This window comes from Mercenaria mercenaria, chromosome 11 (genome assembly GCF_021730395.1).
Source record: "Mercenaria mercenaria strain notata chromosome 11, MADL_Memer_1, whole genome shotgun sequence".
Taxonomy (NCBI): domain Eukaryota; kingdom Metazoa; phylum Mollusca; class Bivalvia; order Venerida; family Veneridae; genus Mercenaria; species Mercenaria mercenaria.
Genome location: NC_069371.1, coordinates 1641835 through 1713923, shown reverse-complemented (window position 1 = coordinate 1713923; position 72089 = coordinate 1641835). Strand labels below are relative to the sequence as shown.

The following is a 72089-nucleotide window of genomic DNA, read 5'->3' as shown; positions in this document are numbered from 1 at the left end:
TGTCATATCTTTGTTACTATTGCTTTTATCTTACTGTAGGTTCACACAAACATTGTCCAGCATACAAATAAAGTATGTGCAGGGACTGGGCCCATTATACCCAAGGTCAAGGTCACAAAGTTGTTATAATTTTCATGTTACATTTTTTCGAAAGCTTCATTTATAGACATAATATTTTTGACAGAATTATGCCCCCTTCCTTTTAAAGTTGAGGTCTCTTATTGAGACATGTATTCATTTTACTGTCAAATCGCCGAATAGTGGAGTGCACTGTCTTACGGACAGCTCTTGTTTCATGACTGATTAAGACAGAGACACTAATTGCTTATTCTGATTAAGACAAAGAGATGTAGGAATATTACCAATTAAAGGGAATTCCTATAGTTTTTTATGCGCATCTTTCTGCGCAGCCGACACTTTCTATGGAAAACTGAATTTAAGTCAACATTTGTTAAAACATGTTACAGACAATCTTAAATATGAGGTTTCTTGAATGAAATAACATTTTTGATAAATTTTATCAGTAATCAAATGTTGATACTGGTTTATGTTGTATTGACAAGTATCATGCCTGACAGATATCTTGCTATTTTTGTGGTTGTGTTTTCACATCGCACTTTAGTACAAAGACAGTGTTGTTCATATAATGTAAGATAATTGACTTAGTACTGATAAGACAATATCACCTTTCAGATTATTTAGTATTAAATTATAGAAAGAATTAAGAATTTTTAAGACTTTTTTTAACTTCTAGCACACATACATGTAATCAATTTGGCTAGGTTCGCGCCACTTTCCGTCCTAACAGGTGTTGTATTCTAACGGTCTTAACATAAAATTTAGCCTGGTGACCCATACATTTTTAGCGATTTTTATGTTCACAATACAATTATCTATACACAAGAAAAACAGGAAAAAATTCTATGAAAGAGTTTTTTCAAAATTCAAAAAAATATTCTTCACTATGGGTATTTTTCATTGAAAAAAGTTCACAAATGTAAATATGAAACAATATTTTTTTTCATCTGTACCCATTATTGTAAGGATAGAGTATTACAAATATGACTATAATATTAAATAAGTATATAATAAAATTTGTAAAAGAAAAAAACCTTATTGTGTTGTCTTGATGTATATTTTGGTTGGTATTTATAAAAAAGCAGAAAATTATGAAAATGTTGAAAAATCGCTGGCAGTTTCAGCAACAGTGGGTGTGTTCAAAACAATTTTTCACAAAAACGAGCCTGGTGACCTATTGTTTTTATTTGTTCATTGTTTTCAGCACAAAATTTCATATCATATATGTGAATTTAAAAAAATTCTATGAAAGGAAAAAAACTATAGGAATTCTCTTTAAGACACAAAGATAATGGTCACCCTTCATTGTAATGAACTTATCATTAGATACTGGCATATAGATTTGCTCTTGTCCGTCCGTCCGTGCGTCCATCCGAGGTTCGTGACGCGCCTAGCTCAAAAAATATTTGATATAAATTGATGAAACCTTGCATGAGTCTTTATCATGATATGAACTTGCGCACCTTCTATTTTTCGTCTGACTCCGCCCCTAATTTTAGAGTTATGGCCCCTGAAATAGTCAAAAATGCACATTTTCACCTTGTGACACGCCTAGCTCAAAAAGTATTTGATATAAATTGATGAAACCTTGCATGAGTCTTTATCATGATATGAACTTGTGCAGTTTCTATTTTTCGTCTGGCTCCGCCCCCTATTTTTAGCTCACCTGTCACATAGTGACAAGGTGAGCTTTTGTGATCACCCTTCGTCCGTCGTCCGTCGTCAGTCCGTCCGTCCGTGCGTCCGTGCGTGCGTGCGTCAACAATTTCTTGTCTGCACGATAGTGGTTTCATTATTGATTTTATTTTAACCAAACTTGCACACAACTTGTATCACCATAAGATCTCGGTTCCTTTCTTGAACTGGCCAGATCCCATTATGGGTTCCAGAGTTATGGCCCCTGAAAGGGCCAAAAATAGCTATTTTGACCTTGTCTGCACAATAGCAGCTTCATTTATGATTTGATTTTAACCAAACTTGCACAAAACTTGTGTCACCATAAGATCTTGATTCCTTTCTTGAACTAGCCAGATCCCATTATGGGTTTCAGAGTTATGGCCCCTGAAAGGGCCAGAATTAGCTATTTTGACCTTGTCTGCACAATAGCAGCTTCATTTATGATTTGAATTTAATCAAACTTGCACAAAACTTGTGTCACCATAAGATCTTGGTTCCTTTCTTGAACCGGCCAGATCCCATAATGGGGTCCAGAGTTATGGCCCCTGAAAGGGCCAAAATTAGCTATTTTGACCTTGTCTGTACAATAGCAGCTTCATTTATGATTTGATTTTAACCAAACTTGCACACAACTTGTATCACCACAAGATCTTGCTTCCTTTCTTGAACTGGCCAGATTCCATCTTGGGTTCAAGAGTTATGGCCCCTTAAAGGTCCAAAATCGGCTATTTTGGCTTTTGCAGCCATATAGAGACTTCATTTATGGTTTTATTTGATACAAACTTTCAAAATATCTTCTACAACAATAAATCTTGGATTCCATGACAAATCAGATCCAGTTGTAGGTTCCAGAGTTATTTTATTATCTGATTACCTCCCCTGATTGTAATCAAAATGGATTTATATCAGTAAGTACTTACAGGAATTATTTGAAATTTCATTATTGTTATTAGTTGGACTGAGACAATCAGGGTAGGTAACTATGGACTGATTTTATGTCAAATTACCTCCCTTTATTTCAAATTAAAATGGGTATATCTCCATAACTAATGAAGATACTGATCTGAAATTTCATTTATGCCAACATATTTATTTTGCAGATCCTTCTTTTGTTCACTTACAATATATTTTTTTTTAATTACTTCCCTTTTACCTTACTATAAATAGCTTATTTTTAGTAACTTCTTTATTATTGGCCATAGGGAAAAACCGAGACCACTTTTCTGTGGTACAACATGGATGGTACCTCCAATTTTTAGGTGTTTTTTGACATATCTATACCTTGTAAGAATTTTTTTCTTCTTTTTGGTTAAATTTCTACCCTTTGTTGTTCCTGTCCTTTGGATTTAGATATTTTTTTTGAGGACCTTCTTGTCTCAAGTGCAGTGATAACAGGTGAGCGATATAGGGCCATCATGGCCCTCTTGTTAGAGTTATGGCCCCTGAAATAGTCAAAAATGCACATTTTCACCTTGTGACACGCCTAGGTCATGAAGTATTTGGTATAGATTCATGAAACCTTGCACGAGTCTTTATCATGATATGAACTTACGTACCTCCTATTTTTCATTTGGCTCCGCCCCCTATTTTTAGAGTTATGGCCCCTGAAATAGTAAAAAATGCACATTTTCACCTTGTGACATGCCTAGCTCAAAAAGTATTTGATATAAATTGATGAAACCTTGCATGAGTCTTTATCTCCTATTTTTAATATGGGTCCACCCCCTATTTCTAAAGTTATGGCCCCTGAAATAGTCAAAAATACACATTTTCACCTTATGACACCCCTAGCTAAGAAAGTATTTGATCTAAATTGATGAAACCTTGCATGAGTCTTTATCATGATATGAACTTGCGCACCTACTATTTTTCATCTGAGTCCGCCCCCTATTTTTAGAGTTACGGCCCCTGATATAGTAAAAAAATGCACATTTTCACGTAATTATGTGCCTCACTCAGAAAATATTTAATGTAAATTTATGAAACCTTGCTTGAGTCTTTGACCTTGCACACTTGGCATTCTTCTTGAGAATTTTAGCATTTATTACAGAGTTATGGCCCATGAAATAGCCAAAATAGTGGTTTTTTGGTTTCTGATGCTGATAGCTCAAAAAGTATATGGTATTGAATAATGAATCATTCTCATATTTTTTTTGAGGCTATACCCCATTAATACTGCAGACATTTGAATTTTTTCACCTTATTTGTGACAAATGTACCAGTGGGGGGCACACCCTGTGTCCTACAGACAATTTGTAGTTAAGTATTATCTTAACTACCTTTTGCTACTGAACTACCGTTATGGTATTATATAGGATGAGTTTCATGGTAATAAACAGCCACTGGGTTCTATACTGAATGTTGTTACACAAGTCATAGCCTGGGAAGTCGTTGATAATATTTGTGCTTTGTCAGAAGAAATCATACCTAATACCTATGCATTATAGATCACTAGGTCTGCATTAATATAACTTCTTGATAGCTATGACGCAAATTTAAGTTCATACTGATATATTTAAAAGTTGTTACAACTTGCTGGAAAAGCTATTGGAGGTACAAACTGGTATTTGTCTATGGCCCGGAAATGTTCGGAAACCTTCGGAAGTACACGATTCCGATCTGTCTTTTCCGTGAGAATTCCGTTTCTATTTTTAGCCATGGTATATTGCTTTCAGAAGTTACCATTCTGTATCAAACACCTGCATATTTCGGGTGTAATATAGGTGGTGCTGCGGTCGGAAAACAGGTTTCCCCAGGCTGTCAATTTGCAGGTATTATAAAAGTTAGAAATTGTCAGACTGGATTCCCAGGCTACACAAGTCGTAACATTGGTTCTTCATAAACTACATTAAAGAAAAAACATTTCAAGACAGTATTCAGCTACTCTTATGTTTTTAGCAACTTAAACCACAGCCACTGCTTTATGAAAATGTATTAGTCACTGTAACAGTGTCAACTTTAGTCATTAGATCATTTCTCCTAACAATTAAGAGCTAAAGCATAATTATAGTGTTAATTAGATGCAGACATTGATTCTGTTTTAAGTTTAATGCAATAATCATAGTAGTATTTTAGGAAAGGTGTCTGCCAATATGCTTTATGCCCCAAAATTGAATTGCAGTTAAGGATACTACCTTATCATTTACTTTGTCAACTCTTACAGATAGCCAGGCCGGTTTAAACAAAATCAAGCGGAGGCCAGGTATTATAACAGACCATAGTTAAGATGGAAAAGCTATATCTTACTTCATTTAGAAATGATTTGTTAGGGATATGGTAGGATAAGACAGAGGCATACTGGCTACACATTTCAAGAAACTACCATATCACTCCATCTTAAGGGTTGTATTTTTGGACTATATTTCAGCAGATAGGGATGATAAGGTAGAATAAGGTGTTTTTCTGCCACTGCTAGTGTAAAAGAGTGCTGTACGATAGTGTTTAAGTCAGCCTTCAAAATAACAAGGTAATAGGTACTACCATATCATACAATGTGTGCATCAGTTGTAGCCAGGTCATTTACTTGTCTAGTGAAAATCCATACATCAAAATCTGAGGGTTGCTGGTCATAATGTTTTGTTGTTGTTGTTGTTTTTTTTGCATTTGTAGGACATTGATTTTTTTTCTATCAATTTTTTATTTCTATATGATTTCAGTGTTCTGCCTGAACATTCTGTTAAGTCATAGCACACTGAACACAGAGTGTTTTTTTTTGGCTGTTCACTGTAACTTGTTGTTCAAAATTAAGATGATTTTTTTATTCATTGGTCAAAGAATCTCAGGGAGAACACTGAATTTCATTGCTAGAACTGTGGTACTGGTGATAAAAGCCAAATACAAAATGGCTACTGGTTGAAATTTAAGCTAAACAACTTCTGTTTCATATTATTAATGCTTAATAATGATTAAAGCCTGTAGCTGTTAGGGATATGATAGGACAAGGCAAAAGTTCTATTCTGGCTACTGGGTTTTTATGAAAACTACCATATCAACACATTTTAAGGGCAATATTTGGCCATCATCATAATATTTTTGGACTAAATTTCAGTGACAGGGATGATAATGGTAGAATATAGGAAGATCATCAGCCATTCACTTCTTTTTGAAGTTGTATAATATTAATATCAACATTGCAAGATAAAGAACACAGCGTGTTTTTTTTTAGTAACATTATACCCATACTCAAATGGCTTTACCTGTAAATTTTAATAAAAGACAGGGGACTTGCTCTTGAATTTGATGAAAGGAACTTGGCCGCAAAACTCCTATCAGTATTGCAACAGCATTTACTTGTAAAGAAGTTAGGCATTGGGTTGCAGGCTAGATTTACTTCCGAAATACTATTACATTAATTATTTAAAAAGTTCAACAATGTCTACGATTGTTAAGTTGATTAATTTTTGAGAAGAATTCCACTGTCGTGGTAATCAGAACATTCTCTTTTGAATTTGGCATTACTAACTGACTCATTGATTTATATTCTTGAAAGAACCAAGGGATGGAACCCGGTCAGTTTTTCAAAGAACAAAATTTAATGTTGAAGTCTCTATTCTACTCACTTGTTTATCTGTCTTTACTGCCAGCTGTCCAGTTCTGCTGTGGAGGTGGACATTCAACCAAGCCAGCAGCTGTCCCATACTTCTCCTAGAAATAGCTGTTTGTTCTTCTTTGAGTGGAATCTCAACCCAATTAACTGTCAACTGCTGCCATGTGTAATTCTCCCAAGCCAGCTCTCTCTCAGCTGCTGAGGAGGATATTCCACAAGCCAGCAAACCTCCATACACCTGTCCTATACTGACCTATAATTCTGTCCAAAGTAGCTGTTAAAACGGCTTGAAAAGGAGATTCTACCAAGCTAGCTGTCCCAGACAGCTATTGAGGAGGAATTCTACCAAGCCAGCTCTCTCTCAGCGGCCGAGGATGTTCCACAAGTCAGCAAACTTCCATACACCTGTCCTATAATGTCCTATAATTCTGTTCAAATTACCTGTTAAAAGTGCTTCTACCAAGCCAGCTTGTCCCCAAAATGTTGGTTAGAAATTCTGCCAAGATGGCTGTTCTTTACAGCTATATGGGGAGGAATTCCACCAAGCCAGCTGTCTCTTACAGCTATAGTGGAGGAATTCTACCAAGCCAGCTGTCTCTTACAGCTATAGGGGAGGAATTCCACCAAGCCAGCTGTCTCTTACAGCTATATGGGGAGGAATTCCACCAAGCCAGCTGTTCTTTACAGCTATAGGGGAGGAATTCCACCAAGCCAGCTGTCTCTTACAGCTATAGGGGAGGAATTCCACCAAGCCAGCTGTCTCTTACAGCTATAGGGGAGGAATTCCACCAAGCCAGCTGTCTCTTACAGCTATAGGGGAGGAATCTACCAAGCAACTGTCCTTTACAGCTGTTGGGGAGGAATTCCACCGAGCCACCTGTCTTGCACAGTTATTTGAGAAGAGTTCCACCAAGACACCTGTCCCATTCAGCTATTGAAGATGAAATCTTCTAAGCGACGTGTCCTATACAACTGTTGGGAAGGAATTCCACCTACTGTTGCTGTGAGGATAGATAAACAGTGATAAAATGGAAGAAGAATATTTTGCTTGACTACTATCAGACAGTTCTTCATTTGACTGCATACTAAATTGATATCAAAGAAGTTTATTTTATGTTTTCTAAGCTTGAACATTAATAGTATCTCATTATATGTAACAGTAACAAGTTACCAAAAAAGTATTTTTTCCAGATTTTGAGTCAGTTAGTTGATATGCTGAATTATTATCTTTTTGGATAAGCACAAAAATAGAAAATTATATAAATAGCATTTTCACAAGCAAGTCATTTATAGTACATATTTAGATCTGTATAGTGATTGACATAATTACTTTATTTAATAATTGGAAAAATAATCTAATAAGTGATAATTTCACTCTAACAGATTGCAGTGTTTCTGTAGTATAAGCTAGTGCAGCAACCTGTAGTCTAAAGGCAGAACCTACTTAAAAAATGTCCAAAACATTTGGTCTGGAATCATTTTCACAACTTTTTAGGTGTATTGTTTAAAAACTTCAAAATGGGTTTAACTGTATCTTAAAACAAAATGTAAACAATATAATGCACTTAAGTTTTTCTACAGTTAAAATTTTTGAAGAGGCACCATTTCCCCAGACACTGCTCCAATGATTTTTCCTCCATGCTATTTACTAGAGCATTTAGACAGCTAAGTTTTTATTAAGTTTCTTTTTCAAAGACCCACTCTTGATATACAGCAGCAATGAAAGGTTGAATATTAAGTACATACATGTTTGGTTGTGGTCTTCCTACAGATTTTTGTAATAGTGTAACTGTAGCCAGTAAGAGAAAATCTCAGCTGACAAGTTTAATTGAATGCTTATTACTTCTGGTTATGAAATCTGGGTTTAAGCTTTTGAATGTTTTAAAAACTATAATGCTTTTTAAAAATCTACAGAAATTATCATGAGGTGAACGTTAAATAAAAATAGTTGCTAAAATAATGTTGTAATATTTACTGCACTGGATGTATGTTAAATGAACCACCCTGTATAATGCAAGGAATGAAACAGTGAATGAATGGTGAATGATTTATTTTGTAAAATTGTGTGAGTGAATATTGAATTCAAAAGGTTTAAGCAAACTTTAGTTTGAAACAATATGACTGGACTGTAAAACTCAAGATTTTGTAAAGCAGTGGCAGGGTTAGGGGGTGGGGGCGGGGTTTGTGTTAAAGACAGTGGCATGGTACATTAGTGATATTTTGTTTTACAAAGTGGCAAGAATTTTAGTGTATTTAATTTGTAAATTACAATGGCAAGGTTAAAGTTAATTTTTGTATCTCACAGTGGCAACCAACGGTCTTTTTTAAGTGGATTTAATTTGTAAAAGATAGTTTGCAAAATACAGTGGAACTGCACAAAAAATGAGTAATTCATCAAGTTTTTTTTATTAAGTAGAAAGCCACACAAAGTAAAATAGGATTAAGTAAAATTATTCAAGTAAACCAGTGGCGCAAAAACCAGATATTTCATATAGTGTAGAATGGTTGTGCAGTAGCTTATTGTTTCTGTATTTGAACTACATTTAAAAAAAGTTTTTCACTGTAAAATCTAGAATATATTTTGATAACCAGTAAGTTTTGAACTGTGTCTAAATAAATAAACCTTGAACATTCTGATAGTGTCTCTTATGTAGGTAATTTTAGTAAGAATTTAAGAAACTTTTACTTCACTGTTTTTTGTAAAGAGAACACATTTTGTAAAAATACCTTTCATATTTTATAAGATAGTCTCATTTTGATAATTGTGGATTATTTCCCTTATATCATGATGGGTCTTTATTGAAACAATTTTTCTGCTTGATGAATACATAATATTTAGAAAACTTAATTTACATGCAATATTAAATTTAAGCCATGTTGCTTTTTCTTTTCTTTTTATTAATATTTTCAGGATGAGAGTGCCTCTGTTCCAATTGCTGTGAGCTTGAAATCACCTGCACTAAAGTCTTGTGCTAAACACACCTTCTATGAGTCAATTAACTGCATGTATACCTCCAGCTAAAGTAAGTATTGTGTAACAGTTACTTAAACAGGGTTTGCTTATAGGCATGTGGCTTTCACCATATTAGTAGGTGAAAGTTCTTCACAGAATGGCTCACACACCAAGCTTAATTGTTTGTATGGAAATAAATTGAATTTGTATACTTGTATTTCCCATCTTCAGTGTAGCAGATTCACTGTTGTATTACCCTTTTGCCAGACTTTTGATATGATATAGGTGGGAATATTATATTTTGTATTGAGTCATCCAAACATTCAGCATATTTCCCCCTACACTGTTGTAAGCATCAGTTATAAAATTTAGTAGTTTTAATCAGTTTCTGGATTCTGGAGAAAAAAACTATCCATTGTTCTTTGATTTAAACATGTATTTTACCTGTTCCTGCATGTAACTGTTAATTTCCAAATATTGTTTCATATTAGAGGTAGATAATGACTGATATTTGGCCTTTAATAGGAAGATCTACAGTTTTTCCTGGCTTGTCGTTGAATTTCTAAGTTAAACACAAAATCAAAAAGTAACAGTAGGGTATTACACATTTCATGGCCTCTCATAAACATACTCAATCAAACCGAGTCTTCTTGGTTGTATTCTTTGCTTTCAAAGGGTCTTTTTACAGATTTTATTAACAGACTAAAAGTAGCTGAAATATTTAAATTAAATACATTTTTCACAACTGTTGCTTCTAAGCTTGTTGAGAAACTTCCACAGTGCTATAATAAGTATGGAAAGAAATTTATTTCAAGTTTCTAAAGAAATAAAGGTATTAAAAATAATGGTTATACCTTTTCAGTTGTTCCGCAAACAATGTTTTAAAATATTTAAATAAGCTAAGTGCCTATAAAGCTACTGCTTAGACCAAAAACCAGATCGGTTTGTTCGACACAGTGCCTCTATTATAGCAAGTCCTCTTACTCATGTTATTTATCTGTCAATTATTCAAGGTGTAGTGCCAGACGATCTGACGTCTGCCAAGGTGGAATCATTATTTAAGAAAAATGACAAAACAGATAGGCAATTATCGCCCAGTGTCAATTTTAAGTATCATTTCAAACTTTTTGAAGAAGAAATACATGACCAACTTGAAGGTCATCTTAATGATAAAAATCGCTTTATTGTTTTCAGTTTAGCTTTAGGCAAGATTTTCCGACTGATACATGTCTCATACATCCAACCGTCTTTATACGTTTCCAGATGGATAAGGTTCATATGATAGGAATGGTAATTTTTTATCTGCCAAAAGCTTTTAACACTGTTGACCATGTTATTCTTTTAATGAAATTAGAATCCCTTGGTTTAAGTGATGATGCCATTAGATGACTTAGATCCTATCTGTGTGACGGACATCAGTTGGTTGATGTATCAGGTATTTTAACTTCTTTTTTTCTAGTATCACATGTGGTGTTCTGCAAGGATCTCTAATTTCGTCTTTTTTAATCTTTTGTAAATGAAATGCCGGCAGTGGTAAAACATAAACTGCTATTTTATGCTGATGACTCTGGAATATTGGTGACAGGTAAAAGCAAAGGTCAAATTGAGTCTGCACTTACCCGAAAACTGGAAACAGCCAGTGAGTGGCTTATATCTACTCCGTGAACAGGCTCAATCAAACCGAGCCTGCAACATTCTCGTTTATGTCGTGTTGGGCGACCTGTGGTTTTACACGTTTTTTATTTCATAGGTAACAAGTTTTTCATTTAGGCTAAACATTTTCTGGATCTAAACCCAAACTAAGGACTCAACCCAATATGAATAGAACTTACTGTGGTAAGGCTATAGCTGCAGTTACGTCAGTCAAATATCTTGGTTCCACTTTGGACTGGTGAGTCTATGGCTAGGTCAGTAATTAGTAAAGCCAATGCTAGGTTAAAGTTTTTAAATAGAAAATGTGATTTTTAACAGCATACCAGAAAGTTATTGGTTATTTCTCTTATTCAGTACAAAATGACTACGCCTGTTCCTTCTCGAATTAGGGTCTGACACAATATCTAACCAATCAACTCCATACAACCAAAAAGTAGCTGATAAGATTTGTTTTGAAAATAAGTACAATGGCTCACCTAGGTCCAGACCAGTTCAAATCCAGGTATTTAAATAGGTTGCCAGTTGAAAAAAGGGTTGACCAAATTATATTGGGAATATTTGGGAAAACATTTTAACCCTGTCTACTCCATGCATAGCCATAACACACGTTTTAGAGTAACTGCCTGACCCTAGTCTGATTCATCTAAGTTAAATTTTAGTGACAGTGGCTGTTTCTGTATTCCTAAAGTTAAATGGTTTGGTGAGAAGTCGTTTGCATATCAGGGCTGTGCCTTATGGAATAAGTTGCCCTCCAAATACGCAGCATTACAGCTTTTAAAAAAATCAATAAAGCTGTCAAAATCACTTGTTGGCTCAAATTGTCTAAATGCTCAGATAGATTAAGTCAGTATATTACTTTTATTTTCTAGTCTATTTTATGAGATGTTTACCATGCTGCTCATTATTTTTATGATTTTATTGTTGTAAGCTAGGTATGTGATACTATGTAAGTGCGATACCATTGAGTCTTTCCATATTTAAATAATCATGCCTTTTTATGTTGTGCCATAAATGACAAGGAACACTATAGAAATAAGGGAGAATCACTTTTCCCTATCTTGTGTTATCCTTGGTATTGATGTGCATAACATGGTTCAAAACTTTTTTATGCATCTAACAATCTGTATGTATGTATGCTTCTTTTTAACCATGTATGTATGTCTGTGATATACAGAAATAAATCTATCTATAATTGCCTCGAATTATCTTATTGTTTTTATTATATTGCGAGCACGATTATCAAGGTAACCGTTTTTTTGTTGTTGTTTTTTCTTCTTTTTTTCTTTTTTTTTAAATATCTCTTATTTGAGTCTCTTTCTCTTAATTACATTTACAGAATACCTTAATACCTTGATCACATGCATTAATTCAACCATTAAATGCCTCCCATTATTTATCTGTCTCAATTAACTAATTATATAGTATGGCATCAATACCTCGAACAAGTTCATTAAACTAACCATTCTTATGAAATATATCTCATTATTTTATGTGTTTGTCTTTATTATATTTATATTATACCTACAATAACTCGAGCACGTGCATAAAGGTACTCAAAATGCCTATTATCAATTTATCTGCTTGTTTTACTCACATAAAAAGTAAAAATGCAATATCTCGAGCACATGCATTAAAGAAACCATTCTTGGAACACCTCACAATATTTTCCGCTTGTCTTGCTGACGTATGTAGCATGCCTTCAATACCTCGACCGCTAGCATAAAAAGGACCATTCTTTTAATATATCTCTCATTATCCTATTTGCTTGTCTTAATAAATATATATTATACCACCAGTACCATACATTATTTTAAACCATTTTTTTAAAACCCATTCATTATTTTCACTTTTTTATACATGTAATATACATTTATTACCTCGAGCACGCACATTAAAGTACCTGTTGTTTTTTAAAAAAAAGACTCACTATTTTTATCTTTTTGTCTTTATTATATATACAGTAAACCTTCGAAAAACACGTGAATTATTGGATTTATTCGAACCATTTTTCAAAAATACCACTATTTATATAATCTGTGTCTAATTACATTTATAGCGTACCTTCAATACCTGGAGGACATGAATTAGGATGACTGTTCTTTTAAAATATCTCTTATTACTTCATCAGCTATAGACAGTATTACCCCAATACCTCGAGCACATGCATTAAAGTTACCATTCCATTAAAATACTACTCATAATATTATATGTTTTTCTTAATTACATGTATAGCATATATCTCTCATTATCTTTTCTATTACTCTACGCGCATTAATGTAACAATCCGTCTAAAATGTATCCCATTACTTTATGTTTTTCTTTTGGCTATAAATATTATCACATCAATGCATTAAGCACGTGCATAAAAGTAACATTCTATTAATATAACTCGAATTATTTCATCTGTTTGTCTTTATTACACATAATATTCCTCACGTTATTTAGATGTTTCTCATAATTATATATGCTATATATCTTCAATACCTCGTAACCATTATTTCATCTGTATATCTTTATTTAACATAAAGTATAACTTTAATTGCTCAAGCAAGTGCGAAATATGAACTATTCCTTTAAAACGCAACACATTATTATTTAGATTTATGAAATACCTTCAATACCTCGAGCACGAATACATTAAAAAAGAATTCCTTTCAAATACCTCTGATTTTTTATGTGATTTTTACAATTGCTCAAGCAAGTGCAAAATATGAACATCCCTTTAAAATGCAACATATTATTTAATCTCATTATTTAAATTAGATCTATAGAATGCCTTCAATATGTCAAGCACGTACATTAAAAAGAATTCCTTCAAATACCGCTGATTATTTTAAGTGTTTGTCTTAATGATATATGTATCTGTGCCTATAATACACCGAGCACGTGCATTGATGTAGCAATTCTTTTTAAATGCCTCCAATATCTTTATATGTTTTTCTTTTGTCTCATAAATATTTTAACAAAAGTACATCAAGAATGTGCGAAAGTCACAATTTAAATAACTCGCATTAGTTCGAATTCATTTCCTCGTGCACGTGCATTAAAGTAGCCATTCGTTTAAAATATCTTTAATTATTTTATCCGTTTGTCTTAATCACATATATAGTTTACCTTCAATACCTCGAGCACGTGCATTAAAGTAACTATTCTATAAAAATGTTTCTCATTATTTTTATATGATTTATCTTACTTAAATGAAAAGTATACCTTCAATTGTCGAGGACGTGCATTAAAATTATTATTCTTTTAAGATACAGCTTATTTTATCTGTTGGCCTTAATTTCAAATATACTATACCTTCAATGCCTCGAGCACGTGTATTAAAGAAGCCATTCTTTAAAAATTCCACTCATTAATTTCTCTGCTTGTCTTAATTAGATAAATAATACACTTTTTATACATCGAGCATGCGCACTTAAATAGCTTTATATCTTTTGTGCTTCTTTAATCCTTCGTAGATCTATATAATTATAGTAATAATGCAAGGTTATCATTTTAAGCTAAATATCTATATTTCTATTTCTGACAACCTCGAATATCACGTGAATCAAAGTCAATATTTTTTTTAAATGCCTAACATTTATATATCAGTTTGTTCTTATGATATATATTGTACATCTCCACTACTTTGTGAAGCTCGTGTATAAAAGTAAAAGAAGTCCCTCTTATTCACATTGTGCATCTTTGATACCTCGAATAACATGTGCATAAAGTAACTGAACTTCCATGATAAATTAGTAAATATAAAAGCATTTCCTTTTTTTATTATTTTTTTTTTCTTGAGGAAAATTATAAATTTTTGCCTTAGAACTACCCTAAAACTAACATTTTTAATAATTGAAAATTCAAAACGATCCTAATACCATCTTCTGTGACCTTCAAAACTATATCTGGTTCATATCTTGACATTTCAAAGTAACGCAGCAACTAACGAAAGATAATAGGTAAGTGTTGATTTCTCAGAAGCACAGAGCAATTAAACGCAGCTTTAGATCTACGCATTTGCAAAGTAGGCCCACAACAAAAAGAATAGAATACAATATATAGATAGAGGGGAGGAAGGGATAACGGTAAAAAGGGGTTGGGTGGATGAGGAGGTTGAATTGGAAGGTAGAAGAAGGATAAATATACAAAGGGAATACTACGTTCCTTGAACACAGTTACACTACAACGTAAACCATATTAGCACAGAAATATATCAAAGATAAACACACATAGCCACAGACAAATAAGATAGAACAACACTGTAGGACACCACCCAAGACAAACAAGCACACACACGCACACATATAAGCAAGAAAAACAATCGTTTACCATCTGAGGATTCAGGCAGCAAAGATAAAGGGGGTACGGAAACTTACTCATAGTAAAGTTGGAGGGGATGCCTAAACAAGTTAGCGCAATTGCAAGGGGAAAGGTTGTGGGTAATAGCTGGAGTGAGGAGAAGGTGAAGAAAAACGCTAACAACAAACAAAACAACATAAGCAACACAAAATACAAGACAGAAAGAAAAGCAATTGAAAATAGGCGCACCGCCTTGGAACAGTCAGTAACCTATATATAAAAATTGGGACTTTAAACGCGTTTAAGGCATGCAAAACTCGCACTTACCCTTTTTCAACAAGTAAGACAATATCATGTAAATAAAATCCCGCTACTGAGAAAGGCTCTAACACTAGCGAAAAATACCAGATCATATTTTATTTTAAAACATAATATTAAGGTAAATCTAAAGTATAATTACACCACTGTACTCAACCACTTGTCTAAAGACAGAGCACCAAGAGCCTAACTTTTAAGGGCACGACTTTAAAAGCTACAAGACAAAATCCCACTCAGTCCGTTCGTTTTATGTAAGATTTATGAGATTTATCATAATAAAGTCTAACAATTCATTTGTCATCGCACCATCAAATAGGAAAGCGTAGCGATTAACTGTAGAGGGGTCAATCAATAACGTGCACTGTGCTCCGCTTCTCGAATTGTATCCTCTTTTGATGAACTTTTTAACACATTTGACAAATATCGGAATAAAATAAGGACTATGATTAGTTTCCCGAATTTTATACCCTACATCACCATAGTATTCCGAGTGTGTAAGTCTAAGTTTGAAAGGTGTTTTTAGGTTAATAGCATATTTTTCTCTGACGATTAGTAGTAAACTTTACTGAAAGCTTTCCATAGCTTATGATAACGTTATACCTGTTGTAATAATTTTTTGGTGATACGAAAATTTTATCATTAAAATCCTCTGTCGTTGAGCAAGCTTTTGAAAAGCGAATAAGTTGTGAAATATAGACACCGCATGATGTTGCCCGAGAGACATCTCCATCAAGGTGGGGGAAGTTGACAATGTCAAAATTAAAATCGTCTCTTTTATCATATTTTCGTTTCTAAATCATTATTCACAATTGTTAAATTTAAACAAGTGAATGAAGTATTGCCATGCAATACAAAGTCCCCTACTGGAAGGCACCTAATTTTCTCTACTGCAGTAAAGCATAATGAACTGATATATGTCAATGATGTATAAACAATTTTGTAATATATTTACAGTATGTTATAAACAAAAGACTTGGATTAAATTTGTTTATATAAAACCCTATAGTTGCTTCATATAGCATTTTTGGCCGATTATCAAAAAGGTAATGTTATTTATAGTAAAAAAAAACATCCATATAAGTCCACACAAAACTCTTTACCAGGTAGAGATAGGTCAAAATACACCTAAAAATTGGATGTAACATGCATGTTGTACCACAGAAAACTGGTCTCGATTTTTCCCTACGGCCTGTAATAAGTAAGTTACAGTATAAGCTATTTATAGTAAAACAAAGGGACATAATTCTAAAAAACAAGAGTGCCTCATGGTGGTTACATCAAGATCCCTCCATGCATAAAGAAGAAATGCTCCGAAAGTCTTTAATTTGGCATTTGACCTCAAAGCATGACCTTGACCTTAGACCTAGGGACCTGGTTCTTGCGCAAAACAATCCGTCTCATGATAGTGAATAGTTATGCCAAGTTACATCAAAATCCCTCCATGCATGAAGAAGAAGTGTTCCAGACAAAGTCATTCTTGTATCTGACCATTAGCATCTGTGTGTGACCTTGACCTTCGACCTAGGGACCAGGTTCTTGTGCATGACACTCCCTCTCATAGTGGTGAACATTTGTGCCAAGTAATATTCAAATTCTGTTTTGCATGACAAAGTTATACACCGGACAGGAAAAATGTCCCATTAACCTTTTATCTCCAAGTGTGACCTTGACCTTTAAGCTAGGGTTCTGGGTGTTGCGTATGACACGTCGTTTCATCATGGGGAACATTTATGCCAAGGAATATTAAAATCCCTTGATGGATGTCAGAGTTCTGGACCGGACAGGAAAAAAAACCTTATTGGCCTTTGACCTCCAATTGTGACCTTGACCTTTGACCTAGGGACCTGGTTCTTGCGCACAACAATCCGACTCATGATAGTGAATATTTATGCCAAGTTACATCAAAATCCCTCCATGCATGAAGAAGTGTTCCAGACAAAGTCATTCTTGTATCTGACATTTGGCATCTGTGTGTGACCTTGACCTTCGACCTGGGGACCAGGTTCTTGTGCATGACACTCCCTCTCATAGTGGTGAACATTTGTGCCAAGTAATATTCAAATCCTGTTTTGCATGACAAAGTTATACACCGGACAGGAAAAATGTCCCATTAACCTTTGATCTCCAAGAGTGACCTTGACCTTTAAGCTAGGGGTCGGGGTTTTGCGCATGACAAATCATCTCATCATGGGGAACATTTGTGCCAAGTAATATTAAAATACCTTCATGGATGGCAGAGTTATGGATCGGACACGAAACAGATCCTGTTCATTCCATGTTAACATTTGACTGCCATGTGTGACCTTGACCTTTGAGGTAGGGGTCTGAAAGTTGTGCATGACACATCGCCTTATTATGAGGTATATTTGTGCCAAGTAATATTAAAATCCCTTCATGGATGACAGAGTAATGGACCGGACAGGAAAAAAGCTATGTTGACCTTTGACCTCAAACTGTGACCTTGACCTTTCAGCTAGGGGTCCGGGTTTCACAAACGACACGTCGTCTCATCATGGGGAACATTTGTGCCGAGTAATATTAAAATCCCTTCATGGATGACAGAGTTATGGACCGGACACCAAACAGACGCTGTTCATGCATTGTTAACAATTGACTGCCAAGTGTGACCTTGACCTTTGAGATATAGCTCTGAAAATTGTGCATGACACATCGCCTTATTATGAGATATATTTGTGCCAAGTAATATTTAAATCCCTTCATGGATGACAGAGTAATGGACCGGACAGGAAACAAGCTATGTTGACCTTTGACCTCAAACTGTGACCTTGACCTTTCAGTTAGGGGTCCGGGTTTCACACACGACACGTCGTCTCATCATGGGGAACATTTGTGCCGAGTAATATTAAAATCCCTTCATGGATGACAGAGTTATGGACCGGACACGAAACAGACCCTGTTCATGCATTGTTAACATTTGACTGCCAAGTGTGACCTTGACCTTTCAGGTAGGGGTCTGAAAGTTGTGCATGACACATCGTCTTATTATGAGGTACATTTGTGCCAAGTAATATTAAAATCCCTTCATGGATGGCAGAGTTATGGACCGGACAGGAAAAAGGCCCTGTTGACCTTTGACCTCAAATTGTGACCTTGACCTTGAAGCTAGGGGTCCGGGTTCTGCGCATGACACGTCGTCTCATCATGGGGAACATTTGTGCCAAGTAATATTAAAATCCCTTCATGGATGACAGAGTTATGGACCGGACACGAAATTGCGGATGGACGGACGGACGGACGGAAGGAATGACGGACGGACGGAAAAGCGCATTCCTATAGTCCCCGAAACTGGTTTTCAACCAGTAGGGGACTAATAAAACAATGAGGCTTCTTAATCTGACGTACAATGCCTTGATAAGCTGTAACTCTTATGGGTAAAGGTGTTTCACAGTTTCTGAAAAATATAGGTTGTCTATATTACATATCATCAAGATACCTTGAGGTTCCATTAAAAGCTTCATCAATTCAAACTGTGTCTCAGCGGATGAACTAAACTTAAAATCTCGTTCATAACAGCATACAATAAATCAGCAATGAGTGGGGCGCAGTTGCTTCCTATCGGAATACCAATTATTTGTCTGTAAGTTCAAATGCCAGACTTGATAAATATTGTTTCTAAAAGAAACTTTAGAGCTTCACAAACCTGATCTCAACTCCATTTGTTGTATCTCTTTAATTCACTGTTAGATATTAAAGCTCTAGTTTCATTACATGCAAGCTATTTAAAGTTTTTTCTTGAAACCTACCAGTTTTCTTTAAAAAAAAATATGTGGTATATCAGTAAGAAGAGTGAAAAAGTCATAAGTACTTATACTCGAACATTTGAAGTGTTTGTTTATTAGCTTTTTGTTAACATCTCCAGAGTTCTTGATGGACCAAAACATCCGAGTTATCATATACCTCGGAGTAATAGACATTTGCGAATTAAGTCTACGTGGACTGTGAACACCTAAGACGATCGATTTTTCAAGGGGAACGTCTCAACATGATTATTTTCATTTATTTGTGGTAGGAAAACATTCCTGTAATGATGGTAAGGTCTGGCTTATTATGAAAATCGATCGTCTAAGGTGTTCACAGTCCACGTAGACTTCATTCGCAAATGTCTAGTACTCTGTACATGGTATTTCATTGCAAAATGTGTTAAGTAAAATATACTGTGGAATACTTGTTTCAAGATTAAATTTTTTCGCCCAAATGTATCACAAAATTTCCGAAAATCAATCAGGCTTTAAGGCCGGGTATTCAACTGTTGATAATGCATTTATTTTAAAAACAGTTATTGATAGAACTTTAAGAAATAAACGACGTAAACTTTATGTTGCATTCATAGATTTTGAGAAATGTTTTGACACTGTTAACAGAGATCTATTATGGACTTTACTGAAAGAGAATGGTGTTAAGGGTAATCTGTTTAGAGCACTGAAAAGTATGTATAACACTGTGAAGTCCTGTGTTAGGTGTAATAATACTAGAAGTGAATTTATATCCAGTTCTGTAGGCTTAAAACAAGGTTGTTTAGCCAATCCTATACTATTTTCTTTCTTTATAGATGAACTAGAACGTACTTTGACTGACAATAATGTTAATGGTATTCAGTTACATCCAGAAACCATTCAACTTTTCTTATTAATGACTGCTGATGACATTGCATTACTGTCTGATACTATATTTGGTCTACAAAGACAATTAGATATATTGCGTGATTTTTGTGACACTTACAAAAATTGTAGTTTTTAAAAACGGAGGTGTATTAGCAAGAAATGAAAGGTGGACGTACAATATTACAACTATTGAAGTTGTGAATAAATTTTGTTATGTCGGTTTAACTTTTACAAGGCAATTCTCTATGAACGCAATGGTTCATGAACTATGTATCAAGGGCAAACGAGTTTTTATATCTCTTTTGAAATCACTATATGAGTTTTGTCAGGTATCTAAAACTGTATTTTTTAAACTTTTTGATAGTAAAATTTGTCCACAACTATTATATGGTTCAGAGATTTGGGGAATATGTAGGTTCGATGAACTTGAACGGGCACGGTATAATGCTTGTAAACGTTTCATGTGTGCTAAACAAAGTGCCTCAAATTTTGCTACGCTGGGTGACTGTGCAAGATACCCTATGTTAATAACCACGTATAAAAGATGTATAAAATATTGGCTGAAGATTATAAAAATGCCGAATAGCAGATTGGTAAAAAAATGTTATAACATGATGCTAAATGATGACATAAATGGTCATAATAATTGGGTATCTTCCATTAGGCATTGTTTACAAAGTCATGGTTTTGTGTATGTATGGACTGATCAATTTGTTCAGTCTGAATTCTCATTTTTAAAAATGTTTGAAAATAGATTGAAAGACATATTTTTACAGGAATGGAACGTAGCAATACATTCAAATGTTAAACTTTCAAACTATGTGTTATTTAAGAACGAATTTAACTATGAAATGTATCTGGATGTACTAGATGTTAAAAAATTTAGATATACCTTCGTTAATTTTAGAGTAAGTTCGCATGACTTAGAAATTGAAAGAGGTCGATATATTAATGTAACAAGACAAAACAGAATATGTAAAATGTGCAATTCCAACTCGGTAGAAGATGAGTATCATTTTCTGTTAAAATGTGAATTTTATTCCGAACTACGTAAGCTACATATACCAAAAAAATATATATCACCGCCAACTATAAATAAATTTAACGTTCTAATGTCTGTCAAAAATGGAGAAACAATTAAGTCAGTAGCAGTATATTTGTTCTACGCTTTTAAGAAAAGAAAAAATGGATTACAAGAGTTGCAAAGAATTACATAAGTAGGAAGAAGCCATTTATTATCATTATATTAAATTGACATAATATTGTAGCTGAATATTATATATTATATGTTTGTCAGCATGATCTACAATGCACATGCTATGCAATTTGAAAATATTTGTTGTATATGTTTTGCATGGGCCGGTGGCCTTACAGCAAATAAAATTTGTCATTGTCATTGTCATTACATGGCCTTTTATTGCAGTAAGACAAGAAGTCAAAAGTAGAGAAATGATTTTATGTAGAGCGTAAGGTTGGATTTGCAACAAATCAAGATTTATATGGAGTTTTGTGAAGTTTAAGGATCCAATAAAGAGTATGGAGCTTCAGCTGCTTGTCGTCAAGTGCGACATTAAAATTAATACATTGATTTGCATAATCAAATTATTCAGTTTCAGAATTTCTTATAATGTCTCTCAAAGAAGAACGATGAAATGATATATATAGTCCAACTTAAAGAATAATTTAATTATCATTACTCACCTAAAACTCTATATATCAGCATTTGTTTCCACATAATATATATTTGTTTATTAGAGCTGATATATCCAAATACTTCTTAAACGATTTCAAATGATATATTTATCCAATTTTTAAACACGTTAACAAATGCAATGAAAAATATATTCCAACACATTAGAATTCACAGAAATATTTGGTATAACACAATATTCCATCCATTTCTAAACACGTAAACAAAAACAATAAGAAATATATTCCAACACATTAGTATTAACAGAAATATTGGGTGTAACACAATATTCCATCCATTTCTAAAGACGTAAACAAATGCAATGAAAAATATATTCCAACACATTAGAATTCACAGGAATATTGGGTGTAACACAATATTCCATCCATTTCTAAACACGTAAACAAAAGAATAAAAAACATATTCCAACACATTAGAATTAACAGAAATATTGGGTATAACACAATATTTCATCCAATTTTTATACAACACACAAAATATATTTCGATAGAATGATATATATCCAAATAGCACTAGAACACTTAATCTACAAGAAAGAATTTAAAAAGTAGACTTCCAATTAAACTTCTTAAAAAACACATGTTAACATCCTCTCACAATAAAATCTCTCCAAACAATTCATCTTAACCGCTTGCAGGAGATGCCTTTGTTCCCAAATCCTGTTGACAGAAATTGAAATAATATATTTGATTGTTATTGTTTATATATCCAAACACATATTTTGAATCAAAACGCTTTTAAATCAATTCCATGTATATTTGTTTATCCTTATTTTTATACAAATAAAGCAATTTGTATTTTGCACAGAATTCGAATCGTACGCTAAAATATAATGACACTACTGAATTACTTCATTATATCCCTAAATTCTGTTGTAATTGTGTAACTTTAACCGCCCATGTTACCAGAAGAAAGATATGAAGTAGATTGATAAACTAATAATATCGATTGCAATAATATATATTTCTCAGATAATATTGTCTGCCTGTTTGATATACATGTTAAACATCGCTCAAAGCAAAATTTGATAGTAGATTTGTTTCGTTTATTTCTTTTTTACTTAAAAACAAAAATATAGAACATTAAAATGATACATATTTTGCATATTGATATTTCATATTTGTGTCTATTTGAGAAATCAAGAAAAACATCCATTTTATTTTCTCCAAATGAAAGACTCTTCATTTAGAATAACGAAGAAAAACGACCCCGTGCAACATGTTATTTGCATTAACTAATAAGCTAATCTAGAGCGTGTACTCATATTAAGGCCCTCAATGAAATAAATAAAATTAATTTACTTATAACTCAAAATATTTTGGTCTTTGGTAGTGAAGGAGGTGCATTTCAGAGACTATTCTTTCAAAAATGACTCTATTTATTCTGTATATCTGTCTTTATCACATATATAGTATATATATAATTCTATACCTCCATCTTATACAGTATAGTAACCAGTCTTCTCAAATACCTCTCTTTATTTTATGTTTACCATAATCACATAGTATAACTTCCTTACATCGAGCACGTAAAGTAACCCATTTAAAATAACTCATATTATTTCATCCGTTTGTATTATTTACATAGATAACATATATACAATATCTTACTTCGCGCACGTGCAATAATTTTTTTAAAATACATCTTATTATGATTTCTGATTGTCTGAATAACTATAATTGCAGCATACTTTCAACACCTCGTGCAGGTTCAATAAAGTAACCATTCTTTGAAAACACCTCTTAATATCTTATTCATTTCTTTAGATCACATATAGATAAGCACGTGCATAACAGTTTGTGCTAATTACATATATAAAAAACGTTCAATATGAGGAGCACGTGCATTACAGGAACTGTTTTTTAAGTTCTCATTATTTTATCTGTTCTTTTATCTTAATTATGTATAAAGTATAAAAACCCAACCCTAATCCTAAACCCTTACACTAATATAATTGATATAATTAAGAAAATCAAATAAATTAATGAGAGGTACTTTGAAAGAATAGTAACGTTAGTGAACGTGTTTGATACTTTGAATGTATAATAAAATATGAAATGATGAAAAACAGAAAAAAATAATAGGTTGATAGGTAATTTAAAAATGGCTACTTTAATGCATGTGTTCGATCTTTTGAAAATACCTCGAGCACGTGCATCAAAGTCAATTACGGGCATTTGATCATTATTTGAAACCGCATGAAATGGACAACTCTTTTAAAATACTTCTCTTTTTTTGTAACCGATTGTCTTGAAAACATATATATAACACCTGCAATTCCTCCAGCACGTGCATTAAAGGAAACAGTATTTTAAGATACCTTACACTATTTCATCTGTTTGTCTTCTTTACATATATAGTATACATGTAATTCCATGAGTACGACCATCAAAATAAAGATTTCTTTTAAATATCTCTCATTACTTCGTCCGTTTGTTTGAAAAATTCAATATCACGAGCACGTGCATTTAAGGAACATTTTAAGGCTCTGGTTATTTTATCTGTTTTTCCTTATTATATATCTAGTATGAATTCAATACATCGAGTACGTGCATTATAGTGACCATTCTCTTGTATTATCTGTCATTAATTTATCTGTTTTTCTTTATCACTTCAACAGTATGTATCCAATACCCGAGCACTTGCATTAAAAGAACTATACTTAAGATACCTCACCTTGTTATATCACTATGTTCTTAAAACATAAATCCTGCACATGCAACGTATCCAGCGCGTGCATTAAAGGAATCATTCTTTAAAGTACCACACACTATATCTCTCCTCATTGCAAAATATACCTTTAATCTTCAATGTATCGAGCACGTTCATATAAGGCACCATTCTTTTGATACTTCCATTTATTCATATATACATTTAATACCTCGCGTACGTGCATTAATGTAATCATTCTATTAAAATGCCTCTCATTATTATTTGTGGTCATTTTAACAACATATATAGAATGTCATCAATACCTCGCACAGGTTAATAAAAACGATTGTTTTGAAAATAACTCGTATTACTATCTCTTTTTTGGCTTTTATTACATATTAAGCATAATTTGTTTACCTAACATCTAAGCGAGCGTGTGAATAAAATCTGGAAAGTAGATCCCTCGGAAGCACCGAGAACAAGGCAAACAGTGAAAATTGCAGACTCGGTTTGATTGAGTCTGTTCATGAGCAGTAATGGAAAATGCAACACTGCCCACGCCCCCTAGCACCGGCTTAAGCAGTATTCCATCTTCAAATTTAAATGAGTTGAAATCAATGATCCCGAAGGACCAGAAAATATAACAACACTGAGATGAAGTCGGGGCGACTTTTTACGGCCGCCACACAGCACTTAACACCCGCTGTTGTGAAGTAAATAAAATCTGGAAAGTAGATCCCTCGGAAGCACCGAGAACAAGGCAAACAGTGAAAATTGCAGACTCGGTTTGATTGAGTCTGTTCATGAGCAGTAATGGAAAATGCAACACTGCCCACGACCCCTAGCACCGGCTTAAGCAGTATTCCATCTTCAAATTTAAATGAGTTGAAATCAATGATCCCGAAATCAATGAAGTAATTTTATAATTTAATGATATTTTGTTCCCGTTACAGGTTCCTTGTAATTCTTAATATATTTATAGTATGACTTTCATACCCCTAGCACCATTAAAATTATAATTCTTTTAATATATCAATTTTAATTTTATTATTGGTCTTAACTTTAGTTCCACGAGCACGTGCATTAAACAAAAGCTCCTTTTATAATACTTTTTAATATTTTGTTCTTTTTGTCATTATTATTTTTATTAGTGTGTTTTCAGTAAAAAATTATAAAGCATACGTCCTAAACCTCGAGCACGGTCATTAAAGCAACCGTCAGATGATAAATCTTCCCATTATTTCATCAGTTCATCTTAATTATATAAATGTACAGTATGACTTAAATACCTCGAGTTCGTGCATTAAAGGGTACATTCATTTCATAAACCACTCTTAAGTTCATATTTATTTCTTAATCAAATATATCTTATAACTTCAGTTCCTCGAGCACGTGCATTAAAGTAACGATCCTTTTATAATACCTCTCAATATATTGTTCTTTTCTTTCTCACATATATAGTGTACGTTTAATAACTCGAGCACGTGTAGCAAAGGAATGAAAGGAACCATTCTTTTAAAGTGCCGCCTATTACTGTATCTGTCTTAATTAAATATATATCACACCTTCAATACCTCAAGCATGTGCATTAAAGTAACCTGTTCTTTCAAATGCCTCTAATTACTTTATTAGTTTGTCTTCAATACAAAATAATTTACTCGAGCACGTGCCTTAAATGATCCGCAAGTTGATCAATCTCCTCACTATTTCATCTTTTTGTCTTAATTATAAAAATATATAGTTTGACCTCAATACCTCGAGCACGTGCATTAATTTTATATCTTTTTATACACCACTCTATTTCCTGGTGCTATTTTTTCTATTTTAATGATATAAGCATTTAAATTTAACAATTCACAATTATCAGAATGACTAGATTTATTTGGCACAGTATTGTGTATTTCTAAAATGTTATCAAATAATATCTGAAAAGAAAATTTCAGAATAATTAGAAGCTTAAGTTCAATTTTGTGAACACAAATTAAATAATCCAAAGTGGAATTCACTGGAAATATTCGGCGCACACAATTTCCCATGTATTTTTAACACATAAACTAAATCAAGGAATAATAATTTCGAGCACACTAAAATTCACAGGAAAATTGGGTGTTACGCAATATTTCATTCAATATTTTTACAAGATGTATTCCAGCAGAATGATTTATATCCAAGTATGCCCAGAACACTTAATTCACAAGTAAGAATTTAAAAATTTAAAAAGTAGACTTTTTAGGTAATTTCTTGAAAATCGAAAATTTACATCCTTTCAAAAATGCCTATAAAATGTTTGCAGGAGTTTTTGTTCCCAAATTTTGTTGACAGAAATGGACCAGTACCTGTAAAATGTTTCCCAGTCCTAGTACTGGTTATATTTGATTCTTCTGCTCTAAACTCCTACGGGGCGCAAACTTATCGTCCAAATATTTGTCTATTTATTTGTAACAGACCCTGTAAAATGTGCCCGATAACTCTGTCCCTAATACACCAATCTGGCACAAAGTTCCAGTGGTACAGTTTAAACCTGCCATGATGTACAATCCCTGATTTAGCATTCTGAGACACGATTAAAACTCATACGAGAATTTCAAGTAAAATGTCACTTCCTTTTCTGATAACTAAGTAAAGTCCTTTCCAGACACTTATGTTGTTGTTGTTTCTTTTTTTCACAGGATGTTTATGTAATTCCCATTGACATACAAGTCTTGATAATACGTTTCACACTGTCTTTCATTTTGTACCTCACAAGTTTTTTTTGTCTCAACCATGAATAACACGTGCCATCACGGGAGAGCACCAGAATTCGAGTCATGAATCGAAAAAATGATCTCCCTTCTTAAATCTCTTGGTCACATATTTCTCAAAGCAGGTGAATAACCCGCAAAAATGTCCCTTGATGATCTCTTGCTATCAGACTTAAGCCATTTAAAAACAGTAGATATATCGGGATCTTGCTGCTGAAGTTTGGCAATTCTTTCATGTAAATCGTTTTTCAAAATGCCCAACGCCAAAGGTGTTTGGTGAGCTGCGCTGCCGATTAGTGGGCCCTCATTGTTGTCAGATTGTATGCTATTTCCTTTCTGTTAACGCTGTTAACGAGAAATAGAATTGTTGTCATTTGATAGCCAAGCTGTTTCAAAACACTGCTGGAAGCGCAATCGGTTGACACCGCAGCAAAGATATTTCCTGATTCTAAGTAGTCCACTGCACAACGACACTTTAAGGCTTTTACAAATTCCATGGTTTCACGAGAAGTAGAATTGCTGTCGTTTGATAGCCCAGTGGTCTCAAATTACTTTTAGAAGCGCGAACGGTTGATAATTGTAATTTTACAGAACAATATTGGTTATAAAAGTATAACTTCAATATATATTATGTTATTTTTTCAATATCTGAAACAAGTGTTTCATTTTAAAACCATTCAATTAAATTTATTTTTTGTTGGATTTAACGTCCCACCGACACAATTATAGGTCATATGCCAACTTTTTAGCTTTGATGGCGGAGGAAGATCACAGGTGCCCCTCCGTGCATTATTTCATCACGAGCGGGCACCTGGGTTAAACCACCGACCTTCCGTAAGCCAGCTGGATGGCTTCCTCACTTAAATAATTCAATGCCCCGAGTGAAGCTAGAACCCACATCGGTGAGGGGCAAGTGATTTGAAGTCAGCGACCTTAACCACTCGGCCACGGATGCCAAAGTCAATTTAAATGCCTCTCATTATCTTCTCTGTTTGTCTAAATCACACTTACGGTATAAATTCAATACCCCGAGCAGGTGCATACAAATAAACAATCTTTTAATGTACCTTTCATCATTTTTTACGTTTGTCTTTACATTATACAGCATACCTTCCATACCTCAAGCACGAGCATAAAAGGAACCATCCCTTTAAAATTCCTCAAATCATTTAATTAGTTTGCTTTAATTACATATTTGGTATACCTACACAATACTTCGAGCCCGTGCATTGAAGGAACCATTTTTTTTAAACTTCACCGTTTTATTATATCTGTTTGTCTTAATTACATAAATGAAATTATTTCAATACCTCCAGCATGTGCATTAATTGAACAATTCCTATAAAATGCCAATATCCATTTAATCAGCTTATCTAAATTAAATTTAAAACAGACCTTCAATATTTCAAGCACGTGCATTCATTTAACAATACCTTTTAAAATGCATCTAATTTTCGTTTCTGTTTTTAATAATTATATATAAAGTATGCCTAGAATACCTCAAGCACGAGTATTAAAGTAACCGTTCGTTTGAATACTACTTTTTCTTCTTTTGATATATATAATATATACATAGTACAGCTTCAATACCCCGCTTATGAGCATTAAAGGGATCATTCTTTAAAATGCCTCTTTCTATTTTATCTGTTTGTCTTAATTACATATATACTATAACTTCAAGACCTTGAGCACGTGCATTCAAGTTTATCTAGTCTCTTGAATTACCACTTCTTATTTATTTCTTTGTCATAGCTACACATATACTTACACCTTCAGTATCTCGAGCATGTGCATTATTGTAGCTATTCATTTAAAATGGATTTCATTACATTCCCTGTTTGTCTTTTATAAAATAAAAAAGCATAGCTTCAATAAATCGAACACTAGCATTAAAGTATTCTTCTAAAATACATCCCATTATTGTATGTTTTTCTATATAAAATATATTGTAGAACTTCAAAACCTCGAGCACTTGCATTAAAGATTTCTTTTTAAAGTACCTCCATTTCATCTATTTGTCGTAATTATGTATAAAGTGTCCCTTCAATACCCCGAGTACGTGCATTTAAGCAGTCATGTATTTAAATGCTACTCATTATATTATGTGTTTGTCCTGATTACATATACATGTACACTATACATTCAATACCTCAAGCACGTGCCTTATGTAACTTTTCTTTTAAAATGTCAATCATTTTTTAACTTTTTGTCTAAGTTGCATATGTAGTATACTTTCAATATATCGCGCACGTGCATTAAAGTAACTACATGTGGTACTTTTAGATACACATCTTTGTTTTATATGTTTGTATTAATTACATATAAAGTATATTTTCAAATTTCAGGCTCGTGCATTTCTTAAATATACACCTCATTATCTTTTCAGCTTGTCTTAACTACTTATATATTCATACCTTCAATACTTCGAGAAGCGATTTAATGTAGCAAGGCTATTAAAATGTTTATCATTCTTTTATCACACATATATCATAACAGCAATGCCCCGAGCACGTGCATTAAAGTATCCATTCTTTTCAATTACGTATCATTATTGTATATGTTTGTCTTAATCACTTCAAGAGTATAAATTTAACAGCTCGAGCCCGTGCATCAATGTAACCATTTAAAATCCGCTCATTAGTTTATCTGTTTGTCATAATAACATTTATATTATAACCTCAATACCTCAAACACGTCCATTAACGTGACCACTATTTGAAATACCTCCCATTATTTTATCTGTTTGTCTTGATAACATATACAGCATACCTTCAACACCTTGCGCACGTGATTTAACGGACCTGTTTCATAGAAATACCTCACACAATTTCATCTGTTTCTCGTATTTAGATAGATAACATTACTTTCTAAGACGTGCATTCATGTAACCATTCTTTTAAAATAGTTCCGATTTTTTTATCTGTGTATAATTTACACGGATATTATACATTAAATACCACTCGCACGTGCATTAAGAATTAAACTTACATTTTAGTGAAACAGCAAATCATATAAAGAAGGAAGATTCTGTTATAGATGTTTCAAATTACTTCTGTGTTTTGAAGATATACTTCTAAACCTTAATGTAACAATTCTTTTAAAATACCTTTTGATATTGATTTTACTGATTGTCTTAATGACATATATAGTATACCTTCAATACCTCGAGCACGTGCATTAAAGTAACCATTCTTTTCATATATATATATATATATATATATATATATATATATATATATATATATATATATAATTATTTTATCTCTTTGTCTTAATTATGAATATATAGTATACATTCAATACCTCGAGCACGGGTTTTAAAGGATCTGTTTTTAGCTCACCTGTGACGTAGTGACATTGTGGGCTTTTTTGATCGCCCTTCGACCGTCATCCGTCACCGTCCATAGGCGTCCGTCCGACAGAGACCACATTTTGCAACTGATTTTTATTAAACTTGCACACAACTTGTACTGGCATAATATCTTGATTCCTGTCGAAACATGACCAGGGGCCGTATTCACAAAGTATCTTGAGTATAAGTTTTGACTTAAGTTTAAGATTTTACTTAAGTTTGTGGTGATTTCAACTTAAGTCTAAGTAAAAACTTAAGTTCTAGTCATAAAACAGATAAAACAGATACGTAAGAAATGACTTAAGTCATAAAATAAAATAGCGTGGTGAGTACGATTAAAGTGTTGTTTTCAGATAAAAGCACTTTAAACATAATTGTGCATGTTGTATCTGTCTGAAATTAATGTTGTTTTTTTAATGTTTTCGTCCACAATAAAAAACAAGAATTACTTATTAAGTTGTTTTATGAATAACAAATATACTTAAGCAAAATAAATTTCTAACCTAAGTAATACTTAAGTAAATAATTAATTTCTTATACTTATACTTAAGATGCTTTATGAATACGGCCCCAGATCCCATCATGGATTCCAGTTGCCCCTTAAAGGGTCGAAATATGCTTTTTTTGCATGTGAACACGATAGAGACCACATTTTGCAATATATTTTAATCAAACGTTCAAACAACTTGTGGTGGCATATTATCTTGGTTCCGGTCGAAAACTGACCATATCTCATTATGGGTTCCAGAGTTATGGACCCTAAAAAGACCAAAATTTATTTGCTAGTTTGGCTTTTGACTTCATTTATGGTTTTATTTGAAAAAAAACTTGCAAAATATCTTAAACAACAGTAGATTTTGGATTCCATAATGAATCTTGGATTACATAATGATTCTGTCAGATACAATCATAGGTTCCGGAGGTACGGCCCCTATTTGACCCATGAAAAAGCCAAAGTTTGTTAATTTTTACATTGTGAACATGATAGAAGTGACATTGTACAGTTGATTTTAATCACACTCACACACAACTTAACTCGAAAACCGGTTAGATTCCAACATGGGTTTTAGAGTTGCGGCCCCAGAAAGTTCTTTTTTGGCACTTTCAGTCATAGAGGTCTTCTTGAAGCTGGGTCAGAATGTTTAACTTGATAATTTCTTTTCTAAGGTCAAATCTTGGATATATGAGGTCAAAAACTAGGTCACCTGATCCAATAAAAGGAAAAAATGTTGACATACTGGAGGCCATACTTATGACCCTATCAAATGAATCTTGGTCATAATTTAACTTGATGATTCCTAGGACAAGTTTAAAACTTTGTCATGTGGGTTTAAAAACTAGGTCATCCGCACAGTTCAAAGAAAGAGCCTGTTATCACTCTATAGGCCATATTTATGACCCTATCTTTATGAAACTGGGTCAGAATGTTTATTCTGATGAACCAAGGCCAAGGTAACAGGTGAGCGATATAGGGTCATCGTCGTTTACAATTCTTCTATTATTATATAGTTTATAACGACAGATATAATAATAGAGGAATTGTTTTATATCTGTCTTTATAACATATAAACTACAGCTTCAATACCTCGAGCACGTGCGTTAATGTAGCCATTCTTTTAAAATGGCCTCGTTGTCTTATCTGTTTGTCTTTATCATGTGAAATGAATAAATATAATATCTCGCATACATTCAATACCTCGAGCCAGTGTAATAATGTAACAATTATTTGAACCTACCTAACATTATTTCATCTGTTCGTGTGAATTACATATATGACATAACTTCATCAGTTAAAATTATTTTGTCTTTTTTTTTTCTTAATTACATATATAATACTAATTCAATATCTCAGTCAAAGTGACAATTCCTTTGAATTACCTGTCATAATTATTTGTTTGTTTTAATCACATCAATAGTATGAATTCAACATCTCAGGCACGTGTATTGAAGTTACCATATTTTTTAAATGCCTCTTGTTATTTAATCTTTTTGTTTTAATTGCATATATGGCATACCTTTCATTTCCTCCAGCACTTGTATTAAAGGAACCATTCTTAAAAAATACCTTTCATCATTTTATGTGTTTGTCTTTATTGCATCTTTTGTATATCGTCAATACCAGGAACATGTGCACTGAAGGAAACATATTTTAAAATGCTTTTACTTTTTTTATATGTTCATTTGATAAAATATACAGATTAGTTCAATACCTTGTGCACGTGCATTAATGTAACAAGATTTCCTTTAACATTCATTATTTCCCTAATTGTCTTAATTACGAACATAGTATACCACATGGAGATTCATAAAAAACTCTTTGTCTTCATTGCATATATAGTATAACTTCAATATCTCGAGCATGTGCTTTAAAGAAACAATTCTTTTTAAAATAACTCTTATTATTATATCTGTTTGTGTTAGTTACATATACAGCAATACTTCAATACCTTGAGCCAGTGCATTAATATATCTTTGAAAATATCCCAAATGGTTCTATCAGTCTGTGTTTATTACATATTTTGAAAACTGTCAATATCACGACCAGGTGCATTACAGGAACTGTTTTTCTTTATAAGTTCTCATTATTGAATCTGTTTTCTTATTTCATACAAGGTGTAAAAAATACCATTTATCACTTTATCTATTGGCTTGAATTACATATATAGCATACCACGTGCATTAAAGTAAAAACTGGTTTAACATACCTATCATAATTTTATCTGTTTGTGTTATTTACATCTACACTGTTTTGAAATACCTATCATTATTTTATCTGTTAATTACATCTTCAGCTTATCTTAAGTATTTTAAGCACGTTTATTAAAGAAACTGTTTTCTAAATGTTGTCATTATTTCTTTCTGTTTATTTTAGTTACATATATAGGTTAACTTCAATACCCCGAGCACGTGCATTAAAGTTACCATTCGTTTGAAATACCTATCATCATTTTTTCTGTTTAATTTAATTACATCAATTGTATGAATTCAGGACCACGAGCACGTCCATTAAACTAACCGTTCTTTAAAAGTTTGTCAGAATTGCAAATTAAGCAATCCCTCAATAGCTGGAGCACGAGCATTAAAGGGTACTTTAAGATGTATTTTTTCAAATGTCTCCCCTGTTTATGTGTGTATCTAAATCACATCAATAGCATGAATTCAATACCTGCATAAATGTCACCATTCCTCCATTTTTATTTTAATTACCTATATAGCATACCTTCAATACCTCGATTACCACCATTTAAGGAACTGTTACCTTTTTAAATCTTCTCATCATATTATCTATTTCTCTTAAATAAAGTATACGTCCAATGCCTCGTGCAGGTTGAACAAAGTTTTGTTGGTTTGTTTGTTGGTTTTGGGTTTAACGCCGTTTTTCAACAGTATTTCAGTCATGTAACGGCGGGCAGATAACCTAACCAGTGTTCCTGGATTCTGTACCAGTACAAACCTGGTCTCCGCAAGTAACTGCCAACTTCCCCACCTGAATTAGCGGTGGAGGACTAATGATTTCAGACACAATGTCGTTTATCAAATAGTCACGGAGAACATACGCCCAGCCCGAGGATCGAACTCACAACCCCGCGATCCGTAGACCGACGCTCTACCTACTGAGCTAAGCGGGCGGGTGTTTAACAAAGTAACCATTCTTTTAAATACTTAGTATTATTTTATCTATTTGTCCGAATAACATATATAGCATAACTCCAATACCTGGAGGACGTGCATTAAAGTCACAATAGTTTTAAAATACCTCTCATTATTATAATTTATATATGTTTATCTTAATTACATATACAGCATACCTACAATGTATCGAGCCTGTGCATTAAGGTAAACCATTCGTTTGAAATACTTATTCTTATTTGTCTTAATTACATGCATAGCATAACTTCAATACCTCGAGCACGTCCAATTAAATTTATATCTCTTTTCAAATACCTTTCATTATTTTTCCGTTTGTCTTTATTACATATATAGTATACCTTCAATACCTCGTGCACGTGTATTTAAGTAGCCATTCTTTTGAAATAACTACTGAGCTATATATCTATATTTTGCATTTTCAACAACATCGTATATCACGTGCATCAAAGTAAACGTTGTTTTTGAAAACGCCTAACATTTATATATCTGTTCATTCTACATATATCTTTACTATACCTGGTATGTTGGAACGCAATTCTCTTCATTCCGTAAGGTACCATTATATTTACCTGGGATCTTGGAACATTCTTTTGTAGGGATCTTGGAACGATCATAGATCATATACAAAAGAATTTTCCAACAAACCAGGTTACTGAGGGTTTATATATATATATATAGAGAGAGAGAGAGAGAGAGAGAGAGAGAGAGAGAGAGAGAGACATAAATGCTAAAATTTAGAAAGCATTTATATATCGAACTATACAGGCGGTATTTACGCCGTTATTGTATTGTTTTGATTTATGCTACCCTTGAAAAAGGCTTTTTTAAAAAGCCGAAAGCGCTCGGGTTTATAATTAAACTTTTGACACTGTTTGAACATATATTTTCTCATACTCTATAATTTTATCTTTATGTTCTTGTATCCTTCCGGGATCCAGTGTGTTTGAAAGGCATTTCGCTGATGTTTTTTCTTTAATATCTCACTTATATATATATAGTGCACAACATTCTTCTTTTTGAGCTAACCATCTCTATTTTGCATTCCTGATTACCTCGTATATCACATATCAAAAACACTTATAAAGGACTTGCATTAAAGTAATATTGTTTTCTACATAATATTTTATGTTTATTCTGAAATAACATGTAAAGCGCGTTAAGTGAAGTTACAAGTTTAAGTCTCATAATGCTTCCTGTTTGTCCAAAATATAAGATACCGGTATATTGAGTATTTTCACTACCTCTTAGAGCAAGGCTATCAAGTATCCATTCTTTTTGAAACTATCATTACAATCTGTTTCTCCTTATTTTTTATATTGTACATCTCCAGTATCTCGCCAAGCACCTGCATTAGAATAACCATTCTTCCAAAATCACATTATTTTCTTTGTATATTCTTATCATATAAATTGTGCGTCCTCACTACCTAACAAGGTACTTGAATTAAAGTACATTGTATCAATTATCTTGTGAAATGTCTTACGTTAATTTAGCGGTATATCGTTATTACTTTTTTTTAAATATCTCGTGTTTATGTATGTCCTAAATATACATATTGAGCATCTTGAATTAATCGTAGAGCACAAGCACGGGCGTTAAAGCAACCATTTGTCAGCTTTTTAAAATGTTTGTCCTTATTATATATTATAATGTATAATTTGAGTAACACGTTTTGCAGTTGCATTAAAATCACTATTCTTTCTTTCTTTCTTAAAAGGTCTCATACTATCCTATTTGTTTTTGTTTTTCTTCTTTTTATTTGTCTGCATCTTCAATATATCGTAGGGCACGAACATTAAAATACAATTGATCTTTTAAAATGCCTTTATTATACGCCCTCGTCTCTTTGTACTCAATAGTTATATATTGTGAATCTTTAACATCTGGTAGAACACGTACATTAACATAATATTTTATTTATCAAAAGCTTCACATTATTATATCTGTTTTACTCTAATTATGAATTTTGTGTGTCTTAAGTACCTCACAGAGCACGTACAACAAAGGGTTTAAAAATGTCTCGCATTAATGTATCATTCTTTGTACTAAAATATTGTAAAAATATTGTAAATATACATAACAAACAGTTCAACTCCGAATACATTTTAATCTGAACTACAATCATTTTATAACGAATATGTACAGCAATCGTTTCTATTTCTCTCACATAATTGCAACTTCTTAACTTTGATATTCTCTAATCTGCCAAGAAAATATGAAAATAACCCCTTTTATACAAGCTACAAAATATTGAAAGCTATCTCCAAAATAAGGAATGCTATCTCATAAATTATTGTATAGCTTTAGCCCTGTCAGGCTAGGTTGCCTAAAGCCTTGAGATTTATTGAGCTACATGATGAAATACACAGTGACCCTAGCTAACCCCAGCAGTCTGCAGAAGGTAGCAGAGATTCTTTGCAATGAAATACTCTAAGGAAAAGAAACTGAGACATTTTTATTTTAAAGTTTTATCAAATTAAAATACTTCCCTCTCCTTGGCTTAATGGTCCCCATTAAGAAACAATCTAATATAGTAAAAGAATTCCACAAATAAAGTAAACAAATACTCTCTAGACAAAAGAAGATGAAATGAAATAATTAAATCTGCATTTAACATGGTATGAGATCAAATCCAGAGAGAATATATATATATTTAATCTAGTAAAAAATATTTATGTAGTACAATTAAAATGTAGAGTAAAACCTGATTCAGGCTAAATACCTTTTATTGTTGATATATTTTTTGTGTTGTATCGTGTGTTCATATCATTCTGTGAAATGTAGTTTGTACAGCTCTTTTGAACATTTATTTTACAGATGAAAGGAGCACTATAAAAATCTGGTAAATAATAATATTTACAGCATGCAATAACATTACATTAAACGTTCATTACTATTATATCAATGTAAACAATAAATAGACATGTTTGCAATGATTCAAGAAATACACTATAAAAGAATACACGTACCGTCCATTACAAAACTATAATCCACTATGGAATACAAAACCACTTACTCAGTCCTAGAAATTCTGCACACTTTAAAAAAAAAAAGACAAATATCAAAAAGGGCATGCAACGTACCCAAAACGCAGTCTCCGCAAAACGAAACCAACAGCACACTGACGCGCACATCACTCACAAATACACACACACTCACCCACATGACAAAACGAACAAACAAAGGAACACAGTGGGGCACAGCCTTGGAACGGTCAGTGGCAAAAACACCACTGGGGAGCTTAAACCGGTTTATGGTGCGCACCCAACCTCACTCTTACCCCAGCCATGTTCCAAAAATACGGGACAGTGTAAATAAAAGTAATTCCCGCCAGGTGAATCTCTAACACATGTAATTGAAACAAAAAGGCATAGCATGTAAAACACAAAAATGCTCGTGTATATATATATAAACTTTAAGAACCAAAAACGTATGTACTCAATGTCTTTTCAGATTACAGAGCAACAAGAGAAACACCCTTAAGGGCCCGACGAAACAGGCCGAAGGACAGATATCAAAACAGTTCAATCCTGGTAGGATTTAAGAACTGCTTATCATAGAGTCCCCCCCCCCTCCCACCCCCTCGTCCGTCAGGGTCAATCAAAGAGGGAAGCGTAGTGTCCAACTGTAAACGGGTTGAACACTTGCGGTTTGTCTCAAAACAGTTAGGTCGTAACCTCTTTTTATAAAACGTTTTATAATTTTACCAAATACAGTTGGAAAATTACCATGAACCAAGATCTTATGAAGTTTGTAAACCACCTCCGCATAAAAACGGGTTTAGAAATACCTTCTCGCAGAAGTGTCTTTAGATTACTAATGAATTTTAAAACAAAATCAGAATTACGATAGTAAAATTTAGCAAAATATTTACGCAATTTGTTATAACGGTAGCCTTGCTGAAGAAGTTTATTTGTAATATATTGATAGCGTTCATTGAAATCCTTGACATGACTACACGCTCTAGCAAACCCAATGATTGAGAAAAATTACCCCCCTAAGATTCAGCCTAGGTAAAACCCCATCCAAATGGTGAAAAATTTTCAATACTGAAATTAAAATCGTCACTCTTGTCATAAATTTTTGTTTGTATAATGTCGTCATAATAGAGAGATGTAAATCTAAAAATGAAGCATCAGTATCCGAATTGTTCGTTTTAGAAGCTCCCTAGGATACATAGTACCCATAAATTGAACAATAAACGGATTATCCATATTAAGAATATCATCCAGATAGCGAGATATATTATTAAAAGCAGTTATAATATCTGCCTGCGTATCTGGAGAAAGGGTCAACATAAAGTCTCTTTCATAACATTTCAAAAACAAATCTGCGAAAAGGGGTGCAAATTTGTTCCCATGGGAATACCAATAACTTGTCTGAAAACTGCATTCCCAAACCTGATGTAAATGTTATTCAATAAAAATGAAAGGACTTTATAAACTTCGTCACAGGTCTACATTATATGTTTAATAATATTGCTAGTAAAACAAAAAGCTTTGTCAAATTTGCAAGCTAGAAATGTAGCATTCTCTCTGGCAAAAGTCTTTTGAATTAGGGCAGTTAGTTGTCATTTATTAAATTATGTTGTAAAGTGGTATACAAAGAAGAAAACTTGACTGTAGATACCTTGTAATTAGTTCTAAACTTACGCAGTATTTCGCCAGAATCTTTTATCGACCAAAATAAACGTTTACCAGAGTTTTCATATACTTTATCGCAGTATCTTCTCACGTGGGCTTTCACAGCAGTTAGACATGATGTTAATAGTTTTGAAATATCTGTAGTGGTACAAAAGCTTGAATTAGCGATGAAGCGAGCTTTATATGGTTGTTTATGTAATTTAGGAATCCAGTACATGGTTGGAAGTTTAACTGTTTAATTTGTTGATCGTCTATACGAACTTTCAAATTAGAAACTTCAGTGATGTGATCACTGATCAAATTATTTTCAGCAGAAGGACTCTGGGTATAAGCTTTAGTGCTATTCAGTTCGTTTTGTAAAACATTGATATAATGTAGGTGTCAAATGATGATAATATTGTTGGCCGCCTTGTTTGCTGGAACTAAGACATACTTAGAATGAAATTCTTGGATTTCCTTTTTCAAATGTCTTAAACTAAACTTGGGTTTTGATTGAAGTAGGTGTTCGTCTGTTTGATAAAATTTAATTCTACAATGTTAAAATAGTTCGATTCCAAGACGTGAATGCATTAGGATCAGCAGTCTCACGACGACACCATTTAACGCAAAAAGTTTGGATTGATTCCGCGTTCTGACCACAACAAACATCAAAATCAATACTTGAAGGAATTCTATGTTTAGGTCCTTTAAAGAATAAATTACGAATACGCTTGTCTTTAATAATATCAAAAATTTCCAGTGATAACATGACCGCATCTGAATAGCAAAATTTTGAGTTTTTTCATTCGCAGTAAGAAGCGGGATTTTGTTGAACATCTAGTCGGAAACATTTTATTGTAATTGAATATAACATTTCTTTCAGCTGTTTTATATGTATAACAGATAAATGGAGCTTCGGAGTTTCTGAAATATTTAAGCACAGCATCAATGACACGTCTATCACGAAATATACGGGTATATCGATGAAGTCAATACCTTTTTTTCATGAAACAGATTTTTTAAAAAAATGTCTCTCAAGGTCAATTGAGTGTCAATATGTGGACTGAGAACGTGTTTTTGTGTAACTTTTAAAAGATATGATAGGGGGAAAAACGATATGTTTTAAAACATACTGTCCCTTCCCGTATTATAAGGGGATTTAACAGAAAAAGATTTGAGACGAGAAATGCATTGAAAGTCTACCAGAGTTTGAAAGAATTAACTCAAGGTCTGCAACAGATATATTGACTTTAGATGTGCGCTTTATATTACCATTGCGTCTAATTCTATGAGACCTAGATTTACGTTTCCTTATATTTAAAATAGAAAAGATGTCGATATCAGGCTTTTTAGAGATATTACCTTCTTGATAAATATTATCAATGAAGCCCAACGGAGGTTGTAAATTTTTAATCCATTTGAATTCTGCCACATGTCTGGCTTTAATTTTACAACTAGACGTGGAATTAGTATCATATACGATTTGCTCTACTGGCTGAATTGTTACCTGATCAAATGTATGCTCAGATTTACGAAACTGTTGGTTTACAAATGTAATAAACTTGTTCCGACTACGCATTTTGTAAGAATGCTCGCGGAAACGAATTTTTAAAGAACCAACATACTGAATACCACAGTTGGGTGCGTTTCAAGCTAGTACATAAACCATGTGGGACGTATTTCAATCAACGTCAGTATTACGTACCACATTAAAAGTTCTGCCGTTAATGTTTGAGGTGACTGTATGTATTTGTTTAGGTTATAAATCTTAAACACAATCACTCTCTAAAGTTTGTTGAGTTCACTAACAAACCTAGTCCTGGTGCCATTTTTGTCTATTTAAATAAACAATATATAAGCATTTAAATTTAACAATTTACAATTTTCAGAATTCCTACATTTATTTGACACAGTATTTTGTATTCCTTAAATGTTATCAAATGGTATCTAAAAGGAAATTTTCAGAATAATGAGAATACATTATACCCGATTCTGTGAATAAACATTAATTAACCCAAAGTAGAATTTACTGGGACAATATTTCATCCAATTGTTAAACACGTAAACAAAAAGAGTGAAAAATATATTCCAACACATTAGAATTCACAGGAATGTTGGGTCTAACACAATATTCCATCAAATTTTTATACAACAAACAAAACATATTCCAACATAACGTTATATATCCAAATGTGCCCTGGAACACTTAATCCGAAAGGAAGAATCTAAAAAGTAGAAAAATCACAATTGTTATCCTCTCGCCATAAAATCTCTTCACATATGCCTCAAAAAAGTTTGCAGCAGTTTCTTTTGTTCATAAAACCTGTTGACAGAAATGGACCAGTTATCTGTCAAAATATTTCCTAGTGCTAATACTGGTTTTATGTTGAATCCTCTGTCATAAATCCTACGGACGATATTTATCGTTCAAACATTTGTATGTCTTTAATTAGTAACATACCCTGTACATTTTGGCTGATAACTCTGTCCCTCATACACTGATCTGGCACAAAGTTCTAATGGTACAGTTTAAACCTGTCATGATGTCCAATATTTATTTAAACAGTCCGAGAAACTTGAATTTCAAATAAAAAGTCACTACTTTTTCCGGTTACTTAGTAAAGTCCTTTTCGGAATTCTATGATTTTTTCACATGATGTTTATGTAATCCACATTCACATACAAGTCTCAAGATATTAAGTTTCACACTGCCCTTCATTTTGTGCCTCATTTTGTACCCCTCTTTATTTGATATGTTTGTCTTAATTATACATATATACGTATATAGTAAACTTCAATACCTCGAGAACGTGCGTTAATGTATCCATTCTTTTAAAATGTCTCTCGTCATCTAATTAAATTTAGGATCCTTTTAAAATACCTCAAACTATTGTGTTCTTTTGTTTTCAGTACATATATAGCATACGTTCAATACCTCGGGCACGTGCTTTTAACATGCTTTTATTATGCCTTATATTATTTTTTCTTATTAGTATTACGTCAGTTCCTCGGGCACGTGCATTAAAGTAACGTTCCTTTCAAGACAACTCTCAATAACTTGTCCTTTTGCTTTCATTACATACATGTATGTGCTAGATAAGCAATTGCTATTTGAAAAAGCTAACTCTGTCAGTGCTAGTTTTCATACTTTATGTGATACGGATAAGTTACAGTTTATATTTACCCACCCAGATATGATAAGGATTTTAGCAAAAACCTGTTATAACATTTTAAGACTCAGAAATAATCATCAAGATAGTAAAATAATAGTTGATTGTATAGATATTTAATAGTTGCAACATTATTATTGTTTTGAAAATGAAGAATTCTTATACACAGTATCACTGATAATTGTAGTGGGGCGGGGGCTTTACGTGGTTTTATGCATCGTCTTGTGTTGGTCGATGTGTGGCTGTAACATAAACTGATTGTATCCCCTCGTTGACTGATGGGAGATTGTGATTACGGCTGTTGTGATGGCTTTCTGTCGCGTTGTAAGGGTACAATTATCTATGTGTATACATGTAAAATATTTTTGCTAATCCAACTACAGATGATCTGATCATATGTAGATTCATTATTTTAGCTCCATTTCTTATTTTGAAGTGCATTAGTACCCTGATACAATTTTCAGTATCTTAATATCTTCTACTCTTATGGCAGATTTTAGACTATGATTAGCAAAGATATTTTAAGTTTTAATTGTATAAATGTAAATAGCACGGTGAAAGTTCATTGATGCTTGATCTTAAGCACAGGCTTAAATCACAACTAAATAGAGTCTCTTGGTAGTGTGGTGCTTTCCTCTGGAGCAGGGATGACGATCATGATCTAAAGGTTTATGATTGTCTCCCTTGCTCCACAGTGGAATGCTCCCAGTTGTGATGGAGTATGTGCTTTTGGTTAAGTGATGAAATGACAAATGTGATAAGTTAAAAAATTATGTGATATGTCTCTTGTAGTTCTATGTTAGAACGGCCATTTGCATGTCTTGTTAGTCAATTTTATGTAAGGTTTTATGTATTGTTTTATGTAATGTATGTAAATGGATGAGACTGTAATAAACAAATATACGTATATAGTATTCGTTCAATACCTCGAGTACGTGCTTCGAAGGAACCAGTTTTTTATTATGCCTCATACTACTTTATCCGTCTCAATTACATATATATCACACCTTCAGTATCTCGCGCGTGTGCATTAAAGTAACCATTCAATTAAAATGTCTCTTATTTCATTAAAAGTTTATCTTCAATATAAAATTATATAGCATACCACCAATACCTCGGGCACGTGTATTTAAGGAACCGTCAGTTGAAAAGTCTTCTGATTATTTCATCTGAGAGTTTTAATTTATAAATATATAGTTAGACTTCAATACCTCGAGCACGTGCATCAAAGAAACCATTTTATTAGTTTGCCTTGAATACAAATTTATATAACATACTTCCAATATCTTGATCAATTGCATTAAAAGATCGTAAAGTTGCTAAATCCTCTCAACATTTGATATGTTTTACTTAAATATATAGTATCAATTAAATACATCGAGCACGGGCCTTATAGTGACTATTCTCTTGTATCACCTATCATAATTTTATTTTTTTTTCTTAACCACATAAATAGTCTGAAGTCCATTTTTGAGCACGTGCATTAAAATAACTATTATTTTATAATACCTCTTTTGTTTTATCAGTCTGTTTTGAAAATATATATATATTACACCCGCAACGCATCCAGCGCGTGCCATCAAACTAGTCCATCTGTTTCTCCTAATTGCATAGTTTCTGTCCAAATTATTGCCTCTATCATGTGCTTAAGCACATTTTTTTTGAATACCTCTCGTTATTTCCTTTCTGGCTTTTTAAAAACATATATATTTTTTTACTTCAATATTTCGTGCAGGTTCATAAATGAAACATTTCTTAACCTCTTATTACTTTATCTAATGCTTTTACATGTTTCGGTTTACAATAATTTATTTTAGCTCGATTATGATGAAAGTTTGAAGCTTATTTGAACCGCTCTCGAGTCCGCTTCCTGGAAAAACCAGTACCGGTGTCATGGTCAAGAAGTCATGGTCTAGGGCCCTGTGGGGGTCGAACCCACGACCTAAGGTTGAGCAGCGGGAGACACTTTAATCAATAGACCACCGCTTCCCATTATTTATTAGCTTTAATTAGATATACCACATACCTTCTGTTTGTGCTAATTACATCTACAACATACGAGGGGCGTTCAATATGTAATGTTACTCCGTATGTAGATCCGTAACCGCTGGTTATTTTTAGATGCGGTTTTCGGCACGTTATAGAGCAATTTACTGGGAACACAATGCTATACAAATTATAAAAATCAGCAGGTTCAAATTAAAAATATAATCATTTTAGTAAGGTGTACTCGGGTATACTGGAGCATAATTATAATATAGGTTTGTAATGGGCATCCAGAGTCTCAGAAAAATAGAATAACTTGTAAAAACACAAAACTCTATCGTTTTTCTACGAGGTACAGCAAATTGTGGTGAGTTTGAGTTTGTTTTAAACTATTAATTGCATTTTTGATTTTACAACACAACTAAAACATCTAAACTCGAGGTTAATTCCATCCGGAATGGGTGCTGAGAGCGATTAATCAAAGTTGTAAGAACTAGTTTCGCAATCGAGAATTAAGATACTAGTATCAACTTAGAATATAAGAATTTTTTAAACGATGATTATCACGCCTGACAAAATTGCAAAGACTTATTGTACCCACCTTATCATTTTTCGAGTAAAAATATACACACCAAATTTAAAACTGTTATAAACATTTTTATTTTAGTTTTCATATGTTTTTGTGAAGATCATGATTTGTTTTATCTGTTTAAACTGAAAATTGAACTATAGTTGTAGTTATTGAATAATAGAATCAAGGCATTGCATATTACAATCTCAATATTTTGGACATAAAATTGTCCAGTATACCCGAGTACACATTCAAATGATTATATTCTTATTTTAAATCTACCGATTTTTGGAACTGATATAACATTGTTTTGCCAATAAATTGCTCTATAACGTGCCGAAAACCGCATCTAAAAATGATAAGCGGTTACGGCACTACATGCGAAGTAACATTACATATTGAACGCCCCTCGTATCTTCAATATCCCGAACACTTACATTTAAGGAACTTTTTTAATGATCAAATTGACTTGTATTAAATCTATACCTCCAGCACATACATTTAAGTAACCATAATTTAAAAACAAGCGTCTTTTACTTATCAGTTTGTCAAAATAATATATTGAGCAATCCATCAATACCTCAAGCATGTGCATTAAAGGAACCGTTCTCTTGAAATACCTCTCAATATGTTATCCATTTGTCTTACTTACACATAAATTGTAACTTCAATACATCGAGCACGTGCATTAATGTAAACTTTCTTTTAATATGTCTTTCATTACTTAAATTTTTGTCTTAATCATATCAAAGTACAACATTAAAAGCTTGAGCATGTGTACTAAAACAACCGTTATTTTGAAATACCACTCATTATTTCATATGTTTGTCCGTATTACACATTTCATTATACATTCAATTCCACGAGCACATATATGAAAGTAACAATCCTTTTAAAACATCTCTCATTTTCTATCTGTCTTCATCACATATAAAGCATTCCTTCAATACAGAGAGCACCTATATCAAAGTAACCGTTTTGTTTTGGGGGGTTTTTTTTATCATCTCATTATTTTATCTTTCTGTCGAATTTATATACATGTATATTATATAACTTCAAAGACTCAATCAAGTGCATTAGAGTAGCCATATTTAAAAAAAAACTTTCATTATTATATGTGTTTGTCTTTAATACGTATATAGTATCAGTTCAATACCCCGAGCACTTTCATTAAAGGAACCAACCTTCTAAAATGCCTCAGTTAATTATACAGTATACTAGTGACTTAAATACATCTAGAACGTGTATTCATCTAAATATTCTTTCAAGTGTGTCTCCTTTTTCATATGTGTATCTAAATCATAGCAATAGCATAAATTCAATACCTGTATTCATGTAATCATTTCTCCACTTTTATCTTAATTACCCACATAGCATACCTTCAATACCTCGAGCACCTCCATTTAAGGAAAAGTTTTCTTAATCAACGCTTTAATTTATCTATTTCTCTTAATTATGTATATTACTGCCGTAAACGAGTTCACTTTCATGGGGGTAGGTGGTCTACGGATGTGCACATCGAAAATATAAATCACAATGTTTGTAACAGTCTTTACTTTCCAAAACCAGTCGATGCCAGAACCTAAGTGGTGTGCAAAGTGCTCAAATTCAAGATGGCCGCCAATATGGCCGCCGAAAATTAAAACTCGCACAATACAAACTAACTGGACAATATATTTCAATTTTATAGGCATGGTACTAATTTTATACAAGTTTCTGTTGCAAAATAGATAAAAAAACATGTTATATTTTATCTTCAAGTAAATTGAAATATTTCTCATAAAATATTGGGGATGTTGCATGCAAAATGATAAGAAAAATCGCTGTTTTACATACATTCTTTTAATAATTCTATCACTTTTAACTGCTAGATTATATTTTACAAGTTTCGTACTTTCTTATGCTCAAAAATATTATACTATATCATAGATATTTGATTTAACAACTAATTTATTATCTGTTAATCTAACAATCAAAGGCTAAGTAAACCGTGTAGTCGGTGATGTAAGTTTACTTACACTTATACAAGATATGCGTAATACCTTAAAATTCATGTTAAGTAAGGTGCGGTATTTTAAATCTTTCTTCTTCTTCTTCTTGACGTTCACCTTTTAGGATTTTAAATGAAAAAGTTTAAAAAGAATTATTACATGATTAAAATTTGGTATATACCGACATTAGTAAAACTAAGTTAAATAATGGATGTGGTTAATCTGCAAATGATGAAAATATATTACTTTCACATTATGACAATGTTCGATGTTAAGTAAACATATCTTTCTTAACTCTTTCTATAAATCAGTGTAAATTTGAAGATTAAAACAGCGTTTAAAAGAATATTTCAAGGCAATTATATAAGATACTGATTGAAAACTTATTAACTGGTTACTGGTAATTTTCTTGTAAAAAAGAGAATGCAAAATGATTCAAATACAACATAGGAAATAATGCCTTCGACTGTAAGCTTGTGAGATATGATAAAATCAATAAAAGACGGAATACCGCTCTGTAACGACATCTTTTTAAAATATAAGTAAATATCCTTCTGAATGTTAATTATAAAAACAAAATAAGATACACCGAACAAATGTTGATTGATACAAACTTATCCAATCTAAGTCATTAGCATACATGATGTTTATTTTGTGTCCATTTTTGCACATTTCATTGTCTGTATCTCCTGTACTCCGGAAATACCAACATTTTAATTATATTATTTGTCATTTAAGAAAACATAAGTTTTCTCATAGTTTTATAGTATGGGATAATTATAACAGCACAAAATGTAGAAACGCTTTAGATGCAAAAAGGCCTTTGAGAACATTATGTAGGAAGCTATCTGGAAACGTTTTATGGGGTATCTTCGTATACGCCAAATACACATAATCATACATAAAATGTATTTGGAATTCAAAGTATACTTGTAAAACATATGTTGTTTCTGTAGAAAATAAATAATTAGTAAAATGAGAACACTTTAGTAGGTTCATAACACGTAATAAAACATATATTTGAACAAATGTTGAACGATAAAATATGACATAATATGTATATATATATAATATATTTAAGTAAACATTGTTGGTGATACGTAATGATAAATGCACGCCAAGAACACACATAGATGATATTGTATTAGTCATTTTAAGTTTACTTGTAAGACGTAGATTCTTCTGTTTATATAACAAACATTTCTGCATATCTAAACGAGAACAGTTGATTCTTTAAAAGAAGTAACATACACCTGAATGACTATAAACTGTTACAATTAGGCATAATATTAGTTCAGTCATCAGTACGAATACCATGGTCTATGTCTCCTGTATTGCCATCACATCCATATACTACAGTACATGATAGACGGCTGATGAAACAGGTGTACTCATCGGTACAAATGCTTTCATAATCAAAGACCATGTCGTTCAAAGTTCTGGAGCAGCTACTGGTTATATCATAAATTTATTTTTAAAGTATTTATTCTCTCTATTGTACTCATAACTGAAGTCTTGCTGATGGAAGTTCTGGCTTCTGCAGAAGTGCATTCCGCTATACTATTAACTGATAGCAACATCGTAGCAATTGTTGGTTAAACTGTTCTCTGCTTTTCGGCTTCTTCCTGGTTAGATTCCAAGTCATTTATGACATGTTTACTATCAACAGTAACTTCGATTGCTTTATCACCTTGCCCACAAAGGTTTAATTAGTACTGCATTGTTAATGAGACTTTTTCTTGTATTTTGCAGTATAGAATCTGTTTAATAGCGAGCAAAGGTTTCTTTGTGTTGTCCATTTAGGAGAAAAAATTCCCAATCTTTTGGAACTCGTTAGTGTCCGTGTACATATACATTTTTAGATGTGTGTCACCTCTTTTAATTCTGGTGTTTTCTTTAATAATGTTGCAATAGTATTTATCAAAAATGGTATGTATCTGCTTCACTCCAGTAACACATCTTGACTTCGTCAATATTAAGGAAACACTTTGCCATATCTTAGAATTTGGATTAAGAACTGGTGCTCCAAGCATTTGAATACCTTCATACCGTCAATAAAATAAAATGCAGTCGGCATTTTCAAGAGACGTAACATGGTTATCTTGTAGAGTTTCAAACTTAATCATGAAATAGGACTTCTTTCTTTCCTATTCAAGATGAGTATTGAAATCTGTATCAAATATTAAATTTGTTGTCAGAATTTTCTGTGCAATTGCTTCTAAAACAAATAAGTAATGTAAAACAAGGGGCCACCAGGGCGCAGCCTGTATTGACCCCAGGGTCATGATTTGAACAATATTAGTAGATAACCTCTAGAGCATGTCACATACCATATATATAAGCTCTGGTTTCAAAAACATCTTAAAGGCTTTTCCCTATATAAGACAATGTTAAAACTGTTGACCCCGGAGCAAAGTCAACTGTGACCCCTGGGTCGTGATTTGAAAAAAAATATGATAGTGGACAATAAATAACCAAATATCAAAGGTCTGGTCTAAATGGTTCTGGACGAGAAGATTTTTTAAAGATTTATCCTATATAAGTCAATGAAAATCAAGGGACTCCCTCCCCTTCCTCCCCCGACCTGTGCGTTGCATATATATTGACCCCAGGGCCATTTATACAGTCTTGGTAGAGAACCACTAAAGCATGCCATATACTAAATATCTTTGCTATAGGCCTTATGGTTTAAAAAAGAAATTTTAAAGCTTTTTCTCTATACAAGTCTATTTATATTATGTTCTACCAGGGCGGGGCCAGTTTTAACCATATGTGTATAATTTGAACAGTCTTAGTAAAGGACTGCTACAAGATGCTACATACCAAATATCAAAGCCCTAGGCCATGTGATTTTGTACCTAAAAAGTTTCAAAGTTTTCCCTAAATAGTCTTTATAAACCATGTGACAACAAGAGCGAATAAGGAGCCATATTTGACTAATTTGAACAACCTTGGTAGAGGACCGCTATGTGATGCTACATATGAAATATCAAAGTCATAGGCCATGTGGTTTTGTACACAAAGAATTTCATAGTTTTCCCTTTATAACTCTGTTTGAACCATGTGACCCCCGGCGGCATATTTGACCATAGTGATATGATTTGAACAATCTTGGAAGAGGTCCTTTAGATGATGCCTCATACCAAATATAAAAGCCTTATACCCTGTGGTTTTGGACAATACGATATTCTATATATGTATATATAAACAACGTGTTCCCTAGGGCGGGCCATATTTGATCATAGGGATATAATTTGAATAATCTAGGTAGAAAACCACTAATGATTTTACATGTAAAATATATCAAAGCCCAGGGTCCTTTGGTTTTGGACAAGAAGTTTTTCAAAGAATTTCCCTATATAAGTCTATATTAACCATGTGACCCCAGGGGAAGATATTTGACGGTAGGGGGATAATTTGAACAATCGTTGTAGAAGACCACTAGATAATGCTACATTCTAGATATCAAAGCCCTAGGCCGTGGTTTTGGACCAAAAGATTTTCATTTTTTTTGTATATAAGTCAATAAAATGTGGCCCCCTGGGCAGGACCATATTTGACCACTAGGGGATAATTTTAACATCTTGGTAAGGGACCACTAGATGATGCTACCTACCAAATATCAAAACCTTCGAACCTGTGTTTTCGGACGAGAAGATTTTTTAAAGATTTTCCTTTCGGTTGCCATAGCAACAACAGCTCTGTATGGAATTCAATGTTTTGAACAATTTTTAAAGAAGACTATCCAAGGAATATCTATGTGAAGTTTCATCAAAATTGGCCAGGTAGTTTAGGAGAAGATTTTGTTTAAATGAAAGTACGGACGGACGGACGGACGCCGGACGGACGCTCGACAATGAGCGATCACAAATGCTCACCCTCAGCACTTTGTACTTCGATGAGCTAAAAAGACAACTTGCTACTGTTAATCATTAAGTATTCATTAGATATGTATACAAATATTTACTTTTATAACCTATATCTGGCATGCATATAAACACCTATATGTTTATAAATGTCTAAGAAATATTAAAATTTGTTCTATAAATCACTGTGGTCTGCATTGCAACTGCATAATCAACTTATGTACGACTAGCATAACGCAAGGAATTCAAATAGGTGAAATCAGAAACAAATTAATGATCATCTTTTGTAATGTGTGCATCCTACTATTTGTATTATCATTATCAAAACAATGTAAAGAACGAAATATATATTTAGACTATTTGTTTGCTTGTTTGTTTGTTTGTTTTGGGTTTAACGCCGTTTTTATACATATAGTACCCTTTAACAAACTAATAATGTTACAATTACAATTTATTATCACTTGTCATGTTCCTAACACTATGCAAATACGGATTTTCATAGTGTAACGAACAACAGTAAATGGAAGCACACAAACAAAGTATATTGACCGTATGTTCAGGAAAATAGTATTCATGACATTTTAGTCCATATTTCATTGGTTTAAAATGTGTCAAAAAGGTTTTATTTGATAGCGATTTATGCATATAAGTTTGCAAATTTATTACTTTAAAAATGTTATAATAATTCCAAATAAATTTAAACCGTTAAATACTTTTATTTTGCAATTTTATATATTGAATGTCATTTTCATGTATCAGCGGCCATCTTGGCGGCCATCTTGAATTTGAGGACTTTGCCCAGTGACTAAAAACTGCCACCATGCAGTTCTGAAAGGTTCGGATTCTGACGAACATTTTGGTATGCTGAAGTTGATGTGCACATTCATAGACCACCTTCTACCAGTTTTAAGCTACTTATCTGGCCATATTTGCAACATGATATAGTATACCTTCAATACGTCGTGCAGTTTTAATAAAGTAATCATTCCTATTCCTTAAAAATACTTCGTATTATTTTATATATTTGTCATAATAACATAAATAGCATAACTCCAATACCTTTAGCACGTGCATTAAAGTAACATTTTTTTAAAAATAACTCTCATTATCATATATGTTTCTCTTAATTAAATATGCAGCATATCTACAACACCTCCAGGCCATGCAATTATGTAACCATTCTTTTAAAATACCACTTGTGATTTTAACTATTTGTCTTAATTACATATATAGCATAATTTCAATACCTCGAGCACGTCTATTAACGTAATCACTCCTTTCAAATAATTTTCATTATTTTTTCCATTTGTCTTTATCACATATATAGTACACCTTCAATACCTCTTGCACGTGCATTTAAGTAACCATTCTTTTGAAGCTATTGAGCTAAATATCTATATTGTCCGGACCACAATACGACCTGTTCATGATTAGTCTGCTATCAGAATGAGAGTCGCAGAACCTTTAGGCTTGTCGTAAGGTCATCAAAATTTAATTACAATTGCGTAAGACCAGTCGCAGGACAAGTCCCGACTGGTCTTGCGACTGGTAAGGACTGGTACTGATTGTAGGTGCAACTGTTATTGTCTGGTAGTGTGAATTTTCTTCCATATTGATTTCTGGACAGCTGGTGGCAAAACCTCGTGGGATGTTTTGTATGACCATCTCAGACTAAGTATAGTTGTCAATAACCAGTCGCACTAATCTGGTCATAAGACTAATCAAGACTTGTTGTGCGACTGATCGTGGCTGGTCGTGCAAATAGTCATGAAAAGTGTTGCGAGTATTTGATGGCTGGTTGCAAGTACAATTATCAAGAACAGCCGCACGAATAGTCCTGATTGGTCATTTAAATAGTCGTGCATATTCGTGTCATATTGGATAACTGATCGCAAGAGTTCGCGGATTTTTCCTACGACCATCCAAGACTTAGTATCAGTGTCAACAACTAGTCTCATGTCTAGTTTCAACTGATCCTTTGCTAAGTCGGGACCGTGTGTCAATCTGATCGTGGCTGGTTATTCAAATAGTGGGGCATATTCGTGCCATAAATGGATGACTGGCCGCAAGAGTTCGCGGCTTTTTCCTTTAATCACCCAAGACTTAGTATGAGTGTCAATCACGACTAGTCTCGACTGGTCTTCTGACAAGAAGTCGGGACGGGGTGTGCAACTTATTGTGGCAGTTCGTGCAAATAGTTGGACATAGTCGTGCGATTATTGGAAGACTTGTTGCAAGCCCTGTCGGGATCTGTCGTAGGATTACCCAAGACTTAGGATGATTGTCATGAACCAATGGCACGAACAGTCCCGACTGGTCGTTTGACTAGTCAAGACTGGTCGTGCAACTGATCGTGGCTGGTCGTGCAAATAGTCGTGACGACTATTGGACGGCTGGTCGTAATATTTGTTGTACGATCACCTTGGACTAAGTATGGTTATCAAGAACCAATTGCACAAATAGTCCCGACTGGTCGTTCATATGATCGTCGCACGACTAGCTGGTCGTGCAATTGGCCGGGACTAGGACTGACCTTGCGACTTTTTAAGCTGTAAGTCATACTTATGCGACTGTTTCACTACTTGGAGGTCCCGTGATTAACCACGACAACGTATCGTAACCTGATGTAAATTTATTTCTCAGTGTGGCTGGGCATGACGTAGTATAAGATAAATTAATTTGGGGAACAGTACTGTAAGCTATGAAACATCCTACAAAATAATATACACACCTTAATTATTATTTCTAACCTATAACTTTACATACCCGCAATTCTTTCAGTATAACAAATTTAGTTGTTAGTGTTAATATATCCAAATGCATATTTCGAATCAAACCACCTTCAAAAGAACTACATATGTATATTTCTGTTTTCAAAGCAAATAAACTACCTGCGTATTGCACAGACTTGAATATTCGGCTAAAATATAATGTGTACAACTCTTCTGAATCATTTTAGTTTATCTTAAAAATTATATACTGTCACTTTATCCAGTGTGTATATTATGAAAAGCTTGGCTTGTTAAAATAACAATATCGATTGCAAAAATAAGTGTATATATATTCTCAGATATCATTAATATACAACACATGTTCAAACTCGTTCAATTCAAGCTTTTATAGTAGAAGTGTTTGATTGCTCAAAATCAATATATAAATCCTGAAGATAACAATAATGTTTCATGTTTAGTATTTATAACTAGGTCTATTCGAAAAATAACAAGAGGGCCAAGATGGCCCTAGGTCGCTCACCTGAGAAACACACCATAACAGTTTAAACATGTTTGACCTAGTGATTTCATGGAAACAAATATTCTGACCAATTTTCTTTAAGATTGGACCAAAAATGTGTAAACAAGTATTTTCTTCCATTTGACCTAGTGACCTAGTTCTTTAGCCAAGACATTCGAACTTGACCTAGATTTGATCAAGGCAAGTATTCTGACCAAATTTCATGAACCTCGATTGAAAAATGCAGCCTCTATCACATACAAAACATTTTTCTTTGATTTTTCCTAGCGACCTAGTTTTTGACCCCAGATAACCCATATTCGAACTTGACCTTAATTTCATCAAGGCTATCATTCTGACCAAATTTCATAAAAAAATCAATTGAAAAATACAGTCTCTATATCATACACAAGGTTTTACTCTAATTTGACCTAGTCACCTTTTTTTGACCACAGATGAGACATATTCTAACTTGACGTAGATTTCATCAAAGCAATCATTCTGACTAAATCGTATGAATATCTAGTGTAAAATGCAGCCCCTATTGCGTACACAAGGTTGTTCTTTAATTTTACCGGGTGTCCTAGTTGTTTAACCTAGATAACCCATATTTAAACTAAACCTAGATTTCATCAAGACAAACATTCTTGTCAAATTTCATGAAGATCTGGTATAAAATGCAGCCCCTATTGCATACACAAGGTTTTCCTTTGATTTTATCCAGTGACCTAGTTTTTGAACCCAGATGACCCATTTCCTAAATTAGTTTAGATTTCATCAAGATAATCATTCCAACAAAATTTCATGAAGATCAGTTGAAAAATACAACCTCTATCGCACACACAAGGGTTTTCTTTGATTTGATTTAGTGACCTAGTTTTTTACCCCATATAACCCGTATTCAAATTTGACCTTGATTTTATCAAGGCAATTATTCTGACAAAAATTCATGAAGATCAATTGAAAAATACAGCCTCTATCGCATACACAATGTTTTTCTTTGATTTGACCTAGTGACCTAGGTTTTATCCCCAGATAATCCGTTTTCAAACTTGGCCTAGATTTCATCAAGGTAATCATTCTGATCAAATTTCATGAAGATCAGTTGAAAAATACAACCTCTAAAACATACACAAGCTAAATGTTGACGGGCGACAGACAGACAGACGACGGACGCCGGACATCGAGCGATCACAAAAACTCAGGTGAGCTAAAAACAGAACAATATCCCTATTATTTATTCCTTATTAAAAACTTATCGTTGACAGTAACGAAGAAAATAATGTCCCGTGCAATATATCATTTGGCATACAGATACCGCATAAGTACTTTTTTCTGCGGGAACTTTATTTCTGCGTTTTCTGCGGAAGACCGCAGATTTAAAATCCGCAGAAAATTTTGTCCAGACATGCCGTGATACGACGATACAAGCCGCCATTATAATCCAGTTAAGTCTAAGACAATGTCCGATAGCGTTATCGGCTTTTGTCCCACATGTAGCCGAAGGCCGACAAAGCAAGTTGAAAATTTAGTAGTAACGGTAATATAGAAACGTTTTATTATTGTTTTGCTGTTGAATAAACCATAATAAAAACGAATATTTGTTGGAACCCTTCAAGGTTAGTTTTTTTGCAGTGACTTATTTAAATATTTTCATACATGCCAATTTTTAAACAGCAGTCAGCTGTCAGTTTCAATTTTCTTAAATTAAGTGACAAACGCAATCCATTGTATCCTTTGTGTCTATTGATAACCGATCCGTCTGGCGATGGTCATATTTACCGTTATTTGTATGGTTGATGGGACTTGAAGAAGGTCATACCGTTACAATGCACAGATGAGAATGTTTGCAAAGTATAGATTCAGGCATTTTCGTGTCTGTTTGGCATGACCGAATTTAAAATAAAATGACCTGCAACAATGAATGAACATAATCCTCTCATTATCTTTCTTTTTCGGTCATACTAGTGTAATTGCCTCGTCACATCAAACCTAATTGTATACGTTGTCTTACGTTGTTTCTCCTTGCGTTTAACACTCAACATTATGTGATGATGACGATGTTACATCAGTATCCGTCAACTTTTATTTTCAAACCGGAAGCCAACACAACTGTCAAAATAACAACAAAATAGTACCTGTCTATTTGAAATTAATGAAACAACCGGTGAATACAGAACCGCAGAAATAAATCCCATCAACGTGAGAAGGAAGACATCGCAGAAATAAGGTACGCAGAAATTTAATACCACCTCATTTTTGAAAAAATGCAGAATATTAAGCCCGCAGAAAAAGTACTTATACGGTATTAATCAATTAGTTAATCTAGAAAGTGTAGTCATATTAAGAACTTCAATGAATTTTATAAGATTTTATTAATTTATAAATTGATTGGTTTTACAGTTGTCATCTGATAGTCAGGAGTGAGAGGCGGTACTTGCACGTGGCGTTGGAGCCATTTGAGCGTCGACATGCTCCGAAACAGGAGTCAATGGCGATCATGCTATTGTGTCCATCGCTGTGGAAAAGTCTGGAGGGATAAATGCTTATAGGTTTACAATTCCTGATGATTCGCAGCAACCTGGGTGCATGTATTACTATTCCAGCATCTGTCTAATTTTGGAGTGATTTACACATGGAAATCTCCGATGACTATACATCGAGTTCCAACGGAGGGGGCGCAGTTCCGTTTGGAGCACATACATCGGATGCAGCATCGCAGCCGCCGACAGAGGGGGACTCCGGCCACTACCATCAAAGAAAACGCCGTATCTCATTATTTGATCTGTTTGTCTCAATTACATATACATTATACCTTCAACAATAAACCTCGAACACCTGCATTAAAGTAACAAATCTTTTAAGAAACATCATATCATTTTGTATGTTAGTCTTAATTATATTTATGTATATATGACTTAAACGACTTTACCTCGAGCAAGTGCATTAATGTAACCATTCTTTTAGAATACCTCTCATTATCTCATCTATTTGTCTGAATAATATGTATATATAGGATACCTTCCATACCTCAAGCACATGCAGTGAAGTAATAAATCTTTCAAATTGGCTCTCATATTTTATCTGTTCGTCTTAATTTATATAAATATATTGTATGACTTCAATACCTCGAGCACGTGCATTTAACTAACCATTTTTTAAAAAAAATACCATTATTTTATCTTTTTGTCTTTTAATGGCTCACATTTTATCAGATTGTCTTAATCACATGTACAGTGTACCTTCAATGCCTCGGGTAGGCGCATTAAAGTAACCACTAATTTAAAATGCCTCTCATTAGTTTATCGCTTTGTCTGAATCACATCAAAAGTATTAATTCTTATTTCATATTTTATCATACATTTAACACCCCGAGCAGGGGAATTCAAGTAACAATTGTTTTAGAATGCCTCTTATTGTTTAATCTCTTTGTCTTACTTATATATATATATCTTCAATACCTCGCTCACGAGCAGTAAAGGAATCATTCTTTAAAAATGCCACCTTTTATTTCATTTGTTTGCCTTAATTACATATATACTGTTATGTAGATATCACTTGCCCCTTAGACATTGTTTTTGTTTACTGACCTAGTTTTAAGACATCATGTAAATTTTTATTACGAAAATTAAGAATGTTCTGTAAAAATACTGATAAACACTGTATGACAGTTATTTTTAGAAAAGATTGTTCTTGATTTTTCAGAATGTTCTTTTTATTCTCATTGTTACATGGAAGTTCTTGAATCTTCCCTGATACTTTATATAGAAAACTATTTGTTGTAAAAGGAGAACATGAGAACTTAGACGGTAGATATTGATGTCACTTTCCTGTATTTCTTGATAACAAAATATTACCAGTTTGGATATTTGATATTTTGAAGGATTATTTGAAGGATTTATTCAAGTTTGTGTTTTTAAAAAGTCATCTTTGAAGAGAGGAATTATAATAATTTTTAATATACTAAAGATACTTTTGAACTGTGTGAAACATTGTGGAATTCATTCTGATTGGAGTTGAATTTGACCTGGATAGGATTTGGTCTATTTTTACATATAAGATTTAATTTTACGGCTATTTGACATTTTTGAAGGCATTTGATTTGTTACACGAATTAATGAATAAAATTTGTTATTGTTGATAGTTGCTAGTTTGTCTTTCTGTTACTTTTACTACTGTAACAAGAAATTTTTACCCTCTGACGTATCAATACTATAACTTCATGACCTCGATCACATGCATTAAAGAAATCAGCCTTTAAAAAACTCTATTTATTTATTTCTTTGTCCTAATTACACAGATATTAATACCTTCAATACCTCGATCAAGTGCAATATTGTAGCTATTTATTTAAAATGGATTTCATTTTATTCTTTGTTTGTCTTTTATCACGTCAAAAGCATAGCTTCAATACATCCAACACTTGCATTAAAGTAATCTATTTAATTGAATCCCATTATTTTATCAGTTTTTCTTTATAGCATTATAGCAGAACTTTACTACCTAAAGCACAAACATTAAAGGCACCATTCTTTTTTCACCATTTTTGGTGGTGTCAGACCTAGACAGACAGGTGTATTTACTTTTGGAAGAAAATTAGAAGAAAATTGATCATTATACGATATTTAACAACTGTTTTAAGACTTTTAACTTTTAAAACATCAAGAATGAAGCTCTAACAAACTCTGATGATAGTGCTGTTATGCAGTATACGTGCCAGCGAGTATATTTTTGCCGTTGACTATTTCGCAAAGTACCTTACCCACCATCTTTACAGTACGATCGATCCTTAATGTCTATGGGACACTTGTCATTTTATGAGAACTTTGTAACTAGCTATTATTCATCGGTAAAGAAGCAGAGGAGTGTTGTAATGAAATCCAGTAGTACTAGTAACTTTGTACCTGTATGTTTATTATTGTGTGGTGACATGCATCCATGTCCAGATCCTACAGTGCAGAATTCATCCTAAGAATATAGTGAAAAATACAAATGTTTTAAGAACAGAAGTCTACACTTCATGCAAGTCTTCTTCCAAAACTTGAAGAAATTCGTTTATTATGCAGAAGAACCAGTGCAGCCTGTATCTGTTTAACTGAATTTTGATGATACAATATTTGATTCTGAATTACGTATTGATAATTATATCATTCGACGTAAAGACCAGAATAGACAAAAGGAGGTGTATGCATGTATATTCGTAGGGACATTGCCTTTAATGGACAGGAAAATCTCGGTCATGTTGAGCTGGAAGCGACATGGGTAGAAATTTTACTTCCGGAGCCAAAACCGATTATTTGTGATGATGTATACAGGCCACCGAAACAGTTAAATTTCTATGCAATTCTAGAAACTGTATTCTTCTGGTCACTTTAATGAGTTTTGGAACATATTTTACTTGGAGACTTTAATACAAATGTGTCCAAATTAGAAAACTGTGCTCTTAAAAAAATCCAATGCATTGATGGAAATGTTCAATTTATACCAGTTGATAAACGAATTTACTAGAATTTCATCAACAGTGTGCTCAACGGTTGATTTAATACTGTAAGACACTGAAGGAATTTCACAGAGTAATGTTGTTGACATGTGTATACGTGATATGTGCTAGAAAAGTGTCTAGAACTTTTACTGGTTAACACAATACAGTGAAACTTCGTTCATTAATGAACAATAATAGAGAAGCCTTTCAACACTGTTTATCAAATGCTGACTGGAGTCAAGTTATCATTTGTGACATTGTTGTATATGCTTGGAATAACTTTATATTAATTTTTATGTCAGTTGTGAATGATATTGCTCCAGTCAAACAAGTTCTTATTAAACAGCGTATTGAGCCTTGGATCAATACTAAAATCTTACAATTTATTAATGATAGAGATAAAGCTTAAAATTTGTTTAAGAAAAATAGGTATGATGAACATTTTGCTCGTTTAAAATTGCTAAGAAATAAATTTCAGTCTCTTATTCGTGTGGCTAAACAGAAATATTTTAGTGATCAGCTTAAGGTATTGGACCCCTAAAAGTAATATTTAAAAATGGCATTTGCTTGGTATATTCTTAAAATTGCCCGTGTTTTGCACTGTGTTTCAATTCTTAAACCACTTTTACCGTGCCGCTTTTTTATAAATTTTGTATAATTTATGGTAGTTCCAAAGCTCAAGTAGAGACAAATTTCAAAGTGATGGCCATTATGCAAAATGTTTGCAGGGAATTCATTATTCCATTAATTTTGATAAAAGAAGCATCAAACTATAGGTAAACAATTATAAAACACAAAATAAAACTGTCAATATCATTTTTCTAAGCTGCCTCAAGCCAACGGAATTCTAATTCCAACTCTGAAAAATTAAGGTCGAATCCAGTGGGTCTGTTTCGAAGTTGCTCACTTCATTCAAAAACAACCTTGGGGCAGAAGTAAACCTATCTATATTTCTTCCACAATATGTAATTTAAGGAATGAAGGCAAAATAGAGAATTGTTACCCCATGTAACTCAGTATTTTTAAATATGTCTAACTCTACCCCTTCTGGTTCAGAGGAAAATTTAATTTGAACAAGTTGAACAAGAAGTCGCTTATCAAATGAAATTTTTCCACTTTTGTACAATTAATCAATAATTAGTCTTGAAAGATGTAACAACATACTAGAAAAAAAGGAAAACAAGGCAAAAAATTGGTCCCGGTGGGGCTTGAACCTACGCCCCCGAGAAAATTGCAATTAAAGGAGGTTTTTGGGAGGAATTGAATACTCTTCAAGAAGGAGGTACATTATTACGGGTCAAATACCTTAAAGAAAATAAGTCTGACTCAACAACTCTGTGGAACTTTAGAATCTCTTGGTCTCCCTTCCAATAAAGGACGGCCGGTTTCAAATAACATAGGTTTGAAATTGGATGGTGAAATCGGTTTTGACAAACTGAAGTTAACTGAAACATTTAATTCATTTTACACAGCTCTTGCTTCTAAGCTTGGTGAGAAACTTCCACAGTGCTATTATAAGTATGGAAAACATTATTTCAAGTTTTTAAAGAGATAACGGTGTTAAACCTAATAGTTATCACTTATCAGTTATTTCTGTGGGTTTTTTTTTAATATTTAAATAAGCTAAGTGCCAATAAAGTTACTGCTTAGACCAAATACCAGCTCGGTTTGTTCGAGACCTTGCCTCTATTATAGCAAATCCTCTTATTTATGTTATTAACTTGTCAATTATTCAATGTGTAGTGCCAGAAGCTCTGAAGTCTGCCCAGGTTGTACCATTGTTTAAGAAAAATGACAAACCAGAAGTCGGCAATTATCGTCCAGTGTCAATATTAAGTATCATTACAAAACTTTTTGAAAAAGTAATATATGATCAACTTGAAGCTTATCTTAATAATAATTTGCTTTATGGTTTTCAGTCTGGCTTCAGGCCAGGTTTTTAAACTAATACATGTCTCATACATCTATCCGTCTTTATACGATTCCAGATGGATAAAAGTCAGATGGTAGGAATGGTAATTTTTGATCTGCAAAAGGCTACTGACACTGTTGACCATGGTATTTCATTAATGAAATTTGAATCCCCTGGGTTAAATGATGATGCCATTAGATGGTTTAGGTCCTATCTGTATGACAGACATCAACTGGTTAATGTATCAGGTATTTTATCTTCTTTTTATCGTATCATATGTGGTGTTCCACAGGGTTCCATTCTAGGACCGCTTTTATTTTTAATATGTGTAAATGAAATGTCGGCAGTGTTAAAACATAAACTGCTATTTTATGCTGATGACTCAAGCATATTGGTAACAGGTAAAAGCAAAGGTCGAATTGAGTCTGTGCTTACCAGAGAACTGGAAACAGTCAGTGAGTGGCTTATAGGTAGCATTCAGGCAAAACAGAGTCCATTTTATATTTTATTTGATATAAACCAAAACTAAGGACTCAATCCAATACGAATATAACTTGCAATGGTAAGGCCATAGATGCTGTTCAGTCTGTCTAGTATCTTGCAGCTACTTTGAAGCCAAAGCTTGACTGATGAGTCTATGTCTAGGTAAGGAATTAGCAAAGCCAATGGTAGGTTAAAGTTTTTAAATAAAAACAAATGTGAATTGTTAACATCAGAAAGTAATTGGTTAGTTCTCTTATTTAGTATCACTTTGACAATGCCTGTTCCTTCTAGAATCAGGGTCTGACACGATATCTGAAAAATCGACTTCAGACAACCCAAAACAAACTGATAAGATTAGTTTTGAATATGGATCCTATGGCTCACATCGGTCCAGACTAGTTCAAATATTTAAAATGGTTGCCAGTTGAAAAAAGGGTTGACAGAATTAAATTGTGTCATGCCTTTTAAGATTTAATCAGGTATGGCACTGGAGTATTTGGGAGAGCATTTTAACCCTGTAAGCTCCATGCATAGCCATAACAAACGTTTTAAAGTAACTGCCTGTCCCCCAGTCTGATTAATCTAAGTTAAAGTTTAGTGACAGTGGCTGTTTCTGTATTCCTAAAGTTAAATGATTTTGTAAAAAGTATTTTACATATCAGGGTTGTACCCTTTGGAATAAGTTGCCCCACCAAATACGCAGCATTACAGCTTTTAAACAGTTTAAGACAGCTGTCAGAAATCATTTTTGTTTGGTTTTTTTTTACACTTTTAAGATCTAATTCCTTTTTTTAAATGTTAAATGCTCAGATAGTTTAAGTCAGTATCTGACATTTAATTTCTAGTCTTTTTATGAGATGCTGCTCTTTATTTTTATATATATATAGATATATTATGACTGTGTATGTATTCCATAATCAGTTTTTACTGGTGCCTTTCCTTAATCATTGCACTTATACTGCATTTTTTCACCAGTATTTATGTATCATACTGTGATCCTTTTTATGATCTTTACGCCAAACTCTTTGTTTAATTTTGACGTTGTCGTCATCGACGTCGTTTAAATGTGACCTTCAAAACAATATCTGGTTCATATCTTGACATTTCAAAGTAACGCAGCAACTTACGAAAGATAATAGGTAAGGGTAGATTTCTCGGAAGCACAGAGTACTAAAACACAGCCTTAGATCCACGCATTTGCAAAGTAGGCCCACAACAAAAAGAAATTGTAACGGAAAGAATATTACAGACGGGTGGCTTAAAAAATCCAACAAGTACATTAAAACGTCATGCAAAATAAAGATAAAGGGGGAGGAAGGGGAAAGGGGTAAAAAGTTGAGAAGGGGTAGGGGAGGAGGTTGAATGTGAAAGTAGAACAAGGATGAATATACAAAGGGAATACTATGTTCCTTAATCACAGTTACACTACAACGTAAACTATACAATAGCGCAGACATTTATGTACCAAAGGTAAACACACACAGCCACACCCAACTAACTGAAATAGATAAACAGACAAGTAAGATACAACAACACTGTAGGGCACCGCCCTAGACACTATAACATACAAAAAATACACATGTAAGGAGGAAAAATCAATCCTTTATCGGCAGCCAAAATAAAGGAGGATACGAAATAATACTCATAGAAAAGGGTTAGGGGATGTCAAAACAAGGGAGCGCAATAGCAAGGGGAAATGATGGTGGCGATAGGGAGAGTGATGAGGTGGAGGAAAAAACGCTTACAACAAACAAGCCAACATACGAAACACAAAATACAAGACAGACAGTAGCCTGCTGAAAATAGGGGCACAACCTTGGAACTGTCAGTAACCTATAAGGAAACTGGGGGTTAAAACGTGTTTAGGGCATGCCAACCCTATTTTCAACAAGTTAGACAACACAAAATAAATAAAATCACAGCTGAGAAAGGCTCTTCACTAGCGAAAAATACCAAATCATATTAAGGTAATGGACCCCTAATGGTAATGTTTAAAAAATGGCATTTGCTTGGTATATTCTTAAATTTGACCATGTTTCGCACTGTGTTGAAAATTTTAAACAACTTTTACCGTGCCGTTTTTTGTAAATTTTGTATAATTTATGGAATTTCCTCAAGCTCAAGTAGAGACAAATTTCAATGTGATTGCCACTATCAAAAACGTTTACAGAGAATTCACTACAGCATTAATTATGATAAAAGAAACATCAAACTATTGTTAACAATTATAAAACACAAAATAAAACTTTAAATATCATTTTTTCCAAAGGTGTCCCAAGTAAACAGATTTAATGAGACAGAATTCAAACTCCTACATTAAAAAATTAGGGCGATATGAAGATTTCTATCATTAAAATCCTGTATCTTTGAGCAAGCTCCTGCAAAACGAATAAGTTGTGTAATATAGACACCGTATGATGTTGCTCGAGGGACATCTCCACCAAGATTGGCGAAGTTGACAATGTCAAAATTAAAATCGTGTCTTTTATCATAAATTTTCATTTCTAGATTATTATTCACAATTGTTGTTTTTAAATACAAAAATGACGCTTCACAATCTGAAGTATTAGCTTTGTTAAGCTGTAACTCTTTTAGGTAAATGTGTTTCACCATTTCTGAAAAATATAGGTTGTCAATATTTAAAATATCATCAAGATACCTTGAGGTTCCATTTAAAGCTTCAGTAATTTCAGTGTCTGTGTCTTAGTGGATAAACTAAACACGAATTCTCGTTCATAACTGTATAAGAATAAATCATCAATAAGTGGGGCGCAGTTCATTTTCTTGTGATACCAAATACTTGTCTGTAAGTTTTATTGCCAAATTTGATTACTATGTTATCTAATAGAAACCTTAGAGCTTCACAAACCTGATCACAACTCCATAGATTGTATCTCTTAAATTAACTGTTAAAAAAGAATGTTCTAGTTTCATTACATGCCAGCTAATTAACGTTTTGTCTTGCAAATGTTTTCTCAGTTAAAGCTACCAGTTTGGGGTTTTTTTTAATAATATTATATGATAATTCAGTACAAACAGTAGAAAAGTCATAAGTATAAGTACCGCACAGTATTATGGCGATTTCATTTTTAGCAACATGTAAATAAACAATCAGTACTTAGCTCTCTCTTTTAAAATTTAAAGATATAAAAATCAGTTCAATAGTTGGATTGATGGCGCAGTAGGTTGCGTGGACAGACATGCAATCATTTTGTAGTAATATTCGGGATGATTCGAACCTTGCATTCGTCCAATATCTTTTTCATTTTCCATTCTAATTTACGTACTTTGTGTAAGTTTGTTCTTTTTTCTCTGGTTTCTAATTCATTCATGAAAGCTTCAAAAATGTTAAATCATATTAAAGATGAAGCGTATTTAAAATAATTACGTGTTAACCGTGACATATATAAGTTTGTGAACAAATTAGCACAGTATTAACCAACTCGTGTTGTTTTCGTTGAATCATATTGAAAAAATAAATAAATAATTTTAGAAAATATTTTTTACGGCTCTGGGAATCGAACTCCCGACGAAAAAGTAGGACATGAATACCGTTACCGCTCGGCCAATGAGGAGTTACTGTTTGCATCGTAAACGTAGAGTACTTACTTAAATTTATGCTATAGTTTTTGTTTGTTTACATTTTAAAGCGCCTTATTTCTGTGCGATACCTATACTTATACTCGAACAATTGAAGTGTTTGTTTATTATCTTTTTGATAACATCTCCAGAGTTCTTGATGGACCAAAACAGATTACCACCCGAGTTCTCATATACCTTGGATCAATAATTCTGTACGTAGTCTTTTATTGCAGTAAAATAAGATGTCTAGAGAATTTGTTTTGTAGCATAAGGTTGAATTTGCAATAAATCGAGCTTTATATGGAGTTTTGTGAAGTTTAGTGATCCAATAAAGAGTAGGGAGCTTCATCTGATTTTCGTTAAATGCGACATTAAAATTTATACATTGATTTACATGACTTTTTACAATATTATTCTCATCTTGTAGTGATAAACTGTTTCAGATCATTTTGTAATATTTCTGTGTAGTACAGTCATTTTTGAAGCTTTGTCTGTAAGTTTAAACAAAATTCGTGTTTACATTAGATAAAGTTTTTCTTTAAACTTCGAAGTGACAACTTTGGTTTAGGAGGTAATAAGGAAAGGTTTGATTCATACAATTCAACTCGAGTTTTATGATTTTAAATATATTCTTTGTCTATTCAGTGAGATCGTTCCGATCTGCATTTTCTTTTCGGCACCATTTAATAACATAGTCGTCAATAGACTGAATTATTTCAGAGGGACATTATTTAAAGTTAATAGACAAGGAAATTCTATCTTTCGAACCTTTGGAGTAAATATTACTAATTCTTCTATCATTAAAAATCTTAAAATCACCCGTTATGATATGTCCGGCTGGTTGGTAACAGTATTTAGATTCTTTACGGTTACAATTGTCTGGAACATTAAGCTCTATGTCCGAGACAATTTTATTGTAAAAATAGAGTTGACTATAGATTGGTCTCTAAAATTCTTGGTAAAGCAATCAACGCGATTCATTTTTAATGAAAGATAATTTTAGAAAGTTTCGTTTATGATAGGAATCAATCTGAGGTCTAAGAAATTGTTGTGTATAGCTTTAAATCAAAGAAGCAGTGTCGTAAAGTGGATGTGTACACATATAGATATTATCAGCTTTTGATCATTTTTGATATACCCAAACACAGATTTCGAATCAAAACCTATGATGCGGATTCGGTGGATCAGACAGTTAGTATTGTGTTCAATGTGTTCTGTTCTGAATCTTAATGGCTACTCCCAGCTCCGCAGATAAAATTATCCTTTTATGTAAGTTTTTCAAATAATGCTGTGATATAAAATTATATTAACGGCGGTGCAAGGCATTACTGTTAATGTTTCTCCCGGAGGAATGCTGGAACATTGCTGGAATAACATCCAACCTAAAGAATATTTTAATTATTAGTACTCACCTATAACTCCACATATCCGCATTTCTTTCAGCATAATATATTTGATGATTAGTGTTGATATATCCAAACACAGATTTCGAATATTTCTTATATGTAAGCAAAGGACATTTTAAAGGAAAATTTTAGAATAATTAGAACACTTTAAATCCAATTTTGTGAATACATATTAATTAATCCAAAGTAGAATTCACTAGGAATATTGGGTGTACACAATATTCCATCCAATTTTTAAACACATAAACAAAAACAATGAAAAATATATTCCAACACATTAGAATTCACAGAAATATTAGATATAACAATATTCCATCCCATTTTTACACAACACATAAAATATTTTCCAAAGAACGATATATATCCAAATATACCCTAGAACAATAAATCCATAAGAAAGAATTTAAAAGGTAGACTCTCAAGGTAATTTCTTGACAAATCGCAAATATACATCCTCTCACCATGTAACTTCTTGGCTCAAAAATGTTTGCAGGAGTTTCTTTTGTTTCCAAAACCTGTTGACAAAAATTGACCAGTTATCTACATATCCGCATTTCATTAAACATAATATATTTGACCATTAGTGTTGATATATCCAAACATAGATTTCGAATAAAAACGCTTTTAAAACAAATTTATGTATATAAGTTTATCCTTACTTTAAACAAATAAAACAATTTGTATTTTGCACAAAATTCGAATATTTCGCATAAATATAATGTCCCTATTGAATTATTTCAGTATATTCAGAAATTGTATATAGTGTCATTTTATCCGCTTAGTTACCAAAAGAAAGATATGTTTTGAGTAGGTTGTTAAACTATAAATATCGATTGCAATAATATGTATTTCTCCGATACTATTGCCTACCTGTTTGATATGCTTGTTCAATATTGCTCAATGCACACTTTGATAGCAGAAGTGTTTTCTTGCTTAAAATCAAAATATACAACCCAAAAATGATCCATAAATTGCATATTATTATTTCATATTTGTTCGGAAAAAAAAACAAGAACAACTTCGTTGAGGACGTCCAATAAAGCAACCATATTTTAAATACCGTGCATAGTAATAATTGGACGGCTGGTCGCAAGACCTCGCGAGATTGTGTTCGTATAATTACCTCAGACTAAGTACAGTTTTCAATAACCAGTCGCACAAAGAGTCCGGACTGGTGGTAAAACAATCAAAACTTATTGTGCAACTAATAGTGGCTGATCATGCAAAGTCGTGCAATTATTGGAAGGCTGGTTGCAAGCACAATTATCAAGAACAGCAGTACGAATAGTCCCGACTACGCCTTAACTCACCAAACATTTTAATCATCATTACTCACCTATAACTCTATATATCCGCAATTCTTTTAGTATAATCCAATTAATTGTTAGTATTAATATATCCAAATACAGATTTCTAATCAAAACATTTTCAAACATATTCATGTATATATGTATATTTGTATTCTAAACAAATAACACTACTATTTGCGTATTGCACAGACTTAATATTCCGCTAAAATATAATGTACTCCTAACTCAATCCATTGTATATAGTGTCACCATCTCCACACAAGCTACAGAAAGAAAGAAATATTATGAGAGAAGCTTGTTTAACATACAATATCGATTGCAATAATATGTATATATTTCTCAGATATCATTGTCTACCTGTATGATATACAATATATGTTTAAAATCGCTCAATACAGGTTTTGATAATAGAAGTGTTTTATTGCTTAAAATCAAAATATGAAACCCGAAAACAGCATAGATGTTGTATATTGTGTATTTTATATTTTTATTTGTTATAGAAGCAAAGAAAAAAACTCCTATTTTTCTCCGAATGATAAACTCTTCATGCATCATTGACTGTTATTAAGATTGAAAGACCCCATGCAGCTTATAATTTGGCATATAACTATTAATGAGTTAGAGTATATAAAACGTGTAGCCATATAAAGGTCTTGATTTGATTTGATAAAATGTATTATTTTATAACTTGTAAATTGTTTGGTTTATAGTTGCCTTTTGAAAGTGGTGAGGACGAGACTGAGACTCCCTGTCTAAATGCTTAAGGTCACTGCCTTCGAATCAGTTACCCCTCACCAATATGTATTCGAAACTCGATTACAATGTAGAATTATTCTTATGAAGAAGCCATCCAGCTGGCTTATGGAAGGTCAGTGGTTCTTCCCATGTTCCTGTCCGTGCCTGAAACAATGCCCAGGCGAGCACATTTGGTATTCCTCCACAATCAAAAGCTGGAAATAAACTACATTGTGTCGAAGTGACTCAACTCCAAACTTATCATAAATGTGAAGGGTGTGATAGGTGAAACACTCAAACATAAACAGTTTAAAAAGCTGACTATGAGTGTTGCTTTTATCATATGCCATTCGTTTATTTATAACAATAGATATACCTTTACAACGGGAAAAAAAAATTTTTTGAGGGGGTGGGTGGGGGGGGGTCCAAACGTTAACGGAAATATAACTTCTAAATATCTCAGTTACTTTTATTATATTAAAAATGTTATATATGTAATAACCAAGGCGCAACACTGGGTAAAATAATCATTTAATGTCGGCATACAGGTCCAACAGTTTACCAGTATATATTTTCTCTTCGGGATATTTTACCGACACTGTTAAACTATACATAGGATTATAAAACTCCTTTGCTTCGACGTTGAAAATTTTGCCATTAATCTATATCTTATAGTTTTCATTGTAATACCCGTTGCGTTATTGTAATAGTTGTCTCTCTTTAACCAAAGCTCTATGAAAATATTTATGTTACTTACAAGAGGTATGAACATATACTATTGATTTCACATCATAACGTAGTGAGGAATCAATTATGCTCCTTCTTTTACTATGTGAATTGTTTTAGTTGTTTCCCTTAGACCAACTTGATACAAAATGCGAATGGTTTGAAATATATAAACGGTTATTAATTAGTTGATTCGAATATTTGAGACTAAAGAAAAAACATAAAATACCTTCCTCTCGACAAATGATCCTATTGCTAGGATGTCATTCGTCAAGTTTTGTTTAATGCAGTGTACGTTATTGTGTATGGCAAGATTGAAAGACAACTACAATGACATTAAATTATACAGTTTTAGTTACTTTTGTGTCCGATTTGCTACATTTGTGTCCTGTCGTTCTTTATTCTAAATAGTTACTTATGTGCCCTTAAGTTGGAGCGAGTATGATGAACAATTCTGTTTGCGCCAGGCTATCACACCGGCACCATGGTCAAAATCAACAATGACCTGTGGTGGCGATGTATGCAGATGAGGCCTGTGCTTAGACATTCTTCTAACCCGTACAGGTACACGTGCAATGACTTCAACTCGGGCGCTTGCGCGTGACCGAGTTGCAGGTTTTCTCATACATGCACTAACTGTCACGGCCCTCACCCTGCGGTAAGATGCACAAGACCGGGAGAATCTGCCGGTGTAACGTTGTAAACTGGCCCCCATAGAATAATGACCACCCCGCTCCCCCGGTCATTATTTTATATAGAATAATGAACCCTTTCTATAAAATATTGACACCCCCTATAAAATAATGACACCCCGATTTTATCTATAAAATATTGACCCCCACCTAACCTATTACTAACATATTCTTTATCAATTCAAGCCACTATCATATTCCTATTTGCTGTTGTTGTTTTTGTTGTTGTTTCTGCTGCTGCTGCTGCTGCGTCTAAAGCTGACACAACAGCAGTATCTCTTAGAGGCCCCGCTAAAAATAAACTTACATCTATTGAACAAGAGCACCGCCTTGCGGATGCTGATGCTCATCTGATTTTTTTTTGTATAATAGAAGGATTGTCCTACCCATGATTTTCTAAGTCCAAAATGGGCCATAATTCTTGCAAAAAGCAGGATGGAGTTATGTTTCTTGATGTACAGAGTCAGCATATGATGGTAAACAACTATTGCAAGTTTCAAAGCAATAGCTTTGATAGTTTAGGAGGAAAGTTTACCTAAACATAAAACTTAACCAAGAAATCTGATAGTTTTTAAGTCCAGAAGGGGCAAAAATTCTTACAAAAAGCAGGGTGGAGTTACGTTTCTTGCTGTACAGTGTCAGCTATTGATGATGAACAAGTGTTGCAAGTTTCGAAGCAATACCTTTGACAGTTTATGTGAAAAGCTGACCTAAACATAAAACTTAACCAGCCAACGCCGACGCCGACGCCGATCAAGTGATGACAATAACTCATCATTTTGTATTTTTTTCAAAAACTCAGATGAGCTAAAACTGAAATTTAAAAGGGTTTTTATTTGAATTATCACTGTTGTATATAAAGAGATGTATTACAATAATAGAAGATATACCTAAGTCATTTTAAGGTTACTATAGAAATTGAGAGAACCGATATTTAGGCTGGAGGATAATTTGGTTTTGTTTACAAACAGTGTATTATCATCTTTTATTAGTCATCTGAAATGATTATGGCCATGTTTTCTTGATAGCAATTGAGATCATCCTTTAGAAATAAAGCAAAAACCTCACCATACAAACTTGGTGAGAGATTTGGCCTACAGAAAATGATTCAAACTACTTGTCACTTACAGTGATTTTGCGTAAGTATTTGGTTGAAGTTGCCGAGTGGTTAAGGTCATTGACTCCTAATCCAGCAATCCGGGTTCCGATTCCCGGGCAGGGAAGCTGGAAATTATGAAACACATGTTTCCCACTCAACTAGAGGAGTTCTGGTAAGTAACCCAGCGTTACTTGATTGAAACCCAGGCATCCTCGCCGCCTGAAAACTAGCCAATTCTGGCTATCTAAAAGAGGGCGTTAAACTGAATATGAATAATATGGATACGAACCAATAAACCAAATAGAAAAAAGGGTCTTACCGTGATTTTTTTCAAAAACAGCAATTACATTAAGATTTTGTAACGTTGAAACTTGTGTTAGGTCGGATGACGTTTAGGCTACTTCAGTGATGAACGCGATGTAATTATATATGCTTCTAGCGCATCTTGTGAAATATTCCATGGAAAGAGCCCCTTTTTATTTCATAAATTAGTTCGGAATTTACATAGCAAAAAGTCGTTAGTAAGTTGAATCGTTTTCCGTCGACTAAATCGTCCACCGAAGATCGTATGGTCCTACTCTAAGATCAAAAGAATCGCGCAATTTTTAGAACATTTAACGCCCATCATGATAGTGACATTTTATAAAATTTCCGATTGACAACACTGACTTATATCATTCTGTTTCCCTTGTCAAGAGCATCCGAATGATGTTTTTGAAATTAATCCAGCGAAAAAGATAAGCCATATTTACTCCAGATACTTCAATTATTCATTAATTGTACGACACAGCCCTTTGCTAAACAAAAAGTAATATAAAAGATCGGAATCGTACAAAATGAAGGGGAGGTGTCCTTGTATATGAATACCAAATATCAGGGCAATATGATATCTTTACTTTTCGACCATTATTACGTCGATCGGCGTCAAAGAAGACTGGCAAGCCACCTTAATTCACCCTATTCTTCAAATTGTGGTGGCATAAC

At 33.2% G+C, this 72089-nt stretch overlaps 1 long non-coding RNA gene across 1 annotated transcript; it reads right to left on the bottom strand.

Annotated features, from left to right (window-relative positions):
* Positions 1-21358: 21358 nt before the first annotated feature.
* LOC123533001 (uncharacterized) lies at positions 21359-68105 on the bottom strand. Its single transcript, XR_008366231.1, has 3 exons — positions 67880-68105; positions 66550-67058; positions 21359-22504 (listed from the first exon to the last, which is right to left on the bottom strand). It is a non-coding gene; the product is annotated as an uncharacterized LOC123533001 (long non-coding RNA).
* Between the last annotated feature and the right edge of the window lie 3984 nt (positions 68106-72089).